The sequence below is a fragment of the Hakea prostrata genome, chromosome 5 (genome assembly GCF_041222555.1).
Source record: "Hakea prostrata isolate BN-2017 chromosome 5, UWA_Hpros_2, whole genome shotgun sequence".
NCBI lineage: Eukaryota > Viridiplantae > Streptophyta > Magnoliopsida > Proteales > Proteaceae > Hakea > Hakea prostrata.
The window spans coordinates 508483-580571 of NC_142604.1; the positions used below are offsets into that span (position 1 = coordinate 508483).

At 36.3% G+C, this 72089-nt stretch overlaps 2 protein-coding genes and 2 pseudogenes across 2 annotated transcripts; 1 reads left to right on the plus strand and 3 right to left on the minus strand.

Moving 5' to 3' along the window:
- Window positions 1-7378: 7378 nt before the first annotated feature.
- LOC149014245 (uncharacterized) lies at window positions 7379-8691 on the minus strand (annotated as a pseudogene).
- A 1664-nt stretch (window positions 8692-10355) lies between these two features.
- On the minus strand, window positions 10356-14929 carry LOC149014246 (uncharacterized; annotated as a pseudogene).
- Window positions 14930-17796: 2867 nt separating this feature from the next.
- Window positions 17797-34265, minus strand: LOC149014247 (transcriptional repressor ILP1-like). The gene is made up of 6 exons (XM_089155054.1): window positions 32943-34265; window positions 32415-32582; window positions 24332-25011; window positions 23677-23959; window positions 23289-23578; window positions 17797-18506 (listed from the first exon to the last, which is right to left on the minus strand). Exons 1-6 carry the CDS (start codon window positions 34161-34163, stop codon window positions 18311-18313), a joined length of 2838 nt encoding a protein of 945 aa, XP_089011180.1. The 5' UTR covers window positions 34164-34265; the 3' UTR covers window positions 17797-18310.
- Window positions 34266-35436: 1171 nt separating this feature from the next.
- On the plus strand, window positions 35437-50636 carry XEG113 (xyloglucanase 113). The gene is made up of 13 exons (XM_089155568.1): window positions 35437-35824; window positions 37172-37447; window positions 37571-37776; window positions 39634-39739; window positions 41605-41861; window positions 42136-42271; window positions 46144-46238; window positions 46316-46369; window positions 46726-46839; window positions 47144-47242; window positions 47341-47460; window positions 49911-49997; window positions 50307-50636. The coding sequence occupies exons 1-13, from the start codon at window positions 35665-35667 to the stop codon at window positions 50472-50474; spliced, it is 1878 nt and encodes a 625-aa protein (XP_089011694.1). The 5' UTR covers window positions 35437-35664; the 3' UTR covers window positions 50475-50636.
- Window positions 50637-72089: the final 21453 nt, after the last annotated feature.

Below are 72089 nucleotides of genomic sequence, written 5' to 3' on the forward strand. Positions count from 1 at the left end.
CGCTCAGATGGAAAAAGACCAACTCCTCCAAGTAGGAGATCAAGAGTTTGAATTCTCACCTTATATTTAAATTATATGTAACAATTAACTCTCTAAGGATGTAGTCAATGTGTGCGAAAATTGGCTCAAGTGAACCTCAATTCCGAAATACTTGGGCTCTACCATTAACAATGAAGATGATATAGAAGATCCTCTGTAAATAAAATGTTCATTGAATGCTACTTTGACCATGTCTCCTAATCTCCTACTTATCCTCGTATAGTTGTATGTGCTTAAAATTTAGGAAAAATTACGTGGCTAACTACTTTTAGCTTTTTTCTCGTCTTACAAAAATAGTCACTCAATGTTTCAATTAACAAAACTAACTAAAAATAGCTTTGGGTTTACAAAACTAATTAAAATAGTGATTTTTACTTTTCTTTGGACTTTTTTACCCCTACAACTAATTATACCATTATGTTTGGAAAACCCGCATCTTCTTGCTATAACCCCAACTCAAGATACCTCACCTACTTTATTTTTTATTTTTTTTTCATTATTTTCATGGTTGCCTTATGTGATGGCGTGGTTACTTTTTGGGGTAAAAATATCCAAAGATGAGGAAAAGCAACCGTGTTGGTTAGTTTTGAAAACCCAAAGTGGATTTTAACTAGTTTTGTTTATTGAAACATTTTGTTTAGGTAAATACTAATTTATTAAGTGGCAATATTTATAAAGAAAAACCTAAAGTAGCTAATTATGTATTTTTCTTAAATTTAACAACTCTTACCTTTTTATTATTAATATTTTTTTTATTTTTTTATTTTTTGGGCCAAACTTATCTTTTCTCTTCTGTTTAACCAGGGGCGGACCTACTAAGGGGCTGAGGGGGGGGGGGCTGGCCCCCCTCACCCGGATTTTTCAAAATTTTGATTAATTCCCTTAAATTTTGGATTTTTTATATTAATCTTCTTTATTTTTCCACTTTTTTCTCTTGTCACATGTGAAATGTCACTATTTGCCCCCCCCCCAAATATTGAGAACAACTTTAAATGTAAAATAATGGGTATAAAAGTCATCTCTAATTAAAAAATAACTCCTCAATTCCTATTTATTCTCCCCACTTATCTCTCACATATTTTCTTCCTATTTATTCTCATCTCTTTCTATAAAAGTGGACTAAAAGAAATTTTTGAAAAAAAAATTCTTATTAGATATTCAAAATGTCATTTATAATTAGAAATTAACTCCTCAATTCCTATATTCTCTCATATCTCCTCTCTCCTCTTTTTTTCCTATTTATTTTCTTATGTTTCTTTCTTCCTATTTATTCTTCCCTTTTTATAAGAGTGGGTTAAAGAAAATTTGGGAAAAAAATCTTACCCATAATTAGGTTCTCCTTTTATTTATCAATTTATTTATTGTTTCTTTTTTTTTTTTTTTTTTTTTGATTTTATATTCTTTGTTTCTTTATTTTTTCTACAATTTTTGCTATTTGATTTTATATTATAAATAAAATGTCTATAGTTAGTAAGGTAACTAAGTACCATTGGTTGCATTTCTTACCTTAAAATTTTTTTTTGGTTTGCATCTAACATTTTAGGGTTGAAGGCATATGTTTTTTTTTTTTTTTTTTTTTTTTTTTTTTTTTTTTTTTTTTTTTTGGTTGTTGTTGTTGTTGTTGTTGTTGTTGTACCGATGCTTTAATTTATCTACATCTTGTTGAAAAAAACTATCATTATCAATAATTTACCTATTTTTATCAAATATGTGTGGGCCCCACAAAATATATGTGAGTTTATTCTTTAATATAATAAAATAATTCATACGTGGGACCCTCAATAGGTCTTAAGGACCCATAAAATATGTGTAGCGAAAAACCATTGGTGCTTTCCCAATCTGGACTTCCATTCTTCCCCCCCCCCCAATATTGAATCCTGGTTCCGCCCCTGTGTTTAACCCTTAGGCTGCATTTGTTTGCAAAGGTGGGGTGGGGAAAAAAAAAATGAAAGGAAGGTTTTGTGGATAAGTGATAGTGGTGGGCCTTACTTTTTACTTTTCCCAACTTTCTTACAAAGTCCCACCAAATATGTGGGGTTTTAAAATGGCTCGGGGTGGGAAAGTTGAGTTGCCACATCACAGACAAGTTTCCTTGATTCAAGAGAAAAATAAGAAATTTACACTCTTTTTCAAAAATTTTCCCATCCCTTTTTTCCCACCCCACCTTTTAAGGATTTATCTAGTTGGCCCCATTGAGTTTTCCCTTTTTTTTTTTTTTTTTTTTTAACAAGGAAAAATTAAAAATATATTATTAAAGAGAGTTATATGAGATACAGTTCTTCTCACAAATAAAAACAATGCTAAATTAGTAAAATTAGAGAGAAGTGAAAGGGATTTGAAGCTACAAAACGCTGCTTCAACATAGTTTGTCAAAATACTAATCAACTGTGTTGTCAAAACCGTCGGTCAAACCTTTTGACATGGTTTGGATAGCAAGTCAAAAACCGTTTCCAAGTTGCACCAAATTTCGTATGGCATAGTACCCATAGATTTCCCATTTGAATTGCCCCTAGTAATTCCTCCATGCTCTTGTTGCCTTCTATTTTTCCTGTGGTCAGATAATGAAAGCTTCCATTTTCTACAATCCCCAAACATCATCCTACGTTGTTCAGTAATTTGTTAGATACCCCTGCACATAATAAAGTGGGTAAGTGGATGGTTTTTGTATATGACTATATGTCATAAGATCACAGTTTTGTATTGGGCATGCCATAAGAAGATTCTTTTGCAAGTTCTCAGCCCTGCAACAATGGGGTTAGAAGGCTACAGTTTAAGTTTAGTTATTCATCTATTGACATTGCTCACTATATTATAGGGGGTGGGTTTTTGTTTTTTGAAAATAACCTTATTTTTTTCTTTCCAAATAAAATAGCAATGTATTATAAAATTTAAGAAAAACCAGTATTTCATTCTCTTGTCTAGCCATGTGCTAGCTAGAAGACTACTACTGCAAAGGTGAAGAATTGAGCATTGGGTCAAGTGTTCCGTTCTTAGTCTACTCGCTCCTGTAGCTCAAATTCTTTTGGTCCATTCACATGAGATAAAGACATGCCATTCCATCTTGAAATAAGGCAATGGTTGTTGTTATTTTGAATTTACACCTCACTTCTCTTCTTTAGTACTTACTTGCAATATTAATTCTCAACAGACACATAGTCATAAGCCGAGCCAACAAAGACAATGTGAGGATCTTGTTGAGATCTTCAAAATTTTGCATTAATCTCAAAGATTGATATTTTTGGATTCAGAATTTTTTGTATAATTATCAAATCACTTCTTCGTAATAGTAGCTTGTTATATATATTTGGGTTTTGATAAAGGGATCCTTGTTGAGATCTCCAAAATTTTTCATCAACATAAAAAAACATAGATATTTTTTTTATTCGGATCTTTTTTTTTAAGGACATCAGATGAACTCTTCATAACAATAGTTTTAAGCTCTTCACCAAAAAAAAAAATCATAACAATAGTTTCTTGTATATGTAAGTTTCTATAACATGTCTCATTATTCTTGGGTGGATTTTAATAGCTCTAGGATTATTATTATTATCATTACAACTTTTAATATCACAAATATATTTATAATCTAGAACGACGATACTTCTCCTCCATTCATCTAGGGTAAAACCGTAGCCCGAACTGTTAAAATCGAACCGCACCGGCCCGAACCAAACTTTAATGGGCCGTAATTGGGTTGAGGGTTGTGAAGCCCGTACCAATCCGAAACCGAACCGCAACCCGTTATAACCCGTTTTACAACCCGTTTTATAATTTTACATAAAATAATATTTGAATCATTAGGTAGTTGGTATAAACAATTAAAAAAATAAAGCATGAACTCAAATATCAAATAGTCATTTTACAACTTAATCTCTAGGTTTTTGATTTCTATAGAATGTGTGAGTTTTTTTAATGGAAATTGACCAGTAACAACTTTACTTTCCATATAATTTTCGCTTTTATTGTAGGATACTCAATTGTTTCTTATTGTTCTTTTTTCTTACACGTCATAAACCGTTAGTCAAACCCAAATCTAAATCGTTAGCCTAAACTGTTAGTTAGCCCGAACCCAAACCTCATCAAACCGAAACCGGCCCAAAACCATTATTTTGCTAATAAGCCGTGTTTGGGCTAGGTGTTTTTCAGCCCGAGATCACCCGAAACTACACCGTTGACTCCCCTAATTTGAACCATATGAGACCAACCAACCGATTGAACCTTTGAATCGGACCGTTTTATTAGGGATTATGGTGTTATACTTTATATATATTTTAATGTTCAAAGGGGCTTTATTATGGAATATTAATATGCCTCAGCTAGATTTGAACCCACAACCTCGGTGTTGATTTCAACCACTAAAACAACTTTGCTTTTGCTATACTTTATACTTTGACTTGTAGATTTTGATCTACTGAATCCCACGGATAAACGGTGGAGGATTGTTGACCGCTCGCCGGAGCAACGAATGGTAATGGAGCTTTTCTGATTCTGTGATTATTCTTTTTCGTTTTTTTATATATATATATTTTATATATATATATATATATCTTTATATTTTTTTTTTTTTTTTTTTTTTTTTTTTTTTTTTTCTCTTTTCTTAAAAACATTGTATTACATATTTATAGTAAAAATATTAGAGTTTAACAAAAAATACAGTATATGATTTTTGCACATAAAAGTGCAATATGAATTTTACTTTCCTTAATGATAACATTATTGTATATCTTTAAATTTGAATATCCGAATCTTATATACTAACTTCTCAAAATTTAAAGTAGGCAATGTTTCAGTAAATAAATCTAACAAATTATATTTTCATTTATGAATAAATAACTTATTTGAAATCTCATTTTCAATGAATTAAATAAATATCTTGCACATACATAACAAATAAGTTGATTCCACATTCATTTGAATAAAATAATTCCATGTGAATAGTACATTGAAGGTATCAAATATATGCTTAATATTATTTTAACCCAATGAAAACAATAAATAACTTCTTGGTTTTGAAATATCATATCTAAATATAATTGGAACACCAACATATATTACTAATAATACATGATTAGATATAATATTTTTTGTTAGTATATTAGCAAGATTTAGTTATTCCCCAACATAAAAAATTGGAATGAAGGCTTGTCTAATGGCGATAAGCAACAAACTCGAACAAGCTAAAGCAAATCACATTGATATTCACGAGATTTGGAACAACCAGGAGGGAGTACTCCAACATCTACCAAAGCCACATAGAACATGGACCTTAGATAGTAATATTGGTTTTGGTTTCTATTTTGATGGACACTTGTGGAGCTTGGCTTCATAACTTTAAATCCCCAACATGACACAGTACAAAGAAAGTGCAACTCTTAACTTTCTTTAACACTGTCTTTAATTAAATTTATTTATGCTTTTATTACCCAAAAAAAAATCCATAAGAACATGATTTAGGAATCAAATAGAAAGATGAATTTTGCATTTGATTACAACATAGTTTGAATAGAATAAGGATCATCTGCTCGTTATTATGCTCCCTTCACACTTCTTCACCACACACTAAAGAGCAAAACCCACCTTTGAGCATTAATAAAAGGTAAAGCCATGGCTACTACTAAAAAGTGCGTGTAAATCTTACCATGCTACCTAAGTCATCATTCAGTTTTTTATGATTCATGGTTGTCAATTTTCAGTTATGGAAATCCAAACTTGACATTCCATTACGAGAACTAGAGAAATGAACAAGCGAAAACGTTAGGGATTGTCTCAGTTAACAAAAGATCTACGTCTCATAATATGAAGTCAAGAATTTATATCTCCTTGGGTGTAAGGCTGTTCCCTATCATATATTAAATTATATGTTAAACAAAAGCTCTTTCTTGTTCAAATAAAGCAAGCGGTTAGAAACCGAGTTAAAGCGCCAAGCAAGCAAGTCATGCCCCTATCTATCACGGCTATTGATCCTGGTGAAGGAGCCCTATCAAGTAAAGGTCGGGCGAGGGGTGATAGAATAGCAAGCAGGGTCACTTCCGCAAGCAAAGGAAAAGCGCCCTTCCGGTGAGATCTGTAGCGCAGCAGCCAAGACTCCTTAAAAGATGTAGTCAAAGTATGCATCAACAGAATGCAATGAACCTCATTATATATACTAAAAAAATAAAAAGAAAACAGGGGGAAAAATAGAGAGAGCAAACATGTAGGAACCTGTGCACGGCAGCATTCAAAAATTTTACAACATTCGATTTTAGATACTTATCACTACTTCTTGTCACCTAGAGCATCTTTCCTTCGTACAAAATCTTCTCTGCTGGAAGGCCTCCTCATGAAAATACCCTGTGACATTTCAATTATCACTTGGTCAACATGGAGCCTCGATACTTGTCCAAGGTTCTTTTTCAGTTAAAGACGGGTAAGAAAGTGACTCAGAGCAAGAGACTCAAGAATGGCGTATGTGCCTCACCACCAATCCCAGCATTTGTTTTTCTTTGTCAGGTTGGGTGAATCAAAATGCCCCCCCTAGAGAGGTTCAGGGCTGATGCAGACCATGGAAGGGAACAGTCAAGTCATCTGGAAGGTTGCAATTACGGATAGATGGCTGACCAGGATATGGTTTTCTAAAGTAAATCTGGAAACTAAAGATTCTACCATTGATTTGCATTTCTTACCTAAAAAAATTTTTGGTTTGCATTTAACTTTTTAGGGTTGAAGTCATGTGTATATATTTTTTATATTGTTGCTTTAATTTTACCTATATTTTGTCAAAAAAAAATATCATTATTAATAATTTATCATTTTTTTTCAAATATGTGTGGCCCCACAAAATATATGTGGGTCTATTCTTTAATTTAATAAAATAATTTAGCGGTGGGACCCCAAATAGGAAGGTTATTGGCTTTCATTCTTCGCCCCCCCCACTATTGCATCCTGGGTCCGCCACTGCTTGTTCCTCAATTCTCTATTTGCCCTCATGAATTGGAATACAAACAAATAACTACATTTCTCGATCTAAGTTTCCGTACTTGTATAATCAACCAACAATTTTATTCTTATCTGTGTAAGGATTTCATACAAGAAAGAAGGAGATGATAGCATCGGCATGCAACAGGGTCCATAATTTCAATAGCTTGCTCTCTTCCTTGCATAAGCTGTTCTATTAAAGTTACAGTTATCATCAATAATAATGACCTCATCATTGTACTTCTTAATAATATATAAAGTAGGATTCGTTCGTAATCTGGTACTAGCGAATTACAAATGATCGAGAGAGCTTAAACATGAAGACCGGTTTGGTCTGGTTCATCAATTTAGCTTCAAGCCATCTATGTTCCACGGGAGAATGCTTCTAGAATAAGTTCTTTGGCTTCATGTGAATCCAATGCAGAGCCACCACCCCTATGGGAACCACAAATCCGAAGATAAAGTAGTTGCCAACTTCACTGTTAATAGAGAGCCAAGGATTTGACAAAACATAAGTATAAACCAGGAAGGATTGGGCTAGTTGGACCGGACCACTATAAGGATATCCTTCCACCAGTCTAAAGATCATTACCGACGACAAGAGGAACCCAGAACAGTTAATCGCCGTGAAAATGTAGTAACCAACTCGGTCTTGATCCTTCCAAATTGGATCTCCAGCAATGTGACCCTCATCATTATCTTGCCAGTTACCACCTGGTGGGGTGATTCCGATCTGGAAAGTGGCTGCTGCAATGAGAACAAGAATCACCAAAAGTGTGTTACGGACTTCAATTGAGGTATCTGCATTGACCCTGAAATTGAAGTAGCGAAAGATCTTTTGACGACGGTGGATGGCTAGTGCTGGTTGTGTGGTCGGTGTGTGACGAAAAGGGTTGTTGATCTTCAGATTTAAACCTCCCATGGATTCTGCTTTGCGGAGGATTTCTGATATATTCTGAACGAGAGTGTGAAGCATTCAATTTAAGTACTTATCAGTGTGCCAAAAGTTTTAAAGTTCTACACATATCATGCAAGCCCACCTCTATTTTCTCAAAAACAGTACGTAGTACGTAGGCATGTAGGGAAGAGAAGTTAGGGGATCACCTGATCTTGCCTAGAGGTCGCAAGGTCCAATGGAGTGTTCGCTTCCAAATCTTTAAGGATTAGAAGGCTCTTCATGTTAAGCTCTCCAATCCATCTCAGCAAGGCGTCAACAGTTTCCAATTGGTCATGTTTCACGGCCAAGTGAAGAGCTGTCTCCTTCCGAATAGTCTTTTTGAGAAGAGATTTATGACATTGGAAGATTAATAAGGCATCCACAGCTCCAATGCTCCCTGCCATGGCTGCACAATGAAGTGGAGTTCTCTTCTCCCTTCCTCTGAGTACACTCAGACAAGAGTCCACCTTCAAGAGCTGCTTCACTATCTCTACGTGCCCATTAGCCGCAGCTAAGTGTAAAGGGCTATACCCACTTGGGTCCAGCTTTCTTGCAAAGGAAAGCTTCAGATTTGTGATCTCTTGCACGAAACATGCTTGCCCGGCGCATACGGCAACATGTAATGGAGTGTATGCGAAGGGGATCTGATCAATGCCATCAAGAATGTATGGATCTTCTTGGAGCACGTTATATAACTCGTCGATATCTCCTGCCTTTGCCGCTTCACTCAATCTCTGATGAAGCTGAGTCAGAGTCGCCATTGCCTCTTACTCTCGTATCAGTCGTTCCTGCTTCACTTGTAGCTAATTAACATCGTTTCGTAGTGTATATATATAGGCCTAATAGGTGGACATAAAGGATCTGGAGATCTCTCGATGCCAGACCAAATTAGTCATCATCTTTTGGTAACGGAGAACAAAAGAGAGAGAATTCGTTTTCTCCCTCTCTCTTTTTGAAGAGAGCATTCTATTCCTGGAAAGCCTGAAGCAAGGATCCTATACTATTTAAAATAGAAAGTTTGGACGAAAAAAATAGAAAATAAGAAGGATTAGCAAATTAATCCACATTTGAGATCAATGCCGTCAAGAATATAAGAATCTTCTTGAAGCGAATTGTACAACTCCTCAATAACTCCTGCCTTTGCCGCGTCGCTCAATCTCTGATGAAGCAGGGTTGCCATTGTCTTACTCTCCTGTGTCTGTTGGACTCGAAAGCTGTTTCTTCTTCTCTAACGTTAGATCTCCTTCATGGTTGCGAGTCAGGGAAGAGCTCATCAAATATAAATTAAGGCGTAATGGGTGGGGCTGTAGCCTGTAGCCGCTCGAGGAAGCTAAGCATAAATCTTGGCACAAGACCGAAGTCATTAGATCTTGGTAATTGAATACTAAAGAGAGCATTCCATTAAAGAAGTCTATAAGACAAATATATGTGGTCCTTAAACTACAAAATCGATAGTTAATCTACACATGGCCATGAGGATAAAGACAGTGGAAGCAAGGTATTCAAGCATAGTTCGTATGAGTCTCACCAACCGAATCAGCTAACCAAAGTTGTTTTACAATAAAAAAGATGAACAATTATGATTATACAATGTTAATTTTAATGGTGTGTTGATCTATGCAACAGCTGTTACCACTTTTTATAAAGTTGGAATATAGAATTCCTCAGTATCTAAAGCAAGAGCCCATGCTGCGATAAAAAATTTATCTTGAAGTCGATGAAAACTCAAATCGTGGTCAATTCTCGTTTCATACAACAATAACTATTAGGAACGTTTCTCAGCTTTATTCCAAATAGATGGTAGCATGATCCTTATCGTCCAATCAACTCTATTTAAAGTCATACTAAATATAAGACTTAAGTCATTGATGTATTTACTCATTGTCTATCTTAAGTTTATTTTAAGTCTGATCCTTACATTTTTAGAATGCATTTGATAAGAATTCGAATCATCTCCCCCGACAGAAAGCACTTCTTCCCTTATATGAGCCACCCCTTGGGGTTATCTTTCTCAGGATGTTGTGTTTGCTCATCTAGTCTTCTACCATACGATTACCTCACTCAATTTAACTTCCAAGGTGACCCCCATATCATTACACACTCTGATTTTTGGTCAGCATCATTAGGTCATTCTACTTTTTCAAAATCTTTAATTGTTTTTGGGTTCCATTTCTTCATACTGAATGTAAGGAAGCCAAGCTTCTACTGCGAATTTTGTTTTAAACAGCAGATGACACCAGACTAAAACAACATTGTCTCCACCTCCTCCAACCTCCTTGGCAAAATCATCCTCTACATATGCACGAGACAGATGCATATGGGACTAGAAGAATAGTCCTGTTTTGCCTCAAGGATTCAAAGCAACCTTAGAAGCATTTCTGCTAGCTTTTGGATTAAATTGTTTCTCAATTCTCTATTTGCCCTCATGGATTGGAATACAAACAACTACATTTCTTGATCAAAGTTTCCGTACTTCTATAATCGACCAACAGTTATATTTTTGTCTTGGTAAAGTCGTAAAGAGTTCACACAAGTCAATGCAGGGTTGGTAGAGTAGTAAGACCCATACTTTTCAGTGGAGAGGTCATGGGTTCGACTCTTGCAAACAACAAAGATCCCTCTGAGGATGTAATCAAGATGTGCGAAAGCTGGCCCGGATGTAAATATGGGGTTGTTTCTAGAATTGATAGATGGCCAAGGATTTGTCAAAACATAAGTATAAACTAGGAATGATTGGGCTATTTGGACCGGACCATTATAAGAATATCCTTCCACCAGTCTAAGGATCATCACTGACGACATAAGGAACCCAGAACAGTTGATCGCCGTGAAAATGAAGTAACCAACTTGGTCCTCATCCTTCCAAATTGGATCTAGCTCCAGCAATGTGACCGTGTCCATCATCCTGCTAGCTAGTTACCACCTGGTGGGTTCATTTCGATCTGGAAAGTGGCAGCTGCAATGAGAACAAGAATTACCAAAAGTGTGTTACGGACCTCAAGTGAGGTATCTGCATCGACCCTGAAATCGAAGTAGTAGACGATCTTTCGACAACGAAGGATGGCTAGTCCCTGGTTGGTAGGTTGGTGTGCAAGGAAAAAGCTTGTTCATCTTCAGATCGGAACTTCCCACAGATTCTGCTTTGAGGAGGATTTCTGATATATTCTGAACGTCAGCTGCTTCATCTGGGTGCCTCACTGATTCGTCCAATTCTAAGGCGGTCAAACCATCATTGTTTCTGGCATGCACTTTCACAGCCTTTCTGAACGTATAGTCACTGCATAGCATCTTCACAATTTGAAGAGAGAGAGAATGTGTTAGTGCATGCATGCAATGTTAGGTATTTGATCAATGCGCCTAAAGCTTCGAGGTTGATGGAACGATCCTATTTCATACTAGGCTAGCCCAATTTAGTGTACATATAAACCAAACTGATCAAGCCCTATCAAGTAGGTAGCTCCGTAACTTTCACCAGTAGCTGCACTCTACCCCCATTAAACCCTTCTTTTTTAGTTAGGGAGTCCTTCGGATTTGGAGGAAAAACTCTAATACCAAATGTGAGGTATTTCATTAGTGCGCCAAAAGCGCTGAAGCTCATGAAACTAGTTTAGTCAAGTCATTTAACTTATCTCATTCTAGACTGGTCCAATCTTGTGGCTATACATTAAATTGAACCCCACACAGGGGCGGACCCATTAAGGGGCCAGGGGGCCATGGCCCCCTGGATTTTTAAATTTTTTTATTATTTTCTTAGTTTTTTTATGTTAATTTCTTTCATTTTTTCAGCTTTTTTCTCTTCTCACATGTGAAATATCCCCCCATTTGAAAACAAAATTTTACCCTATTTATTCTCTCATATCTCCTATTTTCTCTCTCCTCTTTTCTTCTTATTTATTCTCTTTGATTTCTTTCTTTTTATTTATTCTATAAGTGCGGATTAAGGAAAATTTGAAAAAAAATCTTCTGCACAATTAGGTTCTCTTTCTCTTTTTCAATTTATTTATTTTTTCTCTTTTACTTATTTTTATGCTATTCTTTATTTGATTTTATATTATTTGTTTTTGTATTTCTTTTGCAATTTTTATTATTTGATTTTATATTGTAAATAAAATGTCTACCATTGTAAGATAACTAACTACCATTGGTTTGCATTTCTTACCTAAAATTTTTTTTTGTTTGCAAATTTTTTAGGGTTAAAGTCACGTGTATTTTTTTTTTTTAACTGATGCTTTAATTTACCTTGTGAAAAAAATATCATTATTAATAATTTACCTATTTTTGTCAAATATATATGGGCCACACAATATGTGTGGCAAAAAAGCATTTTGCGCCCCTCCCCCCACTATTGAATCCGGTTTCCGCTCATAGAAGCCCATCTGTATTTTTGAAAGGGTAATTTTCATCTGGACCCCCTGAGGTTTCCAAGTCACTTTTAGTCCAATTTAAGTTTTATTTTGCATATGGCTCTCCTGTGGTTTCAAAAAATATTAAATAAGGACAAGCTTAACAGAATCTGTTAGTTTAATAATTTTTATGACAAAAATACCCTTCTTCTTTTTTCTTCCTTTTTAATAAGTTTATTTCTTTTATTCAAAGAATATATGTAAAAATCTCATTAGAAAATAATCTCTTAACACCATGAAATGAGACCTCTGGTATTTCCTTGCCGGTATCTCAGTTTTCACCGTCATCGGCAAAGAACTCGCAATTGCTTAGCCGGGAGAAAACTCACCGAGTTGTTGCAGGAGCAGCCCCTGCTTCAATAACACAAGGGCAGATTTGTATCTCTTTGATTGCCTGGAGTTGGATTTCAAAGTCAGATTCCGCCTAGCACTCTCAGTCGCCGTACGGCGCTTCAAACCTTAAGCTTCAGATCCAACGCATTCTCTGGCCCCTTCTCTCCAGATTTCTACAACCTCACAAAGCTATCATTCCTGTATCTTCAATTCAACCATTTCTTGGGTCCTTTGCCCTCAGATTTCTCAGCTTGGAAAAATCTTACCATCCTTAATCTCTCCCACAACACCTTCAACGGCAGTATACCTGATTCTATTTCGAATTTGACTCAGCTCACTACTCTAGATCTCGCAAATAACTCGCTTTCTGGTGAAATCCTTGCTCTAAATCTCCCCAGTCTGCAACAATTAAACCTTGCGAACAATAGTCTGACTGGAAATGTCCCAATGTCTCTTCACAGGTTTCCCAATTCAGCTTTCCTGGGTAACAATGTCTCTTTCACTAATAATCCCCTTCTCCCTGTTGGTGCACCTCATTCTCCTTAATCTTCTCCAAGTAGGTCTAAGCTAAGTGAATCTACATTACTTGTTATTATAGTAGACGGATGCGTTTTGGGTTTCTAATTTTTGCTTTTGTCCTAATTGTTTGCTGTTCACATTCATCATCTAACTGCTATCATGCCTAATATTTATGCTACACAGGTCCTGTAAGTCAAGTCTATGAATCATTTCTGAATCGATGACGACTTGTCACTCCAATTCATAGAGAGAGACCTCAAGATTTCCGCCAAATTGCAGAACATAAGAGTTTATGAGGGCTGTCTATTGGCTGTCGTGATAAGTGTTGATTTTGGAAATTAAATTTTAAATCGACACTGCAAATTCCAAGTGACAGTAAATATCTTGCATGAATTACAGCTCAACTCAACACGACAACAAAAGCAAGGGATATAGGGTTTCAGAGAGCATTGGGGCTACAGAGCAACAGATTGCAAGCTAAAAAACATTGCAAATAGTAAAGGAAATAGCCACAGAATCCCGCTTCGAGCTCACAGATCGATTCCTGGATGGGTTGTGTCTGTCCTGAGGATTTGATCACATAGAATCTCTGCTTGCTTTCTTCCAGAGTTCTGGGCTTGAAAACTTTAAAGGTTGTTTCATTAGATATCGTGACTTCTGAGCTGCATTTTTTAATTTATTCTTATAAATCTCAATCCTACTTAGAAATAGAGTGTCATGAAGACTAACACCACCACTGCATTTCAGAGCCCTTGTGCTCGGTGAGTTTTCTCCCGGCTGAGCAGGCCCGACGACGGAGAAGACGGACAGCATGGCGAGGAAATATCAGAGGTTCTCATCTCGTGGTGTTAAGAGATTCTTTTCACCATAAAAAATGAAAATTTTACATTTATTCTTTGAATAAAAGAAATAAATTTATTAAAAAAATTAAAACATATAAATAGATAAGGGTATTTTCGTCACAAAAATTATTAAACTAACAGATTCTGTTAAGCTTGTCCTTATTTAATCATTTCTTGAAACCACAAGGGAGCCATATGCAAAAGAAAACTTAAATTGGACTAAAAGTGATTTGAACCAAACCGCAGGGGTCCAGATGAAAATTACCCTTTTTGAAAAGACTAAGTACGTAATTAGAAGAGAAGATAGGAGAGAAGATAGGGGATCACCTGGTGTTGCCTGAAGGTCGGAATGTGCAATGGAGTGTTCCTTCCGAATCTAAGGCTCTTCATTTTAAGCTCTTCAATCCATCTCAGCAAGGCTTCAGCAGATTTCGATTGGCCATGTTTCACGGCCAAGTGAAGAGATGTCTCCTTCCGAATAGTCATTTTCAGAAGAGATTTATGACATTGGAATATTAATGCATCCAGAGCTCCAATGCTCCCAGCAATGGCTGCACAAGAAGTGGGGTTCTCTTCTCCCTTCCTTGGAGTTGAGAGTCTACCTTCAATATATAGTTGCTTGGCTATCTCTACGTGCCCATTAGCCCCAGCCAAGTGCAAGGGGCTATACCCTCTTCTGTCCAGCTTTCTTGTGAAGGAAAGCTTCATGTTTGTGATCTCCTCCACAAAACAGGCTTGCCCAGCGCATACAGCAGCAACATGTAATGGAGTGTATACCAAGGGTATTGATCATGATCAGTGCCATCAAGAATGTATGGATCTTCTTGGAGCACGTTATATAACTCGTGGATATCTCCTGCCTTCGCCGCTTCACTCAATCTCTAATGAAGCTGAGTCGCCATTGCCTTACTCTCTCGTATCAGCCGTTTGGAACCAAAGCAGTTTCTGCTGCACTTGTAGTTAACATCCTTTCTTCGTGGGGTGTGTATATATATATATAGGCCCAATAGGTGGACATAAAGGATCTGGATCTCTTGGTGCCCGACCAAAGTCATCATCTTTCGGTCGATTCGGCGGCGATAGAGAACTAAAGAGAGAATTCGTTCTCTCTTTTTTCAGTTCCTTGTGAATTGAAGAGAGCATTCTCTATTTCTGGAAAGCGTACGCAAGCAGAGATCCTATAGTATTTAATAAAAAGGAGTACAACTTAATTCACGTATGACATAATAAAGACGAAGACAAGGCAAACAAGGGATTATACGTGCCTTACCATTAGGGACTATTAGGGAGTATGGTCATGGGCATGTGGGATTACATATATAATATGAAGAGAATCTCTATTATTCCCTAATACTTACCAACCAATTTACCCAACCAATATTGACTTAGAAATAAAAAGATGAACATTTATGACTTGACGAAGTTAATATTAATGTTATATTCTCTGCAATTACTGTTACCATTTTCCGTAAAGTTGGACTTTTCCTAATGCATGTAGATTTTTCATGCAAAACCCTTCTCTAAAACCTGATGGAAAATCGAAAATCTTCATCAAAATCTGAATCGATCTAGAGCTTGCCTAAGCGCATAGGACATGGTTCTCGATATAAAGTAATCTTACAATAGATCTGTGAAGACTTAGAAAAATGTGTAGGTAGTGTTTTTCATTGATTTCCAACTACAACTATTACAGTATTGATGGTAATTACAAATGTCTACAAGCACAACACGTGTCAAGCACAACACGTGTCACTATATATCAACATCCCCTCATTTCTGAGGTACAAGCCTAGTTTGCAACATAAAATCTGAAACTCCTGTCGAGGTAGAGATTTGGTAAAAATATCTGTCAATTGACGATTTAAAGAGACAAACCGAGTCACCAAATATCCGAGTGTCAGCTTCTTCTTCTTAACAATGTGATATTCAGCTCAATGTGTTTAGTACGGGCGTGAAAAACTGGATTATAGTCATATGTAAACCACTTATATTATCATAATAAAGAATGGCCGGTGATATCTAAGATATCCCAATGTCCCGAAGCAAGAAACTTAGCCATGTTAGTTCAGCAGTAGTAGTAGTAGCCATAGCTCTATATTTGGCTTCAGTGCTGGATCTAGAAACGATTGGCTGTTTCTTTGCCCCCACGATATACAATTGCTACCTAGCTAAGAAGGTACAAATCCTATTGTAGAATGATGGGTAGTGGGACAGTTGGCCCAATCGGCATCAGAAAAAACTATATAATTGGAAAGAGCTATGTTGATGAATACAAAGACCATAGTGAAGAGTCCCCTTAACATAGCGAAGTATACGCTTATTAATACATAATTAGTTTGTGAAGGGCCATGCATAACTTGGCACGTAGAATTAACAACATATGACAAGTCTGGCCTTGTCAAGGTGAGATATTGAAGACCTTTGACTAGGCTTCGAAATAAAGTAACATCTGAAAAGGTAGTTGTGCTACTTGAAATGAAGAGCAAACCACCATCGTGTGGCCATAGGCTTGGCATCTTCTAACTTGGCCCAGTGCAACAAATCCCTTGCATATTTTCTTGTGACAATACAATTCCATAAGAGGTCATGGATACTTGAACCCCAAGAAAATAATGTAAATTGCTCAAATCTATTATTGCAAAGGGATCTCCATGACGAGCAACAAAATCCATAAGAAAGAGCGAGTCATTCCCTGTTAAAATTCTACATAGAGAAAAAGTAGCAAAACCTTCCCATTTGCACAAGTCGATGAACAGTGATGTATCAAAAGCATAGCAAACAAAACCAAAGTCTAACAAGAAATTGCTAAATCTATCAAACCAAGCCTATGGTGCTTGATGAAGCCCATATAATGACTTGTGAAGCTAACGAACAACTTTGGGTTGTGTTAATAAACCCCGGTGGTCAAGTCATATAAATTAATATAGTCAAAAACCATGTAAAAGCACATTTTGGACATCAAGTTGGCGAATCATCCATTTCAACATTGTTGCAATACTCAACACAAGACAAATTGAACCGGGTTTTATAATGGGATTAAATGTCTCAAAGAAATCAATCCCTTCTCGTTGTGAAAAATCTCTGGCCACCAAACGAGCTTTAAGCCTTTTCCAGCGATCCATAAGCTTTTAGCTTGGACTTAAAAATCCATTTACAGCTGACAATATTCATATCAGGGTTCGCACAACTAAAGACCCCAAGTTTTATTTGTCTCTAAAGAAGCCATCTCCTCCTTCATAGTTGCAAACCATCACAAAGGAACCAATGCTTCTTTCACACTACAAGGCTTGCTAGGAATGGAGGAAATCGTTAGAGCATACTTAGGGTTTGGTTTAGTAACTCCAGATTGGCTCGAGTAAGCAATGGAGTGAGTGGGACCTACTGATACAGAAGAACTTCCTGACAAAGGGACAATGTTTGAGTCATCAGTATTAAGTTGACCTACAGTAGAAGAAACTGGATCATTGGAATCGGTTGGCAATTCGGGCAGTTCCATTTACACATCTTTTTATTATTATAGCCTACTTGGAGAAGTCCTTTCATGGTGGTTATAAGCTTTCCCGTAATTATCTAAATTCACTGTTGTTTGTTTGATTTTGCTACGTGGTTATAGTGATTCATTTCGAGAATTATCCCCATGATTCTTTTTCCCAAGTCTAGACATCCATTTGCTAAGATTTAAAGTATCTCATGATACCATAAATACTAGTCACTACGTATTCATATTTGACCCATCTGATACGATACATACATCTCAATACATCTCTCCATTAAATTACATTAAAATACATTAAACAAACCGATACAATACTCAATACAGGACAATATGTCTCTTAAAATCATCTGATCAGTACAATACTCGATACCGATACTTTAAGCCTAAACTACCCCAACCCAAGATAATTGAATCTGTCAAATTAGGAGGGCCTAAATGAACTGCACCATTTAAAAGCTCCGAGCTGTGAATGCAACTAACATTCTAAGCATGGAAATATATGAATCCACCTCGACGTTAAATCCCAATCTTCTACTGTCTACCCAACCCTAGTCACCAAATGTAGGATTGCCTCCAAGAAGTATTGAGTTACCACCTAAAGTAGCAAAACCGTTTAAGCTAAATAAGATTTTAAAAACGATTTGGTTAGGACTTAGGAGAGCCCAAAATGCCCACAAGATCTTTTGACCGATGAACATCATCATACTACAAAGCCATGATGGGGCTGGGTTAGCTACTCTTTAAATACAGCCGATGGTTCCATGATTCTAAAATTTATGAAGGGTATCTACAGTGCCTCTTTGAGCTGGAAGGTCCTAGAGATGGCCCTGGCCTTATCATATTCATTGAGTTCAACCAGCATTTTCTTTAACCGGCGAGCAAGCCCACTCGTCTCATTCTGACTCACACCTCCTGCAGCTTGCTTCCTCTCAAGCGTCTTCCCCAGTGTGAGCACAAAATCCACCAATGGTTGCAACTTAGAGCTGCACAAAAGAAAGGGGAAAGGGAAGAATGACTGTCAGGGAGTTCTGCGGAAACTCAAGACTACACTAAATAAAGCAAGCGAACATTTAAATGACAATGAAAGACAGCATGGAAGAAATACGCAGAGAACTAAAGTAACATTAGACAATACAAATTGAAATTTGACAAATATCAAGAAGAAATATTACTTTTAACAAACAAAAGCCATAGGCAATTATGTGCTATATCACCCTATACCAAGCATCCTGTGCATCATGATTCAAATCTTATGCCTTTTCTCCTTTTTGCCCAGAACGTTTTTGCTGTAAAATAGTAGTTTTGGAGCTAAATGTAACAATAAAATGCAGGTGATTAATGGAAAGGGGTGAATCCTGTGCCAAAGGCTTCCACCCTAGCACAGTCTGAGGGGCAGTTTTCCTATGCGGCCTTGCCCCCAACAATTTTTTGCTAAGAGGCTGTTTCAATTCCTTGACGTCGGCCTACAAGTATAGTCCACCAACCATTGCACCAAAGCCTGCCCCTTGCAGGGTGACTAACGAACATAAGGGTAATCTGGCTAACAAAAAATAATCATGTTTTCAATTAATCATTGGGTAGTTTCACACCAAGACATAAAATGGCAGATGTGGTGGATATTATATTTTAGATGGAGTGCATGGAAGTGTTGAGCGATGCTTTAGAGGATTGGCATCCCAAATCTGATTTTCCTGCCAAGAAAACTGATCTCACTTCTCTTCCCTCTCCTTTCATCAATCTGATTTCTTCCATACCAACACAGTAGCAACCCCTTCTTACCATTAGAACCCTAGATTCCAGCAAAATTCTAACTATTATAAAATTAACATAACCTTCACTGATACCAAACCTTAGGTCCTACCCAACTCTAACCTTACTGTGACCAAGCCAACTCACCTGTTCATAGCAGATCCTGGTTGCTGGCTTCTAGTTGGATTCCTCCTATCTATAACTACATTAAACATGGGTCCAACAATTTCACTTTACAATCAGAAACCAAGAATCCAAGATCCCAAACCTACCAACAGATTACAGGGACTTCAGCATGAAAATAATAATAATAAAAATAAACGCTTCAAAGAACAAAAAGGCTCTAACCCCCATACACTTATCTTTAGTATGGCAGTTGTCTAATCATGAGGGTAGTATTTTATCATGGTGTCGGATCGATCATGCAACTCATTCTGGTGTGAGTTACTATTCAAGGTTCAACCCAGTCATTTCTTTTGTATGATCAACTCTTCTCCAGCACAATAGATGCTTCCTAAATACTGAATGTGATGATAAACATGCAGTGTGATTATTATGCTTCAAAACTCTATTAGTGCCATTTATGTGCATTAAATGTACCCGAGGACACATAAGTAGAAAATAGTAAGATAAGAAATTGAAAGATTTTGTTGGGGGAAATTGAATCAATCCAACAATAAGGCAGAGAAACAGGATGGGTAAGTAATACTAATGTCAAACCACCTTGTAAAAGACCTGATTCAAGAACTCCTAAAAGAAAGTCATTTATCTGCACTCATGCGTTTTCATGTGCTAGAATTTCGGTCCCTGTAATCAGCCTAGGGACTGAAACGAAATTCAAAAAGAAGAAGAAAAAAATAGAAGAAACCTGAAGAAGGAAAAGAAGAGAATATGGAGAGAGCTTGCATGTATGTGTCTTTTGGCTCTCCCCTAGTACTTTATCTATAATGTAAAATCAAGTCTTATTTTAGGAAAATTTTCCTAAACTAAGTTACAACAAAAAAAAATTACATATTTTATAAAATCTCCCAAATCTACTAAAAATGAAACTATCTAGGAAGATTACTTGTGAACTAAGCAATAGGAAAATTAGAAGTAACCAAAATAGAAAAAAATATTCTAACACTCACCCTCAAGCTGGAGTATCCACAAAGAAAGCTCCAACTTGGACAAATAAAAATAAAAATTAAAAGTCAACAGTAGTCTTAAACCGTAAAGCAAGAGCAGCACCGATAAACACTGAAAGAACTTCACTTAGGAGACAATTAAAATCAACTTAAAAATTAAAAAAATAATGATAATAATAATAAAATCTTTAATTCTTCACGTCAAATGAACCATCCAATCAATATTAAAGATGAACAAAATCCATAAGTAAAGCAACATCAAAGGCACTATCCAAACAATCCCAGTAGTAAGGAGGAATCTCCACACTAGCAGATAAAAAATTATAACTTCATTGTCCACACATAACCTCTAGCAAGAAGACAAAGTAGTAGGCAAAGATATGGGTAGGTAAAAGACAATATTGGTTATTGACTTACTGTGGACCAAGTATGTAGTTAAAATGCTATATAGGTTACTACGGACCAAGCAGTTAAGATAGTATGGGTTACTACGGATTAAGTAGGTAAATTAAGGTAGTATAGGTTATTACAGACCAAATAGGTAGGTAAAGTATTATAGGTCACTACGAATCAAGTAGGTAGATAAACGTAGTATAGGTTACCACAGACCAAGTATGTACATAAAAGGCAACATGGCTTATTGTAGACCAAGTAGGTAGATAAAGGTAGTGTGGGTCACTACGAACCAAGTAGGTAGACAAAAGGCTCTAATCTCCCCCTCACATGTAGCATTACATGTGGATGAAAAATGACAACCAATAATGTAAGTCCGCAACGTTAGTAGGCAATAACTGTAGTTGATTTTGATAAATAGGACAAAGCAGCGGAAAACAAGCGGGAAAAAAGTTGTCATAACAACAGTTTTAACGCCAGTAAAAGATGACCCTGACATTACCACAAAGAGGCAGTAAAAGTGTAAAACATAATCCAGATGAACCCAAAAATTGTTGAAGGTTAATGACGCAGTCCCAAATATCCAAAAAGGAGCATATGCATCTTTATTAAACCATTGTACAGTCTTACATATGAATCTTCATTAAAATTCCACAAGCTCTGGATCTGAAGTCATAACGAAATCTCTAGGCCTTTAGTAATTGTAGTAGCAAATATAAATCACTTCATAAGGGCGGCAACAGTAGCAGTAAAAAATAGTAGTAGTAGTATGTTTTCTATTTACTAGAAGATAAGAATTTGAGGTCGATTCTAGTAAATAGATAACAAAAGCAGCTAAAAATACCAATCAAAACCCCTATTTAGCAGAAGATAAAAGGATGAAATCGATTACGGTAAATAGAATATTAACCAGCAAGGGTAGTAATAATCACAATAAGAAGGCCAAGAAAAATAGAGTATGTTGCAGATACAGAAACATGAAAACTAATAGTGTAACCGATCATGCCAAGCAGTACAGTAAATTTCTGACAATGATAATAGAAGATCAGATAACACACACAGTTTTTCTAGATCCATAAAGGAGTTCAGTATGAGTGGATCTAACCATCAACAAGAGACCAAACTTGCATTGAAGTCTGCATCTGATATGAAGAATTCTTCCTTAAACAAAATAGCTTCATCTAATGAAAAAACCAGCTACAACTAGTTGAAACCAGTAATAGATGCAATAGGAACACAATACAGAATCAATAGAATTTTTCATAGCAGAAAATTCCAATAAATCAGGGGCAGCAATTGTATATCTTGCAGCAGAATTCGATACAGCACCAAGAGAGAAAAAAAAAAAAAAAAATTCTCCCTCCAGACCATAAAGACTCAATGAAGCAACTGCAGATCACTTCATGAATTGTGAAAAAAAGATCTAATATATCACTAATGCAGCAAGGGGAGGTTGTGTACCAGACTACCAGGTACAAAGAAAAAACAAAGAAAATTGATCAAAATTGAGAGAGAAGAAGTAGTCCCTAGGCTGATTAAACCCACTCTGATACCACATTAGTATTTTAGCACCTGTAATCAGTCTAGGGACTGAAAGGAAATTCAAAAAGAAAAAAAAAAAAAAAAACAGAAGAAGGAAAAGAAGAGAAGAGGGAGAGAACTTGCATGTATGTGTTTGTTGGCTCTCCCCTGGTACTCAAGTCTTATAATGTAATCAAGTCTTAATTTAGGAAAACTTTCCTAAACTGAGTTACAGCAAAAAAGGGAAAAAACATATTGCATAAAATCTCCAAAATCTACTAAAAAGGGAACCTATCATAGGGAGATTAATAGTCAACCAAGCAATAAAAATTAGAAGTAACCAAAATAGAAAGTGATATCTAACATCATGCTTTTTATGTTGCAACTTGCAATGCTAATGAAACTCACAAAAGCTGCATAATTTATTGGAATACCAAACTAAACTCTCCCTTTTTACAATGGTTTCAGTTGGTTGGCCCATGTATTCAATTCTCTAACACAAATACAAAACAGCAAATTTTCAGGATCCACATTTGAAGGGTTCAGTGAAGGCTTTCTAATGCTGGCTGTCAACTTGGCACATCAACCAAATGTCCAGAAAACGAGGCGCACCAAACTCCCAAGCATAGTTATGTAAATTGAGGTTTCACCACCTTCCTAATGTTTGGTTGTATTCAAGATCAAACAAATTCCCACAAGACTACTGACTACAGGTTGAAAAAATGAAAATAAGGCAACCCTGTAAGAACCTAAGAAGCCAGATGTTTCGCCATTGTCTTGGAGAATGCATGTCTCAAGCTCAAGAATAGCATGACTTAACCTCACTAATCTCATAAAGGTAACGTGAAGATACTCCCAACTTCAAGTGAAAACATTGTTAATTCTAAATAATGGAAATTGAAGACAACAGCAAACTGAAAAACTGTAAGCAGGAAGAAATAGTTAAGCATCCTGAATGTGAGGTACTGTAACTACCTGCGATCTCCTGTGACACTGGAACCTGCCCAGCTGCCAGATAATGATGCAACGACCCTCTCAGTTCGTGTAACTGCATCATGAATATTCTCCTTGATGTTTTGCACATGAGGCAGAATTTTTCCATTCAATAACTGATCAAGAGCGAGATTCTCTAAAACTGGTAATGCAAGGATATCTTTCCACACACAAATATTTCTCAGCAAACGAACAGACATGCCAAACCGATATGCTGCAAGTCGTGCTGCACTTGGGACAGCCTTAATCACTGAAGCAGTCCATGTTGGAACCTATGAAATGGAAACAACGGAAAGAATGAATAAGGGTAATCCAAAAACTAAGTGATTTATGCATATGTGTGGCCACAGTACAGAGTTTAAGAGCATACAATAAGCTCTGTAACAGCTTCAGATAGACGGGAGCGAATGGCAGCTAATAACTCCCGAAGAGCCTCACTAGTAGCTGGTACATAATTAATAATCAAGTTTGTAGCAGCAACAGCATTTTTGGTCCCTCTGGTACTAAGCATGTCCCAGCAATGAGCAATTTCATGGTGTAAAATTGGTAGTGCAATCTTCTCCACCAGTTCAGGAATGAGGTTAGCATCAGCATCATCAGGGTTGAAGTCATTTTCATCTTCTGGCAAGCCGTAACTAAATAGTAAAGAATGCCTGCAAGGACAAAGAAACAAAGCATAATCATTGTAAGAATCCCCAAAAAACAAAAGGGAAAAAATAAAAAATAAAAGTAAATCAGATTAAAAAGCATGAGGCCATATTTGTGCAGCAATACAAAGACACAAAGTTTCTAGTGTTCTCCAGATATCTCCTACCTCAAACACACACCCACCTGTAACTATACCCAGATATGGGCTACCTTCATATTATTATGTTTTCATAAAAAAGAGGCAGTATAACAAATTGTTTGGAGAGGAATTTTCAAGATGGAATATAACAAAAAAGTCTGAAATTCAGTTTCCAGCCTGATCATCAACACATTTCATATCCCAAAAATAAGGAGGAGAAAACATAACAACCGCATACCATTTCATATCATTGAAATCTGCTTCTTCATGAAGTGGATCCCATTTTAGCAGCTCTACTCTAACATAAGGTGAGAATATAGCAGGTGCACTTAGTGACATATAAGCATCACGGTAGCTTGATGAATAATATTTTTTCCATCTCTCAAACCTGTCTTTAACCATAGAAAGTTGGGAATATTCATCAGATGCATCACTGAAAATTTGCTCAGCAGTTTGAAGTAACAAATCACGGTTTGATTCGTATGCTGAACTCTCAGTATCGCTCTCATCAGTGCTTGATTCTCCTTCTATATGCTGATAGCCCCTATCATCTCCAATATATGACATTCTCTTTGAATCCAAATGAGCATTTTTGCGTTTTCGCGCATCAGCCCTCCTCATCTTATCCATACGTTTCTGCAAATTTGCATCTCTGCCAAATTCATCCAGCTGAACAGGCAAATTTGATTGTTCTCTTGCTGCAGCAAACGCAGCCTGAGCAGCAGTTGTGGCAGCAGCAATCATAGCCGCACTGTCACCACCTTTACTTAAAATGGCCATTGCTGCACTTACGGCTGCTTGTACTTCCACCATTTCATCAGCATTATCAGCTGCTCTTCTTTCTATGATAGCAGACGCACGTTCTTCATGCAGTTTCTGCATTTGCTCTTCTAGTTCCTCAATGAAAGGAGCCTTATCCTGAAAGAAAAACAGTTAGAACGGTCAATGGAACATCCTGGACTCAACCATGTAACTCCATTATTGCAGTGCTAAAATTTTATAAATACCATATCTCAATGTGCATGTTCATGGATCTGATAAAAATATGCAAGATAAGAGGATATACAAAACATGTATCAAAAACCACATAATTAAGAACACCTCAACAGTGCTAAAATGTTGGAAAAGCCTAGGCAGCGAAGTAGAACAGCAGTTTAATGGTGATCCAAACATCCAGGTTGTCAGAACTAACATTTGTTTCTAATGGAATCAAGTGATCTATGAACTCTGGTCCCTGTAAGTTGAAGCCTATGAAGACCATCATTCAGTGAGGTCACCATTCTTTGGTAGAAAATTAAAACATCAATGCATCAAAGGGACTTTGAACATACGATTGATGCCATGTGGAGTCATATTTCCAGTGCACATCAACCTCCTAAGGGGGAAAAAATTTTGCTATGCTGAAATTTTTTTTATTGACAAAATGAAAACAACATTGTCCATGATGATTGAATGTTCACGGCTAACTCTATGTAATATCAGCAAATCAAATAACAACGCATAAAGAATCCAGGGGGAATCAAGTTTAGTGTTATCAGGATTCTAGGTACAAGAATTCATACATTGAAAACCTAGATTCAACACAATGGGTTTTTAACAACTTTGGAGATAATTAAAAGCACCCTAATAAGGTCCCAGGGAAATTTTAAGTATTTTGGCTCCAGGGCCAGGAATGTTTTCCCCCCTGATAATGGTTGTTCAAACATTATAGGTGGGTGGTTTTTATTTTTATTATATATTGTAATGGGTCATAGCGTACAAAGCTAGTCCCCCAATTCCACAACTGGGTCCAAATTTGAAAAGTTTAATTCAAGTAAGAAGTTATCCTCGACAGCTAATTTCTAGATCAGTTCTCTACCTCATAATTCCAAAAACCCTCAACCCTGAATTGACATAATTAAGACTTCATCAAATGCTGTATTACATCTTATATAGATGATAATCAACCATATATTACCAAAGTGGTTACACTAAAGGGTTATAGGGTATTAGGGTGTTTGTGTAACATCCGCACCCCAAACTACAATAGGAACTTTCTTGTTTCAGTTAATGAATTGGTTAGAGCCAAGGGAATGTGGGTCAATATCCCTGAACCGGCAAGAACTTTTGGGCTGAAATCATATTTTCACCAGAGGGCCCCATATACCTCTGAACTGGATCAACCTGAAAACAAGGAAATGATCAGCGTAGTTTCCTTATTAGAAAATGAGCCTTAGGACAGGCAGTCCATTAGCCAAATGCCTTATAAGTCATTGCAAATTGAGATAAAATGCAGTAATTTCATTTGATATTTACCTACCATCAGTAACCTAGCATAACGTGGGAGTTAGGAAAATAAGAAGGCAGGAGAATCAAAAGGAAGGAACAGGAGGAGATGAATATAGATTAGAGAGAGACTCTATAAGTGAGAAAGGAAGGGCATATGCTTGGATTTTGGGCTTCCAACAAGTCGTTGAATCCTTTCTTTTTCTATCTGACTTCTTGATAAGTAATCTATAATGGGACGGATCTGTTGTCTGTTAAGGAACCTGGCTCTAGTTTGAACCTTGCTTAAAACAAGTTAGGTTGGAGATGAGGAATGAATAAGGAATCCAAAGTTATGCTAGTGTTCAATCAAATTAAATGATGGGACATACACCTAATAAACTCAGATTTCATGTAACCTAAGCTACCATTAGATTATTAGAAAATTTGAGAAGAGAACATGCTAACCACTAGTTCAATTTCATTATTTTGGTATGAAAATGTATATAATAGCAACCTGCACTATGTAACACCTAAATGAAACCTGTATTTTGGGTGATTAGTATGGAACCCAATCAAGATAGGGTAATACAATAAAAGCCCTAAACCTGAACTTGAGAAATGAGCTTGAGGAGTTTAGGTAGTCTCAATGCAAGCCCACGACACTCACTTGGGACCTTATAAACTGAATTGGAATTGTAACGTGATCAGTGATTAGGTAGCACCAAATCTAAACAAGACTTAAGCATTGACAAATTGTTGCTCTATTGGAAGGAATTCCCATGACAGCAAGATTTACTTAAAGTGACCTCATACCAAGCTAGGGAATGAGTGTAGGATCAGAGTGGCTTATTCAGCAAGACCATCCACACAGACCCTACTTGTCTAGTGAAGTACTTTAATGCCTTTGGATTACCAAAACCTTTTTTAATTAACTACAACAAGGAAGGAAATCAAAATAAAGTTTAGTGAACCGCTGACTTAGCTAAGAAAAACAGAGTCAATTCATGAAGAGTGGAATAGCACCTTGAACCTAAGAATAGAAGTAGACAATGAATTGTTTAAATTATTGGTTTAGGTATTTGTGAAATTACTTAAAGAACAAGGAGGCTGAACCTAGTGCAGATAATATAAAAGTAATTTATGAGAGAGAATCTAGAACCCTAATGTATCATTAACTCTTTGCTTTGTTTCCTTGGACGTGTTGGCGTGCATATTGTAATGCTAATCTTTGATTGTTTAAGGCATGCATGGTATGGCATGAGATTGATGAATTGTATTACCAATAAATGATTCATAGATATGACTGAACTGAATATGACTGAAATGACTATGATTGAGATGAACATGAATGAGATGGATATGAATGATGGTCATGAAAAGTCACGGCCACAAAGTAAGGATTATCCTGTTGGCATACACTTGGTAATGTGCCCATGGCATAGATTGAGGTGATGACAATGATGACATCTGTGTGGAACATGATGCTTCCGACTCTATTGCTGCACATGATGATAAGTGATAATGACAGAATTGATGTGGGAATGATAATTAGATAAATCTAAATTAATCGAGAGCATAATTGTGTTGATTGATGTATGCATCTATAATTAGTTGTATGACTCTGTGATGTAACCCAACTCTAGAGTTAGGATTCTTTGAAATAATTCCCTAAAGTTCGGGGTTAGCCCACAATCTTCAATAATAATTACCAAAATTATGGTGGGATAGTTATGGTTTGTAGGGATGGACAAGGAGATAAAATTGGGATGCTAATGGGTTGTTAGGGGAAAGTTAGGGTTTTACCAAATTCCCATGGGATGCTTTTGGAAGGTTAAAAGTTATCCTAGGATTAAAGATATTGATATGGGAACGTTTAGAGAAGATTGTGGGGATGATTCTTGGATGAAACAAAAGATAGAGAAGATTTTAGGGTCCTGGAATGGAACTTGGGTAGGGTTTGAAGATCTTGGGCAACTTTTCTCAATTCTTTCTTTTCTTTCTTCTCTTTTCTTTCTTTTTCTTTTCTTTTATCTTTTTTTGGTTGCCGCAAGTCAAAAGAGGGAAAGAGAGGGGTGGGAGTGTGCCACAAGGCTGTCTAGGGGAATCGCAAGGATAGGGGAGGGGCTTAGGATGAATTGCAGGGGGTAGGGGAGGGGATTTGAGGGGATGGGCTTTCCGAGGCTGCACAAGAGAGGGAGAGGAAGGGGGAGGACTGCAATGAGAGTGGGGTGAAGGAGAAGGGGGCTGGGGGTATGTACTTACTTGGAGAAATTGCTGGAGATGGAGAAGGGCTTCTGGTTCTTGAAGAATGTTGCTGCAATTGAAGGCAAGAGCTTAGAATTCCGCCGTGGCCCTCCCAAAGAACCACGACTTGTTTCCCAAAAGAATTATTCAATCTTTATTCAATGTAAACTGCCCTTACAATGAAAAAATGGCCTATTTATAGCCTTACAAGAAGAAAGAAACAAACAATCTAACTCTAACTGGGAAATTGACTTGGACTCAACTAGGAATTAAAAACTAACTCTAATAGGGTTTCCCGTACAAGTTAGGATACCCTTCACAATTATGTAACAGCCACGTAAAATAAAGAGCTTGTCCTGACATAAAAGACCAAGTTATCCATAAAGAGTCCTACTTGAAAGAAAGACTCTCTATGAATCTAGAACTCACCAACTAACTCAAACCAAGACTTCAAGATAGCATTGGACTCAGGAAAACAAAACAGAACTTCATCAAATAAAATCAGCAGCTAATTAGGGCTGGAAAATGACCAAATTGCCCTACAGGGGTTTGGCCAGCTGCAGGTGTGCCACGTTCGACTTGGCCCAAACCAGGGTCTCGGCCAGGGGCAGGGCCCTTGTTCACATTGCTGTGGCATGAGACAGAAGGAATACCTCCGATCATGTCTGTTATTATGATTGGTTGCATGGCTAGGTACATCTCCAAATGCTACCGCCTTTGCCAACAAGGGGTAGGCGTTTTCCAATCAATAGGGTGAGTGGAGACTGATGCAGAATTGGCAGCATATACAAGGAAGAGAAAAGCCCAATGGTCAAGCCCATCAAAGCCTAAGGATATGATCCAAAACAGCAAATGGCTTGCATGGGCTATGACTATTGTAGTGGGTTAAAATGAGCCCATGGTTTCATGGGCTTGGATTACTTTAGTGGGAGAAGACCAGCCCACATATTTTGAACTAAGCCCAAGTCTAGCTTTGAAAAGCCAATAAAAGGAGCTAGTAGTGGGGTGTAGTAGGTGGATGTTTCCATTATTGTTTTGACTAGTGGTGTTGTGTAGTTGAGTTATTAATAGGTAGGTGGTGTTAGCTAGTGGTTGGATGTTACTATTAGTGTTTATGTCTCTTTAGAATGCTATATAAAGAGACTTATGTAAGAGGTGAAAAAACAACTTATGAATTGAAATCAAATTGATTGCTAGCATTCTTCCTCTTTGGAGAACCCTTGTGTTTGATCAAGGTAGGTTGGTGTTCGATCCAATCGATCCACCTTGCGGTGTGAAGCCCGGGTGTTACATGTTACTTTGTTGTCCTTATTGTTCTCTTAATTCTCTCATATTGTTCCATCCATTCTTCTTTATAGCATACTGCTGTTTTGAAGACCTAGTTAGTCCTTGTTCTTAAACCAATATCCTTGTTCGATTTTCAGCCTTCCATTATATCTGAATTTTATCTATATTAAGTCTATCAAATCTGAAGTTGATTCCCTGTGAAAGGTCCTATTTGGCTATTGTTTTGATCATTCAAATACAAGACTACATTAGAGACCCAACGGTCTAATTAAAAACAATGGAGTAGGGAGTATGGAGACCCAATAGTTCAATAGTATTTCATGGACTATAAGTGGAGACCCAATGGTCCGATAGTGTTCTGTGGCTAGGATGAGTGGAGATGGTATTCCATGGACAATGGTGAGTCGAGACCCAACAGTTTGATGGTGTTCCATGGAGTCCATGGACTTGAGTGAATGGAGACCCAATGGTTTTATGGTGTTGTATGGAGATGTCTGGTGTTGAGGAAGGCTTGGTGATGTGTGGAGATGCTTAGTGGAGAAGATGCACTGATGTATTGCAAGAAGGCCTAATACTCTTGAAATACAAGATCAACCGAAGTAGCATCTACTTTCATGGGACCCAGTCATACAGTTTCCTTTTTTCTCTCTGTAAATTAGTCATATTGTTTACTTGAGCTTATGTAATATTGCATCAAGTCATCATCATTATATCTATAGTGCATGTTGCATTTTAGTTAATTCTCCTCATTGAACTCTGTGGAGCTCACTCCTATTTTAATACCTTTTAGATCAGACAGAGTCTTAAAGATGCCAACCATTCATCCCACCTTTTGGACCCACACTTTAATTTGTTCCAAATCAGAGGAGTGATGGTGTTCCAATCATTTTGGTTATGGATCTAGTTGTAGTTGCAATCATCATGTTATGTAAGTAAGCATGCACTTCGCGGAGGCTTGGATGTGGTTGAGAACTATAGACTTCATGTAGTGTGAGAGTGTAATGTGAGTATTGAGGGGGTTTGGGTTGTTCTCTTTTTGGGAGTCGTTCACTTAATTTTTGGATTTGTGCACGGTATCTTATTTTGGGGTATTTTCTCATTTTTGAGTTATAAACATGTAAATCACATGGGTTATGAAATAGAAATGGAATAACACAAACTTCCCCTTTTTGCCCTTAGATGTTATTGTGTTTTACACTTTGATCTTATCCAGTTTGGTTGGTTCTTGGGATGAAAGATGCCTATGGTATCTCAGGAGCAAATTGGTAAGTGTTCCCATAATTACATCTTGTTCAGTTTGGGATGGGGTGGGACAGTTCGTCGTTCATATCTTGATGCTATCATTAGCAATTTTCTGTACCAACAACTGATGCAACTGGGCAAACACACTTTCCATAGAAGATATCCCTTAGTTACTACATACTTCTTAGAGACATCATGTTCACTAGAGAAGAGGAAGTGAGAGAATTTTCCATCGACTTGCTAAAGAAAATATGTTCTACCTCTAAATTTTGGTAGTCTTCAAGAGTCAAGACAACCCTGAAATGTGAGACAGGGGCTCCAACCTCCATGTCGTTCACCATTTATATGGCACACCCATACCCCTCCTTAAGCATTTTTATTTGCCAACTAAACCATTAATTAAATGGCAGAATGCAGTATCACTTTGCTGGATGGACCAGCATGCTAGGCCTTGAACCAAATGCAGAAAGATCCAATCCAATGGTTTTTGGTTCATCTGGCTAGAATCAGTTTGTTTATTTTGTAGCTTATTATTACTGTCTTTTATTTGTTTTGAGTTGCCTACATAGTTTGGAATGCAAGTTGTTATTTTCAGTTTCATAGACTTAATATGAATCTTGTCATTTCCCTTTATATATTTGCTCGTAGCACAACAATAGGTGGAAGAATTGACTATTTGACTAGAAGTTTGAGTTTTCTCTTTTCCCTTCCCCTCTGAGTTTCCCCTTCTCCCTACGGGCCTGCCATCATGGAAACCATTTCGATCTTTGCCATTCTGCTTAATATATCTAACAAGCTCAAGATTTATAATGTAGAGACCATAATGACAAAAAAGGAAGACGTAAATACAGAAACACCATACTCCATGTTAAGTTACACGACTGGCTGATGTAATTCCAGTTACGGGTCAGAGACCAATTCTATAAATGGAGAGTCAAAATTGCAGAATCCCCAACCAACTATTAGTTGGATTGGCCAGTTCACAGGTTTTGCCTAGATCTATAATAATGCTGGAGCTGCTACAAATCTTAGCTTTATATATTTTTCAAATGGAACTGACCTATGTGTTAGCTTTAGTAAGAAGCCCCCCCCCCCCTCAAATAAAAATAATAATAATAATAATCTTCCTAATCCTTCTTCCCTTTTTTTCCTCTTTTGAGAAAAAAAAATTTTGGAGTGGGGGGTGGAGGTGGGGAAGAATGGTCCATACATTCAGTTCATTCACTAAGCATCAAGATAGGGAGGGGGGAAAAGGAAGTAGAAACACATGTAAATGGCCATCTAAAACTTGGATGTCGTACCTGTAAAAAATCACACATAACAGAAACAAAGTCACGAAGCTTTTGCATAAAGAGGAACCTCTCACCGGCAGCTGAAAGAGACTTCTCAAGAGTAGTGATATTCAACAATGATGCAGCCAAATTATCATCAGTCATGGTCATTGAAGACATGATTCTTCCATGTGATTCCTGATAAGAATTTTTAAAATAAAAAAAATATAAAAGAAGGAAAGAAATTCATCAGCCTCTGCAACTATTACATGGAAAAAAAATGAGTTGAAAGATCAAGGAACAATACTTTTACTAGCATAATTTCAAATGCCAAACCAGAAGCTGTTATTGTATCATGCAAGCTTGCTTAGGATAAGAAGCTTCAAGTGCCAAGTTACAGTATTTTGGGGTTCTATAATTATAGTGACCAGACAAAGTTATAATCATGACCATAATCCTAATCCAAAAACATCAGAATTAACCACCCAATAAAAAGGAATCTACCATCTACCAATTATATGCTATTTGAGAAACATAATTTCAACTTCAATTGCATACCTTCAGCCTCCTAACATTTTCCTGAATAGCTTGGCTAGCAATCTCAGCCTGTTGTGTTATAGACATCACCTCCGCACTCCGGGACACTCCAACAGCCCCTTCTATGCTCCGACCAAAAGTCGAGGTTAAGGCCGAGTGGTATGTAGCAATATTGTAGCCAGAAGGTTGCTGCTGACCACTATGACTATGAACCACTGGTATGCTGGTACTCACACGAGAAGAACCGTCATCCATCCTCTTTCCCAGCCCCTTCCGAAACTGCTCTTCTTCCCAAATTTTCTCTTCCTCATCCTCATCATCCTCTACTTCTAAGTCCCCATCTTTCAGTAAGCATGTTTGCTCCATCGACCTTCCATTCGTAGCCTCAAAGACACCTATCGGTCCTTCTGTCCTGTCACCAAGCATTGCAATCCTCCCTTGAAACTCAGGTTCTTCATCGCTTAAACCTTCAGCTGCCCCATGGTTACTCCCTCCATCTAATGAAATAAAATCAGGAGCCGCCGCCCGGGATTGCCGAAGTCGTTCCCTCTTAGCCCTAATTGCATTGATGGTTGCTTGATCTGGAATTGAAGAATCAGGGGAATCCCTAGATTTCCCAATACCCATTGAAGCCAAGCGATACTCAGTCTCATCCTTATCCTTCTTAAATGAACTAGAATTACCTCTTCTAGCATTAAGATTTTCTCCAAGTTCCGATTCTTTTTCATCATCCCCATCAATCCCTGCAATATCTTTGTCTTCAATTGCGGAGATAGGCTTGACAAGCCCTTTCAAGACGACCACAGTTTCGGAGGGAGGTTTCGGTTTGGAAGGAGGACGGGAGCCGGCTAGGGTACGTGTGTTTTTCTGAAGTTCTTGGAGTTTCTCCTTAGTGTATTCACCAGCTTGAGGCTGAACATTGGAGAGAAGCGAATGAGAAGCAGATGCCGGGCGATCCTTCGAGGAAGTTATCTTGTGAGACGAAGATGATGACTTGCTGAGACGAGAAGCAGACCTGTCTCTATCAGAGGAGGCAGCTTTAGAAACTACGCGAGAAGGGGATTCATCTTCTTCATCAGCAAAGCTTAGGAGCTTTGGAGCTTGTTGATGATGCTTCTTGGGCTTACTGAGGGTATCTTTCGAAGAGGCTTTGGTTGTAGAAGCAGTGATGGTTGTGGCGTCTTCTCCATTAACATCATCATCATCGGCTCGCCGACGGAAGTTTTTTGATCTACTGCCCATCTTTCAGTCTTCTGCGCGTTCACTCAATCGCTCATAATAGTTAGTTTCAAAAATAAATACATACAAAAAACGGTGCGTTATAAAACGAAGAAAAAATATTAAAGACAATGAATGAAAATTAACACAAGGAGAATCAAACTCAAATACTCAATACTTTTTCTAATTAACTAATATTGTACATTGCATGGTGTCAACGCATGATTGTTCTAGTGGTAAAGCCAATACATCTTAGGCTCTTTTTGGTATCAATTCTCATGCTCTTCTTGGTATCAATTCTCATTCCTTTATGACTATTTAAAAGAAATATGTATAACAATTCATTATTGGTCAAGAATGAAAAATAATTTGGTAACATTTATCTGCAATAAATTATTGAATGAAAAATAAGTTTGGTATGTCGAACTGAAAAATTGCTAAAAAATAATAATAAAAATTAATACAAAAAAAATGATCTCTTGCAGCGGCGTTCAAAGACTTGCAGCCAGAATTTTGAATCTCTGATGAGCTTTTGCGCTGTGAAGCTTCAGGTAAACTGAATCTGTTCATTACCCAAGCAGATTGAGAGAACCAAAGCACATCCAATTAGATGACTTTCCCTTCCTCTCCCTTGAGTACTTTTTCTCTCTCGGTCCTAGGCTCTGGGAGGATGACTGTGATCTGAGTCTGAGCTTTTAACAATTAACTAGTCATCCATGATTCCTTGGTTTCAGAACCCAATTCTTCTAGCGCTATGCAGATTTGGAATTTCCTTAACTAGTGTAGTTGCAAGGTAGCAAGCACGTCCAATTAAGATCTCGTTAGTAGTTTTGATAGATTCCCTTGGGAGTCTGAAAATGATCTCTCTGAAAGTTTGTAAAAAATCTATAAAATATAGAAAACTATTTGTAGGTCACAAAAGAAAAGAAGAAACATATCCGATTGTGCAAATTGAAACTAAGGGGTTTTTACTGTTATACCCCTATCTTAACTTCAAAATTTCAAGTATAGCCCCGCATAAATGAGGAGAATGACTTCTCACTCATAATACGTAATGGACTTTTAATCCATTGTGTATTTTAGAGGTTTTTCTATTATTTTAAATAAAAATAAAAATAATAATGAATGCCAAACCATTTAAAACAATGAAAAAATCTCATAATAGACAATGAGAATTGATACCAAAAAGAGCCTTAGTGAAGAGGCCATAGGTTTCAAGACATGTGTAATATCTTCATCTCCTATATATATATATATATATTTTTTTTTGAATTCTGATAAATAAGTTATTCTTGAATTGTAGTCATGGACTGATGGTGGTGTTGACCTTAACCGGGCGGCAATGGAAGAAATTAAAATCTATTGATAATGGCGAATCTTCAGACGTTAACGCGTATTAATTACTGTGGAACTCACCAAACATGAATCATCTGCTATTAGAAATCTTTGAGTTTGATTTCTGTTTGAGATTGGCAAATTTTAACGAAGATCTGGAGCTGGGTGTGAAACTCCGAGTTTTCTAAAGATGGCTTGGAATTCGTTTCAAGACATCAGTAAGTCGAAGCCACTGTTCTTGGCGATCTACTTGACTGTTCTAATTGGTATCATCTGCTCCTCAATCTTCGTGTTCTCTGCTCTTTACGGTGGGAAAACGATCGATCCGACCAGTTACTTGACGAGTAAACGTAAGTACTGTTACATTCTTGTGTTTCAGAAGAAATTACTTCGTCTGTATCTATTTCTCTTGTTTTCTAACTGTATTACTAGCTTAATTCTTATAGGTTCGTTTAATTTGAAGCTAATATTATGCATTTAGTTTTATAAAATAATTGAAATAGAAGTAGTTTTATCTTGAACTGAATGAGTTCGATGAGTTTATAATCCAAATTCAAATGGATGATGGAAAATGAGAGACTTTCACGGTGCATGGTTGTAGGTTTCATTGCAATGTGATTTTTTTTGGGGCAGGAATTGCAATGTGAAATCCTGTAAAAAATAAAACGCAAACGTGAAGGAAATTCCTTTGGAGACGTTGCGTAAAGGAAAGGAATTAGTGTTGGCGGCATTCTGCAAAGAATGTGTAAAAACTATAGGACATAGCTTCTTGACAGAAAATCATTTTCCTTCTGTTATTTCTAGGCATGGGCAGATCACATTTTTCTAAGCCTTTTGAAAGTTGAGATCAACTAGGAAGTGCAATTTAGTAGCCTTTCTCTTGGTTCCTTGTTTTGACATACAAAAATTCCTCTTATTTTGGCCATTACGTGCATCATTCATCGGGTTATGTCTATGATAATCTTGGAAATGTGACTTGAATGTGACCTTATTTAACTTTTGTATCTATGGAGATGGTATTTTTGGATCATCAATCAGGGACCTCTTTTTTTTTCCGAGTAATAAACAAACTATCATTACCAAAACTTCCCAGGGGAAAGAAAGAATGAGTTTTCATTTCTTGTTGCCGGACCAAATCATGAGTCATGACATGCCTAAACAAAAGATGAGAGTTACTTTTTTCTGGACAAAATCGGCACCTAGACATCTAATGACTCTTTCCAAGTTCTTTTTGTGTTTGGATGATGACAAGAATTTGGATGGCATTATCCTTTTCAACTAGTTTGTCTTTGTTTGGTAGGGGCTAGCCTTGGCACAGCGGTTGGTGGACCACAATTGTAGCCTGAGGTTAAGGTATTGAAACAGCCTCCCAGCAAAAATTGCTGGTGTAAGGCTGCGTAGAAAAATTGCCCCCCCCCCCCACAGCTAGACTCTGCTTGTGCAGAAGCCTTCGGCACTGGGTTTGCCCTTTTTTGTTTTTGTTCGGTGATAGTTCCTTTCTTACTGCTATTGATATGTGAGATTAAGTGATGAAATACCTATGCACATAATGGAGCTGTGTCTCGAAACCAATAAACATTTCAAATTCTTGTCTTCTATGGATGGAATCTTGATAACATGATATGTTTATATTTGTTCTTTGCTTACGAATGTCTGCGATTTGCTTATCTCATTTTGATTGCCTTATCCAAATATAGATTCTACTGAAGTGGATCATGCTCTGAATACAACATGGGATGAAGCACCATCATTGTCTGATTCAAAGTCTCGAAGAATGAAGCATATATGGAGGCTACCACCTCCTGGCTCAAAAATGCCCCCTCTGAAGACCTTTCGACTGACAAAAGAGCTTGTGAGTGACAGAGTGCAAGACAATGTGATCATTGTAACCTTTGGGAACTATGCTTTCATGGATTTTATCCTGAATTGGGTTAAACACTTGACTGATCTTGGCCTTCATAATCTTCTTGTCGGTAATTTTTTCCTGCATCAAAAATTCAATTTCTTGCCAACTTGTATGCAAATGCTGATTGTCTAGTTCCTGCTGCTTCAAGATTTGTATTATGGTGAAGAAGAATTTGAAACTACTGTTATAGGTGCAATGGACACAAAACTTTTGGAGGCTTTGTACTGGAAAGGTGTTCCAGTGTTTGATATGGGAAGCCACATGAGCACCGTAGATGTTGGTTGGGGCTCACCAACATTTCACAAAATGGGAAGAGAAAAAGTTATTCTGATAGATGCTATGCTGCCATTTGGGTATGAGCTACTGATGTGTGATACAGATATGGTTTGGTTAAAGGTGTGTTCTATGTATACTACTATTATTTTGACTCTATGAAAATATTTTCTTTTTCCCTTTTGTTTATTACATCAATAATTATCATTGCTTCCATGTATGCTGAAGAAAATGACGAGGCCATAGCTAAGAATGTGCTAGCCTGCCAATAATGTTGGTTTTATAATGGACATTGAAACCCTTAACTGCTGAACAGTTGATTGTTCTTTATTTCGTAAAGTGTATCTAATGGAGTCCAATATTTACTGCTTTAATGTTAAGATGTTAAATGACTTAATGAACATTCTGCCTCTGCTTTTGGTAATTGAATTGTTAGCGTAAATCTTAAAGGTGGTGGCAGTGAATTGGATTGAGTTGACCATTGAGGCTTGGCGGTACGTGGCTCAGCTGAAACAAAGCTGCCTATTATGCAGCTTTAGAAGTATGACCTTGACAGCTAATTATTATATATGTCAAACCCTATCAAACAGACCAACCTTTTCTACACTACAAAAAATCATACAAGAAAGAAAAAAAATGGAGAGTTTTCTATACATGGTCTTGTGTTGACTGTTGAGAGGTTTCTATCCAGGGAATCCTAGTATCCACCTGCCAAGATGATGTGGCAATTTCAAACTGGTGGATAGGCAAAAGACCCTACACAGAGCACTTCAAATTAAAGAATCAAATTCAGCCATACAGCGCTGGTGCATTGGCGTTCATCTCCATCGATGTCTATGCACTTGTACTGTACTCCAGCAAGTTCTGTGCACTCTTCCATTTTCTGGAATTTTCAAACCCCTATTTTGCCACTGAAAAGTTCCATTCAGATGAACACTTGATATGTGAACAATGAACCTAAGGCCTATCCCTTCCAGTCTGCCATCCAGCAGATCTGGGCCTCACGTAAAAGGGGCCACTGACGCTCCTTAAAGTTGTTAGAGAGATAAGAGTATATTCATCGGCCATATTGGCCTGGCAGTACGTATTTGAAAATCCATCTATAGACAATAGAAAAGGAATTTTGACGTATCAAACTCTTATCGGCCTTGGAGAAAACTCCATCACATATCTAATATTTTTAGAGCTATATCTTTGCAGTTTTTGCCACATCTGTGTTTATCCATGTTAAACCATAGGTGTACTCTATTACTTATTTCCAAAATTTACAGCTTTCCATTTCACTAAAAGTCGTATTTCAAGTGTAAACAATTTCCTTGCAAAAAGAGCATTTTTTCCGGCTTACAATTGTTTGTTATTGGAAGATTATACAGAAGATTACACATTAGTTCAGTCATCTTCCATAATCAGTGTAGCTATTCACAGCCAATACTCACCGAAGGATAAAATGGGTGAACCTGGATAACCATGTATTGCTGGTTGTCAAGTTGATTTTCTGCAAACTCCAATCTGAAGACTGAAGAAATTATTCTAAGTTTCTAACGATTTATTTTCTTTATGGTGGATAGAGAACTGGATTTGGTCATTAAATAAATGATAGGTCATGGAAGCTAGCACATATTATTTGAACAACAAGACCTTTTATAACCAAATGTAACAACTCCATAGATTATTCATTAGAAAGGATAGGGCAGGCAGAATACAGGCTTGATGAGAAGACAACTTTGAGAGATGATAGGTGATAGGTCCACTGTAAACTAGTTGTTTCTGTTCTTATACTTGTTATATTTCTTGTAGACTTCTTTCATTGGGATATGCGCATTAGTTTTTCTTTTTGGTTGTGATTAAATAAGGATAAGCAATGCATTACCTATGCTATATCTACAGTATCTTCTTATTCTTCTTCTCCATCTCTTCCCTATCATTTTAAAATTTGGTCGCTTTTATAGTAATATATTCATGAAAATTTCCCTTGAACAGAATCCACTTCCATATATTGCTCGGTATCCTGAAGCAGATATCTTAACTTCAACTGATCAATTGATACCAACAGTTGTTGATGACAGGTTGGAGAACTGGGAAGAAGGTGAATATTGTAATGAAGGCTTTGATGACTATTCTTGTTTATCTTTTACTTTTTATGGTTCTTATACAATTCTTTTAGTTCTCAAAGTAGTGTTCTTTAAGATCCCAAGGGCGTTGCTCAGTTGAAACTGACCAACACCTCATAAAAAGGAGGTCATGAGTTCAATTCTCCTCGGGTTCCTAATTATTGAAAAAAGGATACTGTGCTTGGTATTGTGCTTCACAGAACTTTTGCGGGATACTGATATTGTTGTTCTGTTCATTTAGAGTAATCTTAACTTAATACGAACCTGTAAACCCAAGGAAGACTAATGGCTTTTCCTTTCGTGTAAGTGGCCAATTAGGAAAAAGGAGCATAGGCATAAATTTCGTGTTGTATGTAAGTCAAATTCTGTTTTGTGCTGCTGTTGTGAGTCAACTAAAGCAGTAACATTTGTCATCGCCTTCATCATTTTCTGACCACCTCAGTGCCATGTCCTGTTGAACAAAAGTAAGCGCAATCCAAGAAAACCACTAATCATTTGAACGAAGTTTTGCTCACCTTGGTATGGACTAGGTCTGTTCATTCTTGTCAGTCCCTTTATCATAGCATTTGTTCGGTACAGCAATTGTATCCAAACTTTCGGGATTTTGTTTGAAGTCCCTTAGTTCAGGATATCAAACCATCCAAAATTTCCTTTATGTAAGGATCCTAAGGGATGTTCAGCAAATACCTACTTAGTTCATTGATGGATATTCTTTTGGGATTTAAATCTTGTCCTTTCCGGGAACAAGACTTCTGAAATTAGCTCCTTTTGGGATTGGTACCCTACTCAATGAGAGCTTCAAATGATACATTGGCTTTCAAGTGCAACATGTATAGTTTGTTATATTTTTAGAAATACTTTGTGGTTTTATCAGTACTTTATTCTAATCTTGAGGTTTCTATACCAGTCTTCCAATGTAAGAGTAGTCAATGGTCTCCTAAAATTTTAAAATTACTTAAGAGTTAGAACTTCATTTTTTACTAGGGTGTTTTTTTGCGCTAATTTTTTGGATCCTATTAATCAAATAACCCAAACATATCAATCTTCAATCTTTTGGATTTAAGCTATAAGGTCTTCATGGTTTCAAATTAATTTTGAGCCTTGGTTCTTTTGGCCGAGACTTGAATGCTGTGCATTAAATGCGCAACACTGAAGTTGAACCAGGTTCTTTTACCGCCAAAGCTAGTCTTTACTCTTTAGTGATCTTAATCTTATCCATACAGCAATCTACATCAACTCCGTTAAGAAACAAGAGAGTGGTTATGTGCAAACTAACTATTTTCAGAGGGAAAAAAGGCGTTATTTGCTTGTCTAAGGACTGTGGGAGATTGTGGAGAAGTATAGAGAATGTAGGATACCAAAGTGAGAGAAAAGCTCCCAATTCTTTAACTTTTGTTTGGTTGTACCAGGAAAGCATAAGAGACGTTGCTTTCCAGAGAATGTGGCCAAAATCCAATTATTTTGGTTGGATTGTTCAACAAATTTATTCAGAGGCATAGGGAAATGGGTGGGGGGAAGTTGCCAATTCCAGGACATTCTCCTGATCATATGCACTGGAATTTTTTTCTTCCAAAAGTTGCCAAAAGAGCAAGCTTCAGACACCCTCTGACGCAGATCTGAAGGTGTTCAAGAAAGAAGAAGATGAAGGCTACAGCCCAGCAGTCACAATATTGCTTTGGTTTCCTAATACATTTTTGAATCCTTATTTCGTTGTATGATCCCAGCATTGTTGCACAGTTGTGGCCCCCCTGCCTAACTAATTCGTTCAGTTGTTATATAGAATCTTGAATTTCTTTGTGTTCTAGTAATAAAAATTTCTTCTTGTCCTGGGCTTTCACAGCACCTGCTGCATACAATATTGGAATCTTTCACTGGCGGCCAACAGACTCTACTAAAAAACTGGCAAAAGAATGGAAAGAGAGACTTTTAGCCGATGAAAGCATATGGGATCAGAATGGATTTAATGAAATTGTGCACAGACAATTGGGACCAGCTGTAGAGGGAGAAAGTGGACTTGTTTATGCCTATGATGGAAATCTTAAGTTGGGACTTTTGCCAGCTAGTATTTTTTGCAGCGGACATACTTATTTTGTCCAGGTAAGGTGCAGTTATTTATGGCTCTGCCTTAGCTTGATTTTTTTTCTGATGGGCCTCAGAGCTCCTCAGTTATGTCTTCTGTTGAATAAAGTAGGAGATAGCCCATGAAATACCACTTGGATGTACAACACAAAAGCATCTTCTTGATTTACTTTACTACACTTCTTTACTTATGATATAAAAAATGTCTTGGAATGGGTCAGTGCTATCAACAACGAAGCTTATGAAAAAAAATAAAAAATAAAATTCCCTGAGTGCTTAATCTAACTGGCAGGCCATGCATCAACAACTTAGACTGGAACCATATGCGGTGCATACCACCTTCCAGTTTGCAGGTACTGAAGGAAAGCGCCATCGACTACGGGAGGCCATGATTTTCTATGACGAGCCAGAATATTATGATTCACCAGGTTATCTCTCATGCTTTTAGTTTTCTTTAATTTTATATCTTATAAGTGTTGTTGAGGCTGCAGTCTTTAAAAATGAAAATAAAAAAAAGTTTTTCTTGGTTGAGTTGAGATCTCTAGATTAGCGCATAGACACATCAATTAAGAGTTCCATTCATAGGATATTCTCTAGAAGGTTTGTTGGTTGCTATTTGATATAGATTTCTTGCTCCTAAATATTGATTCGTTGATCCTGTATTGACTATGACATTATTTTCATTTTGAGAATTTCCTCATTCTGTGTTCCATCACCCAGAGGAAAATCAAGAAAATTATTTAAACGAAAGGCGCGAAGAGCCCTGAAAATCCATCCCATAGTTTTTTTCTGAACTTTTCACTGCCTGTTGATATTTCAGCTAAAAAATCTGAAGCAAGTCTGTATTGTTCTCTCAAGCTAGTTTTGTAGTTTCTCTCTGAGGTGCAGGAGTGGCCCTTAATCTTAAACAGTAGATTTTAGATTTGTTCAAAATTAAAGCCATTGGATGTCAACATTTTGTGACTTTTGTTTTGTATTAAAAGATGATTAGGCCTTAATTACAGCAATATGAATCCATAAGGTGGGAAAGTAGAAGATTGGAGGCTGACAATGGAAGGAATAGGAACAAACGTATAGCTAATTTCTTCTGTCTTGAAGAACCCTGTTTGACTTTGCCTTAATCACAAAGATGTGATTGTAGGAGAACCCAATCCTGAAGTTCTTCTTTGCTTCATGGTTCAGTATGTTCAATCTCCATGTGCTGAATTTCCATTTTCCAACTCTTATTCTTCCAGTTCTCAATAATTCATGATATCCTTCAATGTTTTATCCAAATTTGTGTTCCTTGTACTGAACCATAGAAGAAGACATGCATCCATTGAAAACTTCATCAATTTATTTGTTCTTTTAGGTTTTAGTTGTTTCAAACTTTTCATCAATTTTCCTGAAGTCAAATTTTAACTTTACTTTGTGTTTCTTTGATGTTTTCACTCCCACCCTGCTTTTACTCGGACATGACAAGGAAGCATGTTCAGGCATGGTTGATTGTTGACAAGAATCCAACTACTTGATGGGGCATCTTCCTGACTTTCCTCCATGGTTGGCGCTTTTATCTTTTACCAAGTTATTGTCACACCTATATATACCTTTCTCTGAATCAAGCGGAGCGTTAAGGGGGCTGAAATTAGAAACTAAAAACCAAAGGAAAATTCCAGAGAGTGGTGAAAAGTTAAAAAACTTAATACCAAGTCAATTGCTCTTTTTTCTAACAATATTATTGTGCTTTGCTTGGAGAATTTTGAATTCCATGCCATTGAGTGACTATCATGATTGACCTTTCAATTACTCAACCATGGTTATCATATATTCACACTTCACTCTGCCTGGACAGTTGGGCAGCTATCTCACATATCTACCATCCTACCTTGATTGAGTATTTTGTATGTTATTGCTTTTTATGGAAAAGATGTAGTTATAGTTATGTTGAGACTCAAGTCAAGGAGCACTTGAGCTCGGGAGACACTAATTATTGGTAATTACCGGGACGCCTGGCAGAATGCTTGGCCTCCTACACCCATAGTTGTCACGGTGACGAGGCGATGCGAGGAGGTTTTAGCAAGTTGAGGCGATGAGTCGACGAGGCGCCCTTCGAGGTGCTTTTGAGGCGGTCGAGGCGTTTTAAGTGAAAATTTTACTTTTTAGTGTACATCTCATACACTAATTCATTATAAATCTATCATATCTTATATAATAAAAAAACTAATATTAGCCATTTAGCTTACCTCAAGTCATCCAACATACTATAAACCACACACATAGTAGGTCCTAAATAAATTCCAAGTATCATACTACTTGGAGTAGGAATAGGATGCAGTAACTAGATAGCAGGTTTAGAGTATGAAAGATGATGAATGACCTTTAAACAACAGTAATCAAATTACTACTTGGAGTAGGAATAAGATGCAGTAACCAGATAGCAGGTTCAGAGTATGACATCAGAACAATACATGAATAACAACCACGTGAAAGTCACAGAGAAGTAGCTATGTCACAGGAACCACAACAAAGACTTTAATTGCAATTTGCAAGTCACAGAGAAGTAAATAGTCTCCAAACAGAAATTAAACAACGAGTAGCAACTTATAACATTGTTAAAACACGAAGAAAAAAAAAAAAAAAAAAAAAAAAAAAAGCTGCCGGCGACATACCGTTGCTTGAGATGGTGAACAAAATCACCGGAGGCCGTTGCAAAACGTTAGTGAATTAATGTTACAAATGATCCCATGTATTCCATGTAACATTTGTATAAGCATTTAGCCATTAGATTATTCCCAATTGGAATCTAATTTCCAATTTATTTTTGGCCTTTGATTTGGAATAAAAAATGGTGGTTTTTTAAAAATCCCATAAGGCGGTCGCCTCAGGGTCTGAGGCGTCCGAGGCGACGCCTTAGAGCCCGACGTGACCGCCTTATGGGCTCCAACTGAGGCGAGTATTGCCTCAGACCCTCTAATGCCGCTAGGACGCCAAGGCGTCGCCTAGGCGACGCCTTGACAACTATGCCTGCACCGGAAGTGACACCCGAAGGGTGAGCTTCTTAGACACCTGAAGAAGAAATTTGTCCGTACTTATTCAATTTATGACATGGATGGACCCGCATTGACCCAGTTAAACCTGGTCACTAACCGACTGATGTACAAGCTGCTGAGCTGGAAAGTAATCATTGGTCATTCCTCCTTGGCCACTTGTGCTCCATGAGGCTCTTAACTGAAAAATCTAGATGAATCCCAGAAAACAATAGAAGTGTTCTTAAACCTTTTAACCTACTGCAATATGTGCTTTCATTGTGCTCCAATGTGCTCCGGGTTGCTGATAGCGGCTATTGCATGCCAATTATATTTAAAAAAAAGGGGTTAGAAACATGTTTTTCTAGTGCTCTTACTCTTTAACATGTTTTTCTAGTGCTCTTACTCTTTCTCTTAATAGAAGAAGCTATTGTTGATGTGATTGATTTGATGATAGAAATCATATGAAGTAAAAGCATTGTCAGAAGCTGTGAACAGAAATCCATGGATTGGTACGAAGTTATAGCAAACAAGGGTTGAAATTCTACAAAGATCTGTAACATGTTTGAGATACTGACTTACATGAGTAAAGTAATTATTATTATTATTTTTTGTAGTCATCATCAAACATAGGCCCAACGGATTCGGGGGGGGGGGGGGGAGGGTGTGGAGGGACGGAGGTTTGAACCCAAGACCACCGTGGTCTTACTGGCTCTATATAGGAGGCTGCCACCATTTTGCTAGAAGCACCTCCACAGTAAAGTAGTTATTAAATAGAATGGATTTATTATTGTCTAATGTACCACATCTAGGTGAGGTTCAACTGTTTGCGTTTTTGATTAGGTTAGCTGGACTCGATAGTCCATTGGATTTCTGCTCTATAAGAAATTAAGATTTGTTAGGTGGACTAGATTACTTTTTTATCTAACAAATGGAGATGTCTATGTTTCTGAACAATGAATGACTCCACTTACTCACCATTCTTCCAAGCTAGTTTGATACATGACCAGATGGTAATGGTGACTGGACTATCTCTATCTTCCCGGGTCTTTTCTCCCTTGTAATTTAGCAAGTCCTATTTTCATCTTTCTAATTTTCTGGATTCATTAGGGTTCATAAATTATGATTGCAATTACTTGTAAATGTGAAATTATGACTGCCTTCTTTTTTTTGGCTACTGTTTTCATGTCAAAGTGCGCAAAATTGTCATTCTGTATTTGGTTGACTTCTTGTAATTGTGGTCTCTTAGATGCTGGGGTGATGGAAAATTTAACATGTTCAGGGGTCTTATGCAGGAGGTTTCTTGTCATTTAAACCATTTATCCCAAAGAGCTTATTGCTTGATGGAGAGCACAACATTGAATCACACTTTTTACTCATGAATTACCAAGTATGTAACCTGCCTCGTGCGCTTATTTATGGTTCTATACTTAGGCTTTATTACTTATATTTAAAATTATTGTTCAGATAAAGCAAATAAGGAAAGCACTTGCTCTTGCTTCTTTGCTGAACCGAACTCTGGTGAGTATGGGCATATTCCTTAGATAGTATCTGCTCTGTCAACATTTATCTAAAATAATTTATTTTGCTGCGTTGATATAAATTGATATAAATCAATTTGCTTAGATTTTGGTTGAACTTGCCACAATGTTGTTGCATTTGCATAATTTCGTTTTTTTAAAGAAAAAAGAGAGCCAATGCTCATTTTCCATTAGACCAACCTATATGTGGCAATATAGAGTAACTAATTTCATGTGCTACCTTCTAATAATAAGAGTGAAAAAGTAGATAGAATTTCTAGTGTTTAGAGCCCTGTCTATCTCTATTCTGATCTTTTCACACTTTTCTCTTTTTCTTTTTTCGTCTTTTATTTTTAGGTGATGCCTCCACTATGGTGCAGGCTGGATAGACTATGGTTTCCACATCCTGGAGTCCTGCCAGGGACTCTGACAAGACAACCTTTTATCTGTCCTTTGGATCATGTATTTGAGGTACTGTTTATGAAACTAATCTTACTTGTCTCTTTTTTTTTTTTTTTTAATAAATTCGGTCAAATTTCTTCATATATCGTATGCATGATCGTGTGACTGGGAGTTTACTTATATGATAGATTGCTGTAAATTCTTAGCTTCTTGAAATGGTTCCCTCCCTTGATAGCTCATTGCTCTGTGCTGTCACATTTAGATATTCCCCTATCTTCCATGTTGACAATGTTAGCCATAGCTTTTGTGCCTAATGCTTCCTTAGTTGATAATGGAGAGGACAAAGGATTAAGAAAGGCATGTTTCAATGTAGGTGAATGTCATGCTAAAAGATCTGCCAGAAGAAGAATTTGGCCCCCGGATTGATTTTAGAGAGTATTCTTTCTTTGAAAATCCTTTACTGCCTGAGCAGGTAATATGGTCCTCCCTTAAACACACAGGTAGTTGTTTTTTTCTTGTTGATCTATCCAGAAAGCTTTTTCATTGTCCCCTTATGATTCTGTATTTCAGGTCAAGGATTCATGGCTTGATGTTCATCTATGTGAAGAGGGAAGCAAAGGCTGTCAAGTAACTAATATGACAAATCAACCAGGAGTTCTCAGATTTCCAAAGAATAGCAGTGAAGAACTGGTACTCTAAATTGTGCAAAAATTGTGCCAATCCAGTTACAACATTAGTGTATTCATATAAAAATTATATGCTCAATGGATTATATTATCAGTTTGTTTGTGTTTATTTGTTTGTACTGCTAAGAATCTAGGTTGTCTTCATGGAACTCACTGCATCAAGTTTACTTTGTTCTGTTCGTCCACTTTCCGCCACTATTCATGCTATAAGAGCTTGTCAAAGTTTGACTTGTTACACTTCTCAGTAGGATTTCTGATGTAAACCAGGATCTAGGGCTGAGGGTCTTGAGGTAATTTCCCTAGATTTTGGTTTACCCAGGAAATTCCAGCAAAAGGGAGGATCGCAGGGTGTTTAGGGTATGCTAAAACTCTGAAAAACCCTGCTGTAATATGATTTTAGATTTGAAATTTGAACTGAAATAGAAAACTAGGGCTATGGCTAGGGTAGGAGAACTGGGGTTTGCTGCCCTGTGTTTCAGACTTTAATTTAATAGTTCTGGAATTGGGAAGGGTCTAAACTGTAGCACAATTAGGTTTCAGATTCTAGAAGTTTTCTACTAAGTGCAGGAATTTCTGAATTTTCTTCTGGTTTTCAATTTTCTTTCAAAACAGAGAAACAAATGCGGAGGGAAGGTCCTAGGGGAATTACAGGGGCTGGACAGGTTGGGGAAAGGTAGTACTAGAGTCGCAGGAAGGGGGGAGGGGATGCCTAGGGGTCTGAAACAGCAATGGGGAAGAGTTCTAGGGCCTGTGGGGATGAGGGATGGATGGTTCTGCTATGCGCAAAACAGGGGGAGGGGGCAGGGATGTCTTGCGAGTGGGGGGAGAGGGTGAGGGAAAGGCTGTGACTGGACTTATCTGGGAATTATCTGGACTGTGTTCGGCAGCTGGAAGACTGACTTTACTTGCTGAAACTAATGGTTGAATGCTAGAGTGCAAAACTGAATTGAGAAAATCTGGGAAACAGAGAATTAGACAACAGCAGGGTCCCCCTCAAAGGAACCCTGCCAACCACCCTGGCTGTAATAAACTCAAAAATCTTTATTTATCAAAAACTAGGACTTACAATGAACTATGGGCTATTTATAACCTTCAAAAGAAAGACTCCAACTTGAGTTGGGACTGCCTAATGGATAAGGATCCCTCTTCTTGACCAAAACACTTAAAATGAAATCTAATTACTTAAAGACCTCAACCCTAGATTCGGAATCTACTAAACACACATGCTTAATTAAATTTTAAGTTAACTTAAAATGCACATACTAATTAAGATAACTTAGGACTCATTCAAATAATTTTGATTTAATGTAAAACTCTTCAAACCAAACCAAACTCTTAAAGATAAGAACCCTTTTGCATAAAGAGTCTTATCTTATCCACAACTTTGATTAAGTCAAACACAACTCAAGAAATTAAAATGGACTATAACTCTTAAACAACTAACCCCCAAATAAAAAAATAAAAATGGATCCATAACCTTTGGATCAAGGGGACTCCAGCTAGACCCATACTAGGCCCTAAAGGGGCAAGAAAAACCACCAAAATACCCCTGGGGTGGGGTCGGCCAGCATTCTTTGGCGGTTCTTGGGGCCCACTTTAGGGTTCAGCTTTTTTTTTGGGGGAGGGGGTTCAATCCATGTGCACATCAATTTCTTTCTTTTATAAGTTGGCATCTTGGACCTTTCAGTTGGATTCTTTTCTAGCATGCACATTCCAGGAGCTTGTGTCTTGTTCATATGTGTAATCGCGTCCAGCATGACTCTGATGCAGACTTTTCCTTCTGAATTGTGATGCTTGTCTCACATAATGGTAGTTTAGACCCTTGTATCTTAAGTGAGACCCTGAGACACCGTTTCCAAGAGGAGCCTTAGTATAACCATCCTTTTCGGATATAGTAAACCTGATGTCTTGATGCTACTTCTGTTATAAACTTAGTTGTAGTTTCTCAAAATACACTCCAAAGCCAATGAACAGGGTTCACTCTTTCTCTTTGCTATGTATGCTATCTTTACTCCTTATGTTTCTCCTGTTTCTCCTAAATGTGAGAGTAATGTCTGTCAATTCAAGCCAATTCTAAAGAATATTTTTGTAGGCATGGATGAAAACTCCATTCCTCTTTCACCTTCTTATGAACCAAACCGCAATTTAATTTTCAGGTCTTATTAAAAATGTCAATCTATGTGATTCCTTATGTGCAATTTAGAGGGCTTCCCAATGTCCGTGTGGACTGAGACCTGACCCATTTATTAGGATTCCCAATAGCTGCATCCTAGTAAGGATTGTTGATTTACAAATTCTAAGGTTGTAGTTAACCTAAATCATATACTGCATTAGAGGGTGCAATATCAATTTTCACGTCATTCTCTACTATAGAAAGATCTAAGCTATGGGACTTTTAATTACTTTTCTTTTTTTCTCTTGAGGTGTGTAACCATGTGGTTCTATTTTTGACAGTTGAAAACAGTGTTCTCCTCATTCAAGGATGTCAAAGTTATACAATTTTCATCCATGCAAGTTGCATTCAAAGGCTTTACTGACAAGGTATTCTCTTTCCCGCTGCAACTGTGTGGGCCTCATTTATTTCTATATAAACTGGACGAAGTAGATGAAAGAGTATAACTATCTAGGTGTAGAGTTTGTTTCAGGAGAAGTGAAAATAGATTTATAGAGTTCTGCAGTAGGCTCACTTTTTGTATGCCAAAATCAGTACAAATAATGGTTGAAAACTGTAATAATCTCCCTGCTTTATTTTACCTTGGGGCATTTCTCATTGAAACAAATAGAGATGTGGCAAAAATTCATTGGTTATATTTTATCTGACAATGCAAAGTTTTTTAATTATATGATCAGAAAAGAGAAGAGAAGTTCAGAGCGCGTGTGAAAAGGTACATGGGGATATGGTGCTGTGTGACAGACCATGTTCCTGGTCACATATATTATGACATGTACTGGGATGAGAAGCCTGGCTGGAAACCTGCCCCACCAAAGACTGCACAAGATGACCATCCTCCTTGGTAATTTTTAATTACATGTTCTTCCTATAAGTTGAAGGATTAGTGAAAGGGGGAAAAAGAAGAAAGCTTGGAGCTTGACATTAGTTGTATCCATACTTACACCATAGCAATAGAAAAGTAGGCATGAAATGCTGATTTACCTTTGTATGACGAGCAGAACCCACAAGTTGATAGTAAATGTAGTTTTTATAATCTCTCTCCCCCCCCCCCCCCTTTCTCTCACACACGCACACAACATTTTCTTATCATCTGATGACCAGAAGGAGAGTTTTTTATGTTATTTGATTAAAAAAGAGAAGGTTGTATAAGTGATTTATTCTTTGAGTGGAGGGTCTCGATCAGGGTTTTTCTTTGTCTTCTCCAAAAGAATGATCAGGGTTTCATTAGTGCATGCACATCATTCACTTGTCACTTGCACCCTGTTTAGTTAGATATGAAGGGAAGCGAAATAAAATTATAATGAAGTGGATGAAAATGAGTAAACAAGAGTCAAATGTCCAAGTTCCTCACTTCCCATGAGCCTTTTGAAGTCACAATCATGTGTTAGAATTGGGCCCCTGGAGGATGTAGCATTGAATAATTGAGAGCTCTTATCAGAGGAAACAACCTCAATAGTTTGAAGCTAGAAAATTGAAAATTCAGCTTTGTTTTAGAACCACCAACAGCACTATTGTGATTTATCCTTGCATATTAAGTTGGTATGAGCAACCTTACCTCAAATATTAATGGCTTTTCCTTTTCCTTATTCCCCCAAATTTAAAAATTAGTAAATCATTGAAATAACAATTCTTTATTTGGGCATCGCTCAAGTGCAAACTGAGGTTTGGGCAAGTGCAGATGAACTCTGTTTTTGTATTTCGTCCATCACAAACACTGGCCCAACCAGTTCGTAGGCTTGGGTTTTCTTTGCTAGAGTTGGGTTCTGAGGCATTTGGCTTACAGCAAGCCTAAAGTTTCCATTTTAATAGCAATCAAGATAAGTGATACAAATGTTTTTAGACCTATCACTCATGATCTGTTTAAATTACTTGTTACTCTTACATGACATGTAGCAGCATTCTCTACTTTTGTAAAATACAAATGATTTGTTTTTAAGGCAATTTTCCATTTTCCTTTTTCCTTTAACTTGGTCAAATGTTTTATAGCCTTTTATGGTTCTTCTGTTGATTATGTATGCTACTTGCCCACTATAAGTTTGCAAATTGATAATGTCTACCTTCTATCAGATTTTTCTAAAGAAATGCTTAGTATCATTTGTACTTTACAAGTGACTCTAATTGCAACACAAAAAGGCTGGAGGTCCCAACATAAAAGTTGGATCCTTTTCATGTCCTTCCCTTTGCAGGTGAGACAATTATCAGAGATTTATTAGAATCTCTAATCAATCCTTTTCCAGAAGAGATTAAATAATATTGGAGATTGGTCAAAGTAAAATGTCTGCTTTTCTTCCCCTTTTTTCCTCACTGAAAACAGAGAACCAATCTTAATTTAACTCAAACTTTTTTGCATTATTGAAGGTCATATTGCTATGGTTGTTCCTTTTTTGACCAGATCTTTACATATAACCACTCTGATAGCTGGAAGATTGGTTATAGTTCATGTGATCTTAAAGTTTACTGTCAATATCTAAGTAAAGAAAGTGAATGCCTAGCTCATCACTTCACTTCTCCTTCTTTTGTTTGCTCTTTCAGAGTAATCCAACAATGTTATATGATTGGTATATATTTTATTGACTGATTTATAATGGGAATGCCTTTAATTATCTTTGCTTTCAAAAGAGAAAGAAGAAAGAAAAGCAGAAGGGAAAAAGCCTATGGATCTAATATGGACAACAAACTCTGTGATAGTAGTGTCTGAAGAGTACTAAAGCTCACCTTATATTTGCTCATTTTGATTCAATCATCTCTTAGTTAGACAACTACTAGCTTTGCTGCCAATAAGATTTATGATCAGTTGTCCTAGTTGAATTTGTGGCCCCTAGATTGGTGCTAATCATGTCTATATGGCTTGTTGGGTGCTTCTTTATTTGCTTTTTTGATTTCATTAGCAGAGGGTACTTTTGTTGATTTTTTTCACATCCTCTCCTTTTCTTGGGTGATGGTGTAATATTCTCAACTGTTAATGCATGTTCCCTGATTTCTCAAACTTAACACAAAATAACAAGAATAATCTACCATATGGTCTAATCAATATAATTTTTCTTATTCTTCTCCTAAGTGAAAAGAATGGGGATAGCACAGAGTACTTCATTTGGGCCTATAATTACCCTACATTATATATATTGCAAGAAATTGTTGTCGGAACATGTAATACTTTAACCCGACCTTGCTTGGGTTCTGTGCAATTAAATGCGCAGGACCATCAAGCCATACACTTTTGGCGGTGGGATCGGAATTTCGGTCGAAATTTCGGATCCTACGGCTGAAATTTCAGCTTGATGATCCTGCACATTTATTGCGCAAGATCTAAGCTTTTTTGACTTTAACAGATACGAGGGTTAATGAAATCGCATTGGGGCCACACGCTTACACAGCGATCTTTTATGTTGGTCTTCTAAAGTTTACTTGTAGTTTATAAATGAGGGGAGTGTGAAAACTCCATAGAATTGGGATAAGTCTCCACATTTTGACCAGTGGAGAGGAGTTTCATTTGTAATTGTATGTTATAGTATTTGTGTTATATGCGGACTCTTTCTTATCTGCAAAGTCTTGAAATGCTTCTACTGGCTATAAAGTAGGAGTTCGAAACAATTTGAACTCGTGAAACAAAATATAAATTTGAAAGTTGTTGTCAATTCAAATTCGAAAACAACAAATAAGAGATAAGGTTTGCTATCAGCTTCAAATCTGAGAAAACATTGGAGATCAACCTTAACCATCCATGACACGAACAACTCACTTTATGAGTGACACTAGTTCACGCACACTAAAGAAACTTTTGGTCTAGTGTTGTGATTTTGATGATCAAGTTATTGGGAGAGAGAGGGAGAGAGAGAGAGAGAGAGCATGGGTTAGGCATAAATTAGGCATCAGTGTTCAACTTCATTAACCCATCTAGTCGATCAGTCAATGCATTCCATGGATGCTTTTAATGGAACTGATGTATCTTGTACATCTCCCATTTGCACTGCAATTGAAAGGTCAAATTTTTAATGGATCATGCCATGTATGCTTTTAAATATGAAACTTGATGTATCTTGACTTTACCTTTTATAAATGTATAAAACATGCAAGATCACCTTTCACTTTTAGCCAGATACATCGATTCATAATGATTTTTAATAGTTTACGTGCTATATGAGAACTATAGAGCTAGCTAAGCTTTTGTTTTGACAATCTTTGAGATAGATTGCAATTTTCCTCGTCAATAACTCTGATAATTTTTCTTATCATCAACATATAATATCCATTCGAGTGTTCAACTTTACCTCTTTCATTCATTCACTTTTTTTTTTTTTTTTTTTGGGGTTCCCCCCGCGGGGTTCCCCCCCTCACAAACACCCACGGAGGAAAACTTTCTCCCCCCGAAGGAACACACCTCTTTGAACTTAGAACATTAGGAATTAGACTCTTTTAAGTATCATTTTTCATCCGCATTTATTTTTATTTATAAAAAAAATATACGACAAGAAATTATTTTTCATCAAAAATGAAAAATTGTCTGGTAATTAGCAACATAATTGATTACGAAATGAAAAACAAGTTTGGTAATTGAATTCGAGTAAACAATATTATGATGTTTTCTAACAAAACAGAAAGAAAGTTGTGGGTGAAGAAATTTCCTTCATCCTTCTTCTACTTCTTTCTTTAAGAAAGTCTTGTAATATTATATTGTTTTTTAAAATAATCCTATGATATTTAAAAAAGAATAATTTGATAATTATCAACATAATTGATCATGAAATGAAAAACAACTTTGGTAATTGAATTTGTATAAACAATTTTTTTGGGATAAATGTATAAGCAATTTTATGACATTTTCCATATGGTTTAATTTGTGGGTGACCTCATCTGTCTTCCACTTTTTTCTTTAAAAGGGAAGCCTTAACTCCTTAGTTAATTATGGGTTACTGAAATAATCGATCTACTTCTTCTCTTAATATAATTCACTGTAACTAATCTCAGCCCTTAATGAACTTTGAACTCTTAACTACTTACTTATGGGATGTTGGTCTCTGCCAACTGAGGCAACCCATTAGCATTAAGCTAACCCAGACACTTCAGTTTCGATAGAAAAAAAAATTATTATTCAAAAAATTAAGTTGCAGAAGTTGGTGCATTGGTTAAATGCGTACTCACTGAACTTTCATTCTTTTATGGATTCAAGTTCTAAAAATAGTCCCTCGAAAACTATGTTAGGCTTGTATACATCTAATTCTTCCTAGACCCTAATAAACTTGGATAGGATTAGGAGGTTCAGGTTGTGAAGGATAGTAGAATGGTTGGTTCATATCTTATAGTAATATAGTTATAAAAAATGAATATATATATATATATATGGTGATGTGGTTGGAGGAAACCTAAAGATGAAGTTCTCATTGTCTATAGATAAGATTGAATTTTTTTAAAGAAGTTTGACAAGATTGATGAGTGACATAGAATTGTGCTTTTCTTATTAAAAGATGTTATTAATTAAGTAATTGTGGAATTCTCTCTTTCAAATTGAACATATATATATTTTCTTTCTTTTCAATATTGAATTTAGATTGACGATGAAGGAATTTTTATTATATTAAAATCAATTGCAAAAGATTTTCATTTCTTGGTCCAAGGTGCACATGTTATCCATATTATTTTTAAGAAATTTTAAGACTTGAGAATATACCAACCTGTTTCAACTGTAGAATCAAAATTTGAACAAATTTTTGAAAACTTAAATACCCATTCTTAGCAATGATATCTTGTAATTTCTTCAAGAAGACACAAGAATCCTTGTTTTCTTTTATATTTTTTTATCTTGTAATTCAAGTGGTTGTTTAAATACCATTTCAAAAACTATAATTTACAAAAAATGACATTTTTGTTGAGAGGGAAGGGTTTAAGTTTTATTTGGAAAAAAAAAAGAAAGAAAGAAAAGAAGCTTAAGATATGTGAATTCCTAAATATGGACGAATTTGGATTGTACATTGATGTCTAGGGATATAAGTTCAAGTTTTTCACATCTTAATGGTGCTCATTGAGACTAATTTTTTTTTTTTCCAAATAAATTTAAGAGAGCTAAAATCGAATGTGAAATAAAAATGGCGTTTATAATATTTATTTTTCTCATCTAACCCCAAAATTTCTCTTGTTACTAAAGAAGTCTTCAATCTATTTGAGTTTACAGTTAAATCCTAAGATCGAGTGTGGTTGCACTAAGAGCTTTTACTCTTTGAGCTTGGAAGAAAGTAACAAATTTAAAGAATATCAGACCATCTATCTTGAAACTAGTAATATATCATATTAGATTAAGTTATATATTCATGAAAAGTGCACTGACTGGTGTGGTAATACTTAAATTTTATTTTAATTAACTTTAAGATATTAATCTAATGTACTAATTAATCTTTTTGTTTTTAACTTGGCTTTTGTCACGAGAACTAGCTTTATATAACTAAAACAGAAACAAAATTACATTAGGATTAACATCACCACTTTTGGTAATTTTCTGAATTACTTTTGATTTGTGTAGCTTTCACATCAACACAATGGCTCAAGAAATGTCAAGGAACACGGAAATGAATGAATTTTCTTTATTGTATGAATGATTGGGCTATAATGTGCATGTTCTATATCTAAGAATTTGAAGCACACGGTCAAACAATGTTCTTTTGCCTTTGAACTTACATTTGGTATTTTCAATAATAAAAAAGTTAAAATATAAAAAAGGTAGACAAACAAACATAAGCTAATTGACACCATATGTTAGGTTACAAATACTTTTCATTAATGAGATGGATTTTTTAGCCAACATTTTCTTTATTTTAGGTAATGGTTTAGTCAACATGAATTATGTGTAGTTAACCTTATATGTATACACACACATAAGTACTCTATTAATCATATTCTTCAATTACTTAAATTACTTATCAATTTAATTCATAAAGGGTCAAGTAGGTGAGATACCACTTGACTTACTTGCACTATAGGATCTAGTATAAGATAACATAAACAAATACATAATATAGATTGGTATAAAGGTTAAAGTTTTAATAACATAAATGACTTTTTTAATTATCAGATCATGTCATTTGTTAATAAAAAAATCCATAATTTTTCATATCTTTTAGGAAGAGAAGCAAATTCTGTCACTACTATTCTTCTTTTCTTTTCTTTTTTCAAGTGAATGTGAATTATCAAAATCGCAATTCACCTATAAATGATTAATTATCAGTTCGTCACACTAGAATAAAAATTTAAAAAGTGTTATCTATTATTTAAAAATAGATAAAGAAAGAGGAAAACTTTATATAGTTGAAGAATCTTAAGAAATTTAATAGTCAAAGCTAGATTTGTTGATACTTTTCATGGAAAAGAATATTATGGATGGCTTATTTTGTCTTGTAATTTTTTTCATTTTGAAATATAATTAATTCGAATAATTGACGTATTTAAAAGGACCGTGTATAGTAGAGGAAGTCTAAAGGATTCTATATATATAGGAAACATTGAATATATTCTCTTTTTAGTGACTAGTTATTTATATATAAAATTGAGTGTGATAAAATCAAGATATTCTATTTAGAATGAACAAGTACTTTCATCATAAATAATGATGTAGCTACAACATTGATCTCCTAGAAGATAAAATGATAATAGTATTCAAAAAACACAAAGAAATATGAAGAATATCTATTATCAGAAGTAGGAAAAATAGTAACACAACTATAAAAATACTTGTGTGTTATGATATAACAAGACGTGATATATATTTATGCCATCATTATTTATGTTCACCCTCCATTTCCCTCTTCTCTTTTTTTCTTGTTCAATTTTCTTTAGTTAAAAATGAAATTGATTTAAATTTTTTAATGGTTTAAATATTTAGTATGTAAAGTTCTTACATTCATTGTGCTTTTTTATATCTAGAAAACTTAAATGAATACTTTATACTAATCTTTATATATATATAACCTTTGAAATAATCACTCAAAATCACAACCTACTTTCATGGAGGATATCTTTTTAGGTGAAAGTATGACAATCCTAGCTAATCCCCGATAAGTTGCATAGGCCCAAGTAGAATGGATCCTAATCCAATCGAGTAATGCTACGATCATCACACTCTTGCATGATCAAGGACTTACAAGCATGTATGCCATTAGTACTATTCTTGAAGATATCAAATTTATAAAATACGATGAAAATGAAAGGCTAAGAGAATCTTCAATGTTCTTTAAATGGGAAAGCAAGGTATGCAGTTAATTATCAGAACTCATTACCAGTGCCATCTATCTTACATTTGTGTAATAAATTAATAATGTGGTTCGCAAGTGCATGTTCCTACATCCATAGCTTTTTTATTTTCTTTTTCCTATACAAGATTGTCAAAAAAGACCTCTTATTTTAAATATCAGTAAAATTGCTTTATCTTTATAGTTTTTATTTTTTATTTTTTTTATAACTTTGTGGAGCCTCTTTCAAATTTTTTTACTTGGGTTGGAGTTATTGAATTAGGAGATTAGGCGTAAAAAAATTTAGGGATAATTACTATTGCCCCCCTGTACTTTGATTTTATTACTAATGTATCCCCTGTATTTTGAAAAATTACTAATCCAACCTTTAACTTTGTCTATAATTACTAATGCCCCCCTACTGTTAAGTTCCGTTAGTTTACTGATGATGTGGCATCTCCATATTTTTTGAAAATCCCAAAATACCCTTTTACTTATCTCTTTACTTATTTGCCCTTTGTCAAGTTCAAACCTTAATTAATTGTAGAGAAAAATTATCATAACTGTTTTACTCTAAAAAATCACCAAAATAAAGAAATAATAATTGAATAAAATTAAAATAGAAACCGAAGAGGAGGGAAGATAGAATTCAACTCAAATTTGGAAACTGAATATCACCTACTTCGTTAATTCCTTCTTTGGCAAGATTTTGTGGTTTCGTCAATGGTGGGTTAGTGCGGTTGTCTAAACTCCCATGGGGAGGTGTTACGTTCGTTTCCAATATTAAAAGCACCAGTCCCCAAAAAAAAATTTGTGGTTTCCTTCCCTACGTATGCTAGAGAGAGGTGGGAACCAAATCGAATTTGAATTTTGCCAATTTCTTTAATTCAAAATAAATAAGTTTAGTGAAGGTGGAAAACCAATATTTTTTTAATTCAAAATAAATGAAGTTAGGGTAAAATTGACATTTAATCTGGTTTTTATAAATGGGGTAGTATCGTCTTTTGATTTCTTAATTTTAATGAAGGACAAAGTGGACATTACATATTCAAACTTAACGGCTACTTAACACCGTTATAAGGAAGGGGGCAACAGTAATTTTGTAAAGAACAGGGTTTTATTAGTAATAAAATCAAAGTACAGGGGGGCAATAGTAATTATCCCAAAAATTTAATATAGACTGAGAAATGCTTTGTGATTTATTATTTTTACATTAAAAAAAAAACTTGAATTTTTCTCCAATTAGAATTTTTGTCATAGTGAGACAATAGAATCCAGCAGGGAGATAAAAAGTATTTTGGAAATATATTAAAATTTTGGAAGAATATGTAATCTACTTATCTCTATTATCATCTAAATCTTGTATTAAATTACGAGCTATTTCAAGTGTACACTTCATTTTACTTTCAAAGGGACCAAGCATTTTCAAGTACAAAAGATCAAGTGATCATATTGTATGCTTGGCATGTAATACAAACCCATAAGAGCCCCAATTTTATGTATTAACTGTTCAAGAAATTTATATTGTCTAAGAATTGACTATAATATTACGCAAGGTATCAAAACTAATACAAATGGACAATTATGAGACACTATCAAATACAAAAGCCTATGTGCATTAAGTAGAATTGTCATATCCACCCATGTCACACTCCACCCGTCGGTATCGGTCCCGTCCGACAATCCATGGGTGTGATCCACAATCACAAGATCCACGGTTTAGCCATCAATTATAATAAATACACATAATAATAAATCAAAAGCAAGAATAAATTCAATAATTAAATGAAAAAGAAATACATATGTCCAACATCCAAAAAGGAATAAATCAAAGAAAATAATAGAGAAAATCATGTCCAAAAAGGAAACTCAACGGAAGTAGATAAAATCAAAGTTTAAGTGTTCTTTTGTTCTTTCGCAAGAGCGGGACACTTTTCCTTGAATTTCTCAATGAACGGAGTCATCTATCCCTCCCTCATAGATTTATCGAAATGGTGGGTCACTTGGATTCTTTTACCATCAATGGGAGCTGTAAGCGCACTCTAGGCACCCACAAGTGGCCTCGTATTGTGCAACACAATCTCCCACTGACGCCTCTAGAGTTTCTTCACGAGGGTCCTCATATGGAATATCACCCGATCCAAAATCGCCATCTGAATAATTTAATAATAATCCACAAAAAGGAGTTAGAACTCAATGAGACAACATATCTCATATACATGTCAACATTATATCATAGTAAGAAACATATGTGAAAGATGATATGCATAAGTATGGATACTTCTAGTAGCTAACCATGCAAGTCTCCAGTATGATAGACATGCTTTAAGATATAACACCAGCCCTCCTCTAGGTAGGTCTAGTCACTTTGATCTCTCATAGATTGGTTACCTCTGTTGGGATCTTCGGTAAAGGGTATAGTCCTCGTCAATCAACCACAACTAGGGTTTAGGTCTACACTCTCTCACCACATCTTGGGTTCTCTGGTGTGAATTGGGTCTTGCATCCATCTCGAACAATTCCATGGCTGGGGTTTAGGTCACCACTATTTCACATCACCATTGGTATAAGTATTGGTGCATGTCATGGTAAAGCCTAGCTCAATGCAAGTCATCTACTCAGTCATACCATGTTAGATCCAAATACGTCATTCCTCGCCCCGGGCGATCCTTTCTGGTATCCTTCACACTAGAGTCACGGATATTACTCACCGGACTCATCAACCCCATTGGTCATCCACAAACAGTAGACGGGAAGCTCTCACGTCCCCTCACGGATATGACTCACAGATCTTCGAGCGCCCGTGAGCCCAAGTTTGACTATTTGCAACCCTACCAACAATGGCCCCTTTCGGGTATCCGTAATATGATCTATGTCCTCTCACAGGTTGGTTACCGGTCTTGAGTGCCCATCAAACCATACTTCTACCATGGGTCATTCGGTCTCAATACCCTTCTGATTTGGGCTGACATGACAAGGACATCCTAGCCATACACCTAGACAAGTCCTATATATGTCATCCAATAATCGAGAAAGCGTCGATGGACACCTTCGGAGAACATCCCATACTATTCCCTCAGATGTCCAAGGACAGAAATGTCAATAAGACATTCCTCAATCCCAAATTATACTTATCCAATCACATTCTCAATTTATCATATCACACATACATGATACATCATCATATTGAAAGTCATATCATAACATCGCATAATTCAAGTATAATGTAACTAATAGTAATTGAATAGACATGATATACAAGAGTAATTAAACATATTACTACTATTAAAAGACAACTACAGTAGTCATATGATGTCTAAATAGAATTGATAAGCAAAGCATATCAAGTTGTCAATCATCATTGAATAAACACATAGTCCATGTCATATGGGTATAACTGTCCTTACCTTATCGAATCGGCAATAATAGCAAATACCATTTATAATAATCCCCAACTTAGTGCTTGAACCCTAGACAACATATATGCAACATTAGAGAAGGAAACAATCAAATCAGAGATCAAACGAGCAAGTGCTGAGTTGTTGTTTTCCTTTGGTCGACTACTGGTCAACTGACCAGTCGACCAAGAGGATCAATAACGGGCAGCATAGGGAAATGGGGCCTGAAACCGATCTTCCGGGTCTCAGATCGATTTGAAACTTGGAGGGAATGATCATAGCAATATAAGGACACTATACAATGAAAATTATCATGATCCAATGGTCCAATTAGGAATACCCAAACTGAAACCCTATGTTCTATATGCTAAACATCAAGAATTGAAATGGAATTTGTTGCAATGACAAGGAATGATGGGGAATCAGCTAAGGAAGTGATAAGAACTATACTAGATCATAAACCAATAGTAAATCAGACCTAGCATGCATCTACACATCAGTTTAGATCAATAAGACAAGTTGGAATGACAAGAATCATAGAAATGCGATGCTATTGATTGTATTGAATGCATAGCATAGTAAGAATGAAGAGAAATTAATGGAGATGAAAGGGGAAACACAGGATCAAGTGTTTGCAAGGTTGCAGCACTTCAGCCATAGTCTCAATAGTGAGAAAGATTGGAGGAAAGAGTAGATTAGAGAATAAGAGAGAGAAATCATACCTTGAGGAAGTGAATGAACAGGGAATGCAATGATTGAGACCAAGAATCTTCACCAACTTCAAGAGAGGGCTTTGGGAAGCTCACTCCTTGAGCTCTGGAGTGCCAATGATTAGGTTAGGCTTCTATTCACGAGTTCCCATAAAGTAGGGTTAAAATAATAGAGAATTTTGTGATTTTTGGATTTATTAATATGCTGGTCGACTGACTGGTCGATTGGCCAGTCGACCAAGCCTGAACAACAACTTCAGTCACGGAAATGGAAGGCCAGACTGATCCAAATTGAGTTGGGTTTTCTCCTACAAGTCAATCAACAAGTCTAGAATAGATAAATACCTTCGGAACAAGATCGGAAGTGCATTCCGTACTTCAACTACGCTCCCCCCCTTCTAAATGCAGTTTCTCAGTGAATACTAACAGTGTATCCAAGTAAGGGGCATCACTGTCAATATCCATAGGCTCTGAGTCATACACCGAATCTTTGACTATGAGGGCCCACAAGTCTCTTCTTCCACTACTCCGGGTCTTCGGACCTACAAACACCAATGGATCCTGATCAGGGTCAGGGTTAGGGAAGGGCTAGATTTCACACCGGTTCTCAAGGACATTCACCTAGATAGGCTGCTAGCTTTAGGATTTTGACTTATGCTGACTTCAAATTTCTTAATCAATTAATGAAGTTCAAATTGTGCATGTTTCACTTTATTTATTGTGCATTATGGATCTCTTTCCTCTTGAAATAAAACATGTATTTTTATTTCACCATGGTTATTGTATATTATTTGAATTTGATGTTTTATGCTTCATTAATTCATATGTCTAGTTCTTTGTTTTCTATTATTCATTCTAAGAAAGTTGGGTCACTTCTGGATCTATGACCCAATGATGCTCCATTACTGTGTTTTGCAGTTAGGATTGTGTGAAATCTTGGGCTCTGATACCACTCTATCACATCCACCTAGCCGGTATCCACCCACACGAATACCCAAGGGAGTGATCCACAACCCAACAAATCATGTCTCAAACAATCATAAACCAATCCAAACAATAGACTAATCATGAGCAAGAATTAATGATTGAAGGATCTCAAACTAAATCAGAGTGCGGAAGTGATGACATAACTAAAGTAATTTAACTGAAAAGAACAAACTAAGTCAAAATCTAAGTCTTCTAATGTTTTGCCTTCTTCTCCAAACATTTGTACACTTGCAACTTAGGGTTGGTGTCTAGCTTGTTGTCCCACTGGTAAACAAGGCGACTTCTATCATTATTGATTGTGGCCATAATAGTACTCCACGTTGGTATTGGGATCGTACCACGAGTCACAACCAGTTCCCATTGTTTCCTCAACTGTATAATTAGAGGGAAATGTCTTCAAACTCGTGCCCGAGATTTCTTCTTCACCTGCATAGATATCTAAAAACAACAAATTCCTCGAAGGGTGAGCTCAAAAAAACTCAACAAGTAGTTCACAAACATATAACTATAATCACAGGTTAAGGCAAAACATCATATAGTGCAGCATGACATGAAGTGGAATGCAATAATGCTACTATACTCTAACGGATGCTAGTCTCTATATTGTATATAAACATTAAGATAGAACACCAGCCTCTTCTAGGTAGGTCTCGTTACTCTGATCTTTCACGGGTTGGTTACCAGTCTTGAGATCTCGGGTAAGGGGTAAAGGCATCCTTATTGGACTATCAATATGGCTAGGGTTTAGGGTCACCACTTTCTCACCACACCATTGGCATTAGTACTAGCGTGTGTCAAGGATTTACCTAGCTCAATGAAAGTCAACAACTCAGTCAAATCAACCTAGGTTCAAATACCTCTCCTCCTACATCTCACATTCTTGGTTCAATATCCTCCCCTACTAGAGTCAATGTATCCTATGGCTCCAACCAACTCAGATTACACCTCCTCTTAACCCTACTAGTCATCAACATATAATGGGTGGAAAGCTCTCATGTCCTCTCACGGGTTGTTTGCCGGTCTTGAACACTCACTACCCCACACTAATGTCACAGGTCACTCGGCATCAATACCCATGCTAATAGGGTGTGATATGACGAGGTACCTAACCATACTCTTCTAGACTCCCTAATTATGGTAAACAATAACCGTGAAAAGTGTTCGGGGCATTAGAGGATAGTATCTCATACCACCTCCGTTGATTTGCCAAGTTGGGAGCACCCCAAATAAGTATTCCTTAATTCACAATCACAACAATAACAACCTCCCACAAAGAAGTAAAAGGTTCAAACCAACATTCATAATCCACAATCCAATTCAAGTCCATAATTCGTCAAGTTTATAAGCCATACATCAATATCATAAACAATCATCTTGTATTCTGCAATTTCAAAACATAATCATCATTCCTAAGTCTTATAATAGCAACATGTATATCAATATGCAAGTTCCAAATCAAATAAGAAAGCGACTATGGTTATGTGCAAGCGAATGTCCTTAATTTGCTATTGATTTGCAACTTTGAAAAGACACTTAGAGGGTAAGTTCATGCTTCCCAAAAAGTCCTAATAACATGTTGTTTCAAGGTTAGAAATAACCCCCGGTCCTATCGAAAAGAGAAACAAAACCTGAAACTACATGGAATGGTTGGTCAAATGGGTTGCTTGGGGAGACCAGGGGATACTGGTTGCTTAGGTTGGTTGTCCGGGGCGTCTAGGTCAGGCAATTAGTCTCCGAGTACGGATAGAATCGACTCAAATCGACAGTAGGCTTCCAGATTGGGTTCTAAATTACTCCGAAAATACAAAGAAAGTTTTGAAATAATATTAGAACAAGATCTTTCATGATTCACACATCAATCAAAGCAAAAAGAAATGAAAACCTAAAATGTTAGGTCTTTTCCGAAATCAATTTAGAAGAACACGGGTGAACTAAAATGAATGAGGATCCACTCTAGGGTAAAGAGAAAAGATGAACTAGGTTGATACAGTAACTAGAAACCTTCTACTAGGTCTAATAAGTAGAGAAAATCAACGGCGAGAGAAAGTTAGAAGAATGGAGATGAGTACTACCTTTAAGAAGATTAATTGTCACACAGAAACATTTTCGGTAGGCCTCCACATTGCCTTTCACCTTCGAGGAGCACTCTCTGACAAACTATGACGTTTTCTGACGGTTATAGATCATAATGACACGTTTTAGAACTAAAACACATTAAATAGGGCCTCAAAATTGAAATTTCAATTTTGCCCTTTCCCACCTAGAACCAGACTGGTCTCTTAGGGCGATAGGCCAATCGACCGGCCCCTGGAACCAAAATCAAGGCGCAGAAATCCTTTGGCTCTTCCCTAGCTCATATTTTACACTCCAAAAGGGTCTTGCCTAATTTTCGAGACCTTCCTCATGTGTCATCAATGAACACTTAATCCATCTACCAAATCCGTTGACGTCCAAGTTAGATCTCCTTCCAAACTCTGATAGAACTCCCAACTCAGCATCATCTCCATCCACTTCCATCGGTTTGGACTCCAATCCAATGGTTTCAACCTGGATGGCCCATAGTTGCCTTCTACCCGCACTCCAGGTTCTTAGACCTACTATATGGATTTCCAAATTAAGATCCTGGGGGATTTCATAACTACCTTTTTTTATGAATGAATTGGCAATGATAGATATGTGAACAAAACGTCAACGTGCTTGATGTACTATTTCTACATTCTTAACTCCATTCCTTCCAGATTGGATTCAATGAATTTCCTTTTTTTTTTTTTTTTTTTTTTTTTCCTTCTTGTCTTATTAGAATGATGATTGTTGTTTAGTTCTAATTCCTTTTTACTTCAAGTTCTATAGTCCAAATGGGTCTCCACCATCTCCTTCTTCCACCTTCAATGCCAAACATGGATATTGGGTTTGGTTCAAATCTCATTCAAAGGTTGATAACTAAGATTCTAGGGCAGCCAACTGAACATCTTTTAGCCTCCTTTATCCTAGCTTTTCTGGCCCTCTCTCTAAGAGTACCATAAAAACTCCCTTCTTTCTGCTCATTTTCTTTATGGCTACTCTGTTGCTTCCCTCACTTGCTCTTCCCCATATTTTATTGAATCCCATTAGGTATACTAAACGTTGGTACTTTAATTGCAATAATTGGGCAGTCTTCTATATGAATACACAACTATGTTTCTATTGCTACTTGTATGGATTTTGGCATTACAACGACAACAAAGAAGGATAAACATGGGGAATGCAATAAGGTAAAAAAACAATTCCTTCACATTGATTGCATCCACCTTGGTGCAATTGTTGCCTCAAGTTCGTACTAGTGGCTTTGCAAGAATTTTTCTTTTTCTTTCTTCTATTTGATATTATAGAAACTATATTTGACACCTTTGAAATTTGTACAAAGGAAGGAGAGCATTGACTAGGTTGAAGATACTATATTGTTGATGATGTATGTTTTGCCAACTTCTGTATTACTATAATAGCTTCATAGGAACAATATATGAGTTACATTCCACAAAATACTGCTCAAGTAGCTCATGAAAAAACCTCCATAATTCACCTATGTTGACAAATCTTATCTTAAGTAGAAGCCAGTTTTTGGCTCTTTTTGGTATCAATTATCATGCATATGACAGATATTCTTTTTTAATTTTTTTGGCTCTTTCTGAGTTTTATTTGTCTTGAAAATAATAGAAAACCTCCAAAATCCCATGCTTTTTGTCCTTTGGTGTGATTATCTTCTGTGTAGTTACTTAAAGTTCTTAAGTAAGGCGTCACATATAACTACCATACTTTTTCCTCTTCTCACTTGTTTACTATCTTTTCATTTTTATCTTGCCCAAACTTTTTCCATTTCATATTTTTTCGTTCCCAACCATTTTCATCGATGAATCTTGTACTTATTTTTGGCATATAGAGAATGAGAATTGAACTAAAGGCCTTTATCTCAGGGCGTATTTCCTCTCACATAGATTTCCTATGTTATATTCCTTTATCTCAATCTCCTACTTCGAATATGTAGGTCGCATACTAATATCACCTTTTTCTCAAAATAGCTACTGATGTATATAGCGTGGATACTCATTTACCCAGTGATAGCATTGTTATATATGTAGTACTTTACGGTCCAGGCCATTAAATTAGTACGAACCGTTCGGTTGGAGACATTTGTTTCGACCCGGCTCGAAGAACTGTCCAAGCACTTTTCAGTAGCCACTTCTCAGAGTAATTTTGGTCTTTGGGATCACCCCTAAGTGGTTGACATGTGTGTATTAGCACTTCTCAGCACAGACTAATATGTGGCGTTCGAGATGTTACTTCTCGGTAAAAGTAGCACGGCGATGGGATTCAGTTCATCTTTACCCAAACATGAGTCAAGCATTAAATTCATAGTGCTCATCAAGAAGCGTCACATTTGTTCAAATCTTTTCGAGCATTGTTCCCTTACGATTTGTTTGGAGATTAAGGGGATAGATGTCACATCTAAGCCCACGTAATTCTGCATTACTCACTAATCTGGGAGAAGGTGCAACAGGTTCTAAGCTTCTCTAGCAAGATTGAGTCCTTAACTTGGTCATTAAGTTTTCAGCCACCTTCAATCTTAACCCTTTGACTCAATGAAAGGGATCCTACGATTGAGATTTGCCTTCTCAATAAATGAAGTATGGAATTGATATACAAGCAACACATACGAAACAAAGTAGGAGGGTAAACCCAGTTGCAATATCTCTGGTATTAACTGTCCTGCAAGTTCCAAAGAAAACATTCGATCTTGAAACATTAACACCTCAATAAGAGGATCTGTGTTTTCTAGAATCTGACTTCATCATTGGAGGTGGCTTCCCGTCCTCATAGGCGGCCCACTCTCACATCTTTTCTGATCCACAGGAATCTGGTTTGGGCCAACAGTGGACCAAGTTGCACGCAGGCAAATATTGGAGCAACAAACATGAAGACATTTTCCTTATACCACTAACTTACATGGATGTACTAAAGAACATGTTTTATGATTTGTCTACTCAAAATATGGATAAATGTATTGTTTCTATTCTAGGAGAGTCTTTGTTTGCTGCTTAAAAATTTCCTATGGTGCTTTCAGATGGCAATATGTGGATCCATATATATCCAACAACTATGATCTTCCCCACCCTTGTCATTACAGTTATTCATTCCATATACATCTATGTGTTGCCGTTTGAAAGTCATGCCAGAAATATTTGCATAGCAATAAACAAAAAGTGGTTCTATGACATCAACATGTCTGATATAAGGAAAAGCTATAGATTAGTGTCTGCTATCAAAGTCGCAGATTAGTGATATCAACATTTGGTAGGGCCTTGCTCAGTTAATCAGAAATGATGTGGATGGGATGCTCTATTATCGTATGTAATTTTGTTTTAAAAAAAAAAAAAAAAAACATTTGGTAGGGCCTTAGCTTTTCACAAAAAGATCCTCTCCTGATTGTGTAATCACTTCTAAGATCTCTCCTTCCAAGTTCATATATTCCTAATCTTCCTACATGAAAATAAAAGGGGGGGGTGGAAAGATCAAAGAAAGTAATTAAACCCTAAATTGGCAGATTCATTGCTTACTGTATCATATAATAATTTCTTATTTTGGTAAATAAAATTTCATTCTGAAAGAAAGCAACTGAAGCAGAAGGTTCAAGTACATAGTATCAAAACCAAGAAATGGAATATGACCATTTTATACCAAGCATGTTCTGCTACTTAAATCTTTTATATGAATGGATCATAATCTCTATATATAGCTTTCCATCGTTTCGCAATTCTTTTTCCTGGAGAAGAAAGGAACATACCAAGTATGTTACATAACTTAATTCTCTCTAGATAATGCAGTGTACCTAGTGACTCACTGATAATCCTTCCTCAGCAAGCAAGCAAGCAACTTATTAATGACAAAATAGTAAACCCTAATTAATTAAAGACCAGCTAGCATATCGTAGAAATTCTTTTTGAAGATCTCCTTCCCCCCTCCCCCTCAAACCCACATTAGGGTTCTTCTCCCTGTCTAGGTTCATCAGAGATTTGAGTGGCTAGAATTGCTCCTTATTAATTCAATGAAGCTTCAGTAACTTTCAGAGAATCAGAATTTGTTTTTTCTTGGTTCCAAAAACTGTGGAATTGCTACATGTGAAAGATGCAAAGTGAAGGCATATACTTGGCTTAATCTAAGGTGGCTAAGGTCTCAGATGTAGTAGAAAGAGAAAATTTCAAAATCTAGCTGATAAAAACCTTATCATATTAAACAAACATGTTCTCAAAACCAAACTGAGTCAAGAAAGGCTGGACAAAAACTGAGGGGAATGGATTTGGTTCATTACAAAGTAAGTAAGAAGAGAACATGGATTTTTGCTTCACTAAATAAGGATATTCGTCCTTGATAAGTCCATATGGGTAACAAATTAAGCCATTTCAATGGAATCAAAATCCAGCATCTTATTCTTAGAATCTCTCATCTTTTTTACTTACTGTGTATAAATATAAATAAATGTAATACCAAATAACTTATGGTTGTGATTATAATCTCTTTGGACACAAAGCATCTTTGCTTGCAAATCAACCGAATGACACTAAACCATCTAAAATGCATGTATTCACATGATAAATTAGATGTTAATTATAGGAATAAATGAATAATCACTTGTGACAAATGTAAGATTTGATCAATACCCATTAAGCTAGCTACAAGTAGAGCATATATAAAAAGATAATGTAATTAATGGAACAACAGAAAGGGAAGAAGAGAGGCCACGAAAGAGAGAGAAGAAGAGGGGGGGGGGGGTGCTTGGCCAAGGGTATCCGCACCTAAAAATGCCATCTGACTCATACCACCAACTATAAAGCTTTTGATTGGTTGAGTGGAATTAAAAGAGGATTCTCAGATTCCTATGCTTCAATTCTCTCTATTATATGAAATTCCACGTGGAAAAAAGATGTTTGTCAAAAGCAATTTTTATGATGAAATGAAGGGAACAAAGCAACATAAAAGGAGAAATCTAGTATTATTAGCACTTTGTCTTTTGTGATTTAGCTTTAAGTATTAAGGTTCTTAAATGGGTACTATTAAAAGAAAATACATATATGTATAATGAGATTTACATGAGATCTTGATGCGTTTGGAATAACTTAATTTGAATGAATATTATAATTGTAAACGTGTTTAATTGATGCACAAGGTAATTATGATTTTAAAAAATTAAATACTTAAACATGATGTTCTTTATACCCCTAGATCTTATTTAACAAAAACACATAAGAACAATGGAAAGATTAAATATATATGATGCTAAATTTTTACGCACGTTTCATTCTACATTAATATGTTCTTATTCGTACTTTTAGAAGACAAGGAACTTATTGTACAACGTGTCTAGAATCTGTTTTCATTTGTACATTTGTCTTATTTTTTACTTTCACATGAACTCAATTGATGTATAGAGAATTTTACAATAAATTATTGCATAAAGAAAAATCAAGTGCAATGAGAATGTGAAATCGAACAAAGGAAAATCATGGTCCATCAAGGCCATCCTCTTGTACTTACATATAAATTTAAAAGTCTTGCTTATAATACATGGTTAATGCTAATATATTGTAATTAAACAGTATATAATTAGATATCTAAGAAAAGTGAGTATAGTTTAAATTTGTAAACTTAAGAAAAAGAGAAATAATTGAAAGAAGAAAAAAAAAAAACAAATCTACAAATCAAATCTTTGGATTGTGTGTATATTTGAGTCAGACCCCTTACATCACGTTGTCAATTTTCCGCAATTATAATGTTGATGTCTCAATTCATGACTTTAAAGAAAAGGAAGAGAGAGAGAGAGAGGAATGTAAAGCTAAGGGGACATGGCACAACAATTGCTAAGGATTTTTGAAGTTTTTGATGAGTTGAGTTAGAGATAGAGAGAGAGAGAGAGAGAGAAGCATGTCAAGCTAAGGGGGACATACACAACAATTGCTAAAGATTTTTTTTGTTTGAGAAGTTGGGTTATGAGGCATTTTCGTTCTTAACAAGTTGGCAGGCGGGGAGGTAGAAGGTGGAGGAGGGAACAAAAGAATAATCGAACATGAAACTTTTCAAGAGCAACCACCAACACAATTATATAAATATAATTTACTATTTTTCTCTGCTCATTATCTTATCTTCAATATGAAAGATAAACAAGGAAAACAAAGAGATGTTATATTCTCTATTCTTCAAATATGGCCAACAGTATTTTGCATATCCAAAGACCCATAAAAGATTATGATAAAAAGTGCTCAATAAGCTTGCATTTATGAGAAGAAAAAAAAACAATTTAGTGAAAAAAATAACAAATTCATTTCATGTACAATCAAGATGACTCTTAATCATGATTATGCAGAAATTATTCAACCTAATTAGAGAATAAATGCAATTATGTATCTAGAAAAAGTACTGAGGAGTTTATTTTTATTCAATATTTTTTGTAATAATATCCTTAAAAGATTTTGAATAAAATTATTGCACTTTTTTGTTATTCTATGAAATTTGGAGATAAGGTTACACGCATATATATCCTAGGAAGATTACGAGTAAGATTGATCAGTAAGCCATATTAATTGGAAAATAGATCTAGATTTTTCTCAAATACCTTGAATTTCCCCTAGCTTTGAAGAATCATTTTTAACAGTACGTACGGTTGAATAACTCTTGATAAGTCATAATTATTTGAAAGCAATTTTACCTAACCAGAGAATATATTCACCTAGAAAGTATGAGGAGCTTCTTTTATGATACCAGGAATTTAGTTGCTAAGGCAGTCTCTCCACCTTCCAACTACTAGTAGTTTATACTTTATGATTCTTTAAGTTCTATTAGTTTTAGCATATTTCATGTAATCAAATCTTTATTCAAGTGAAAGGAAGTGGGAAATCACTCAAACAAATACATCATGAAAAAGAAACATTTTTAAACACCCCTCTCTTTGTAGAGCTCTCTTACTTAGAATAGAGTATGATTTCTTTACCTTACCTTAAAGGATAGAGGAAACTAAACACTATTCACATGTCGTTTCATCACACATTTAAAACAGAAGATTCACCTTTTTAGTATTCAGAGATGGTTCTCCTTCTTAAATATGTGATACGGAGATGTGTTATCTA

Coding starts and splice junctions, on each gene's coding strand:
- LOC149014247 (XM_089155054.1), bottom strand. CDS start 34,163: ATGGGCAGTAGATCAAAAAACTTCCGTCGGCGAGCCGATGATGATGAT. Junction 23,579..23,676: donor AAGCTGTTACAGAGCTTATT/GTATGCTCTTAA, acceptor TCCATTTCATAG/GTTCCAACATGGACTGCTTC. Junction 18,507..23,288: donor AGTGTCACAGGAGATCGCAG/GTAGTTACAGTA, acceptor TCTTTTGTGCAG/CTCTAAGTTGCAACCATTGG.
- XEG113 (XM_089155568.1), top strand. CDS start 35,665: ATGGCTTGGAATTCGTTTCAAGACATCAGTAAGTCGAAGCCACTGTTC. Junction 41,862..42,135: donor GACATACTTATTTTGTCCAG/GTAAGGTGCAGT, acceptor TCTAACTGGCAG/GCCATGCATCAACAACTTAG. Junction 42,272..46,143: donor AGAATATTATGATTCACCAG/GTTATCTCTCAT, acceptor GGTCTTATGCAG/GAGGTTTCTTGTCATTTAAA.